At 41.2% G+C, this 64696-nt stretch overlaps 2 protein-coding genes across 11 annotated transcripts; both read left to right on the plus strand.

Annotated features, from left to right (window-relative positions):
- The first annotated feature begins 346 nt into the window (after positions 1-346).
- LOC124388467 (NACHT, LRR and PYD domains-containing protein 3-like) lies at positions 347-26514 on the plus strand. Of its 7 annotated transcripts, none has more exons than XM_046853138.1 (13): positions 2963-3347; positions 3436-3643; positions 4632-4677; positions 4834-4898; positions 6132-6248; positions 9255-9371; positions 9760-9876; positions 13010-13052; positions 13564-13750; positions 16473-18240; positions 18439-18612; positions 25527-25703; positions 25957-26514. In XM_046853138.1, the coding sequence occupies exons 4-13, from the start codon at positions 4837-4839 to the stop codon at positions 26108-26110; spliced, it is 2916 nt and encodes a 971-aa protein (XP_046709094.1). In that variant the 5' UTR covers positions 2963-3347; positions 3436-3643; positions 4632-4677; positions 4834-4836; the 3' UTR covers positions 26111-26514. The 7 variants fall into 7 exon arrangements, with proteins under 7 accessions (XP_046709113.1, XP_046709094.1, XP_046709086.1 ...); XM_046853130.1 differs by having other exon boundaries at positions 3452-3643; XM_046853157.1 differs by lacking the exons at positions 2963-3347; positions 3436-3643 and adding an exon at positions 347-399.
- A 6985-nt stretch (positions 26515-33499) lies between these two features.
- On the plus strand, positions 33500-60252 carry LOC124388496 (NLR family CARD domain-containing protein 3-like). Of its 4 annotated transcripts, none has more exons than XM_046853189.1 (12): positions 33500-33559; positions 33670-33723; positions 36515-36631; positions 45007-45063; positions 47090-47354; positions 48632-48677; positions 49668-49864; positions 50244-50315; positions 50754-52521; positions 53569-53742; positions 59387-59563; positions 59998-60252. In XM_046853189.1, the coding sequence occupies exons 7-12, from the start codon at positions 49720-49722 to the stop codon at positions 60122-60124; spliced, it is 2463 nt and encodes an 820-aa protein (XP_046709145.1). In that variant the 5' UTR covers positions 33500-33559; positions 33670-33723; positions 36515-36631; positions 45007-45063; positions 47090-47354; positions 48632-48677; positions 49668-49719; the 3' UTR covers positions 60125-60252. The 4 variants fall into 4 exon arrangements, with proteins under 4 accessions (XP_046709145.1, XP_046709154.1, XP_046709170.1 ...); XM_046853198.1 differs by having other exon boundaries at positions 47090-47137; XM_046853214.1 differs by lacking the exon at positions 50244-50315.
- The last annotated feature ends 4444 nt before the right edge of the window (positions 60253-64696 follow it).

Raw genomic sequence — 64696 nt, forward strand, 5'->3', positions numbered from 1 at the left:
GCCGTTAAAACAATTAATAATAAAAATACATGAGACATTAAACATTGTTTTTTTTTACAAACAATTTTATTTTGGTTACAAACAAAGCAAAAGAAACAGTGACAAATGAGTGTAGGAAAATAATAAAAACTATATAACTGATTGTGTGATTTTTGAGTTGAGGTGATTTGCGTGTACCATGAGATATAAAAACATCTTTAACAAAATCTGTATGCACAATTGATACATTTGTGATCACACACACACACACACACACACACACACACACACACACACACACACACACACAGACTTTTGCTTTAAAAGAAATTGTTACACAGTTGAAGAAACGCCCTCATACACATCCAGCAGCACCATTTTGTTAAAAGAGGAGCATAAAGGAGTTCAGAAGAGAATACAGTGAGTCTCTCTGAGTAGTTTACAGATGAATTATACTTTAACTTTATGATGTTACAATTTATGTAGTTTAAACTATATGTTCAGGCTTCATGTTTTTAGGGTGAGGTAAGAAAGTTTTAAACTGAATGTTGAAGGTAAATCCAGTTGCTTTTGGATTCAATTCCAATCAGTGAGAAAAAAAACACGTTTATTACAGAAATTACCAGTAGATGAAATTAGAAAATGTAACCATGGATAATATTTCCTTAGTTATAAATTATTGCTACTAGTAAAGTTGGTTGTAGTTTTATGCTAATCAGTTTTCTCACGTGATCAATCAAGAGTAGCTTGTGTGAATATTTTAAAGTTGTCCTTATTTCTATAATTATAAAGTTTGTGTGGATGATCATATATGAAAATCTGGGGGTTTTTTTGGACCACGCACAAGACTAGCATTTAATGATAAGAGTTTTTTTACATTGCATGAAACAGGTCTCAGCACGATGACCACATTCCTTCAGGAGAGTAAAGACACTCGAGTTTTAATCCTGTAACTTGGCTGATCAGAGACGGATCAGTCCGCAAAATATCTGTATCTGTTTTCATAATTGCATTTGTGTTTTTTTTCTTTTTTTTTTGCCTATTTGTTTATTTGTTTGTTATTTTAAAAGTTTATCTGCTAACAGATCATGAAATGATTTTAACAGGCATGTAGGTGAAGGGAACAGAGGTGATGAGGAGGTGATGGGTAGGTATGGTTTTAAGGAGAGGAATGTGGAAGGGCAGATGGTGGTAGATTTTGCTAAAAGGATGGAAATGGCAGTGGTGAACACTTATTTTAAGAAGAAGAAGGATCATAGGGTAACGTATAAGAGTGGAGGAAGGTGCACACAGGTGGATTATGTTCTATGTAGGAGATGCAACCTGAAGGAGATTGGAGACTGTAAGGTGTTGGCGGGGGACAGTGTAGCTAGACAGCATCGGATGATGGTCTGTAGGATAGTTTTGGAGGTGAAGAAGAAGAGGAGGAGAGTGAGGACTGAAAGAAGAATAAGATGGTGGAAACTGAAGGAGGAAGAGTGTAGTGTGAGATTCAGGGAAGAGGTCAGACAGGAGCTCGGTGGTGGTGAAGAGGTGCTGGATGATTGTGGAACTACTGCATAAGTGATTAAGGAGACAGTTAGAAAGGTTCTTGGTGTAACATCTGGAAATAGAAAGGAAGACAAAGAGACGTGATGGTGGAATGAGGAAGTGCAGGAGAGCAGAAGGAGAAAGAAGTTGGAGAAACAGAATTGGGATCAACAGAGTGATGAGAAAAGTAGGCAGAAGAACAAGGAGATGCAGCAGCAGGTAAAGAGGGATGTGGCGAAAGCCAAGGAAAAGGCATATGAGGAGCTGTATGAGAGGTTGGACACTGAGGAAGGAGAAAAGGATTTGTAGCGATTGGCCAGGCAGAGGAACCGAGCTGGGAAGGATGTGCTGCAGGTTAGAGCAGTGAAGGATGGAGATGGAAATGTGTTGACTAGTGAGGAGAGTGTGTTGAGAAGATGGAGGGAGTATTTTGAGCAGCTGATGAACGAGGAAAATTACGGAGAGAGAGAAGGTTGGATGGTGTGGAGATGTGAAGCAGGAAGTGGATAGGATTAGTAAGGAGGAAGTGAGAGCAGAGATTAAGAGGATGAAGAGTGGAAAGTCGGTTGGACCAGATGACATACCGGTAGAAGCATGGAGATGTTTAGGAGAGATGCAGTGGAGTTTTTAACCAGATTGTTTAACAGGATGTTGGAAGGTGAGAAGATGCCTGAGGAATGGAGAAGGAGTGTGCTGGTACCGATCTTTAAGAATAAGGGAGATGTGCAGACCTGCAGTAACTACAGGGGAATTAAGTTGATCAGTCAACTTTAGGTTACAGTTACCTCTAAAATAAAATTTCTCATTATCTACTGGCCTTGTGGAGCCTTTTTGTCTTTTTGTTATGAAATGTATATACTCCTGCATCTCTCCCCTACTGACAGCACCCCCACTTCTGACTTCAACTTCCTCTCTGAAGCTCTGCCTGCTCTTGTCCTCTTGCTTTCTCTTTCTTCTACATTTCTTGTTCCTGATCTTCAACAGCTGCCCTCTCAGAAACAAGGAAATGTCCTGGGCCTGGTATTCAGCTGCCCCCTTCCAAATACAGATATCCCTCCCACCCCACTCCATATCTCTGATCATCACCTAGCTTTATTGTCTTAGCTTCAACCAAGCATCAACATCTCTCCAAACTTTATTCAGTTTTTTCCTGTAGCATCCAGCAACTTGATATTATTCTATTTCTTTCCACAGATTTTTTTTTAATTAAAAATAAAATTTTATAACATACACTTTCATACAGTGTGAAATACTTCTTACGACTGTCCAACATGTAAATAGAAACAGAAGTAGAATATTAAGAAATAAAATAAATAAACATATTAAAGTACAATTAAACTATATTGTGCACTATAAAGTATAAAATATAAGGATATAACTTTATATATAATTTATACTGTATATATCAATAAAAGTATATATAAGTGTATAAAAAATATATATACATGAATTAGACAGAAAGTGATGGTATGGATGTCCAGATTTATTGACAGAAGTCCAGATTTAAAGTGTTGCAGTGTGATTGCCACAAAAGAGTCTGAATGGCCTGCGGGAAGAAGCTCCTCCTCATTCTCTCTGTGTTTGGTTTTAAGGAGCAGAAGCGTTTCCCTGAATGTAACAGAGAAAAGAGTCCATTGTTCGGATGGCTGAGGTCCTTCACAATCTTCCTGGCTCTGGTCCTGCACTGTGTGCTGTAGATGTCCTGCAGGTTAGGGAGCTCGATGTGGATGGTATGTTCAGCTGACCACACCACCCTCTGGAGAGCTCGCCTGTCCTGCATGGTGCTATTCTAGAACCAGGAAGTGATGCTACCCATTAGGATGCTCTCAATGGTGCAGGTGTGTAAAGTCTTTAGCACATGAGAGGGAAGTTTAAAGTCACTTAGGGAACTCAGATGGTACAGACTCTGCTGGGCTTCTTCACCAGGGTGTTGATGTTACAGGACTAAGACAGGTCCTGTGTGAACATCAAGGTACCAGAAACTGTCAACTCTCTCCACTGGGGTCCTGTTGATGTTTAGTGGTTGGTATGACTGCTCCTGCTTCGTGCTGAAGTCCACTATCAACTCCTTGGTCTTGCTGACGTTCAGGAGAAGATTGTTCTCCTGGCACCATCTCTCCAGGTTTTTTAAAAGGTAGGCCGTTGGAGATCAGACCCACCACAACAGTGTCGTCAGCAAATGATCTAACTGAGACGCTTTTGTCCAAAGTGTTAGAAACAGCGGATATATTAGGGTATTAGGGTCCATGGTTGTTCCAGAGTTTCCCTGTTTTTTTATGTTTTAATATTATGTTCTCTGTTAACTGTCATGTTGCTGTTATGCTTTAGCATTTAATGAGGTTGTGTTTTTGTTGCTGTTTTTGTTACCCGTCATGTTATTTATCGCCATGTCATCTCTTGTCATGTTGTTGTGGATGTGATTCTGTGCCCTGCGTCTCCTGCCCTCCTCTCGAGTCCTTTCCCTTGATAAGCCTCAGTGTTTGAGTTTGTTTTCTTATTATGTTTAGAGACTGTTAGATAGTTTTATCTTTACGCCTTTGATGGTTATTTGATGCGAGATTCAGATGTGTTTTCTTTGAGGTTTTGTGGACTGTATTCTCACTCTGTCTGTGTTGGACTTTGAAACCTGTTTTCCTGGAATTATATTATTTTGAAGAGTGTGTGGGGTGGCGGTTGTAAGCTGTGTGTGAGGGTGGTGTGTGTAAGGGGTGTGTGTGGGCGTTGTGTGTGGGGTGTGTGTAAAAGGTGTGTGTAAGCTGTGTGTAAGGGGTGTGTGTGGGCGTTGTGTGTGTGGGGTGTGTGTAAAAGGTGTGTGTAAGCTGTGTCCATGATAGAGGGGAGAGAGACTTCGATGATCTTCTCAGCGGTCCTCACTATCCTTTGGAGGGTCTTGGAATCCGAGATGGTGCAGTTCCCAAACCAGGCAGTGATGCAGCTGCTCAGGATGCCCTCGATGGTCCCTCTGTAGAACGTGGTCAGGAGGGGGGAGGGAAATGGGCTTTACTCAGCCTACTCAGGAAGTAGATGTGCTGCTGGGTTTTCTTGGTGATGGAGCTGGTGTTGAGTGGCCAGGTGAGGTTCTCAGATGAACACTAAGGAATTTAATATTTAATATTCACTAGATCCTTATTGTGAAAACAGGAACAAAAAGCAGCTCCGAAGAAAACAGTGAGTATCCACAGTTTAAACCGATAAATCTGCTGTTTACTTTATGATGATGTTGATGGTAATAATAATAATATTAATAATAATAGGAAAAGTTTGCATTATGTGATTATTTGTAATAATTCATTCAAACTCTTCATTTCCTCTGCATGTTTACAGGTAATGGGCGGAACATTCACCAAATTGAGTTCTCCTGAGAAGCACTGCATTCAAACAGACAAATGGTGAGATGAGCATTTTAATATAAAAGCTAGTGATTGTTGCTAAATAATTAATGTTAACAAAATCTATTCGAGAATAGCCAAGAAAACATGTAGTAAAGCTCGTACACGGCAGTGTTTTCTTTACTAATCACTGGGAAAACATTCTGTATTGTTGTGAAATTCTGGAAATAAATGAATATTATATCCTCTTATTCCTTCCTAACAATAACTTAAGCTGCAGCTGTTTTAGTTATCATGCTGTATAAGGAGACGTTTAAAAAAGATATATATTTTAGAGAAGTTCACTTACATGCTCTGTACAAGGTTTTAATGGGTTTAAATGAGGTTAAAAAACATGAGCTGACATGATAGTGATGACTTTGTGTTATGACTGGGGCTCGATCTAGAGATATGCCACGGGCGGGACCAAGGATTCTCATGCACAGAAGGAACAAAAGCGAAATTTGCGATAGAATATGTTGACAAAAACGGAGAGAACACCAATACACGCATATTTCACTAGCCGACCGCGATCCCAGAAATGGAAAGCGACTAGGATCCGATACCCCAAGAGGTGAAAACCACACAAAAAAACCCTCAGGGAAAGTAACAACACACAAAGAGGACAAAATAACACAAAGCAAAAGCAGGATAGAAGAGAGGAAGAGGAACTAACAACAAAACAACAGGACAGATTATGGAGCAAAGCCTAGCAAAAACCATGGAAGATGGCAGCAGGGAAAAACAAAAAGCGAGCGAAAGGTAATGGGAAAATTAACGCATAGTCTGTAAGGCGGGAAACTAAAGGAAGCACTTGCTGACATCCAGCGGATACCCCCTGCCAACTTTGTCTTAGTTAGGCTGAGATCAGACAAACCCACCTTTGTTTTTTTTGTAAACGGTGAAGGATTTTGGTGAAGGATTTTCCTTTTTTTTTCATAAAATATACAAGTTGTAAACTACTGTCAAATCATATAAAAGAATCCATTGAGCTAGAATATGAAGAAAACAAAAACACAAATACAAATACAAGGCTGTGCTATGATGGAGTTGCTGGTGTCCAGAGGTGTCCAAGCACGTCTCCAATTACAGCTAACATCTATCTGATTGTTTATCACCAAATATAACACTAGTAGTAGAAGCTTCTGCTGGATATTGGTCCATGAATACTTTTTAACAATGAATAATAATGATTAAGTGATTCGCTGTTGGATTTTCTGGTGTAATGATTTTAAACACAAGCTTTGATTGTAGTTTGATTCAGGCTAAGAGATCAGACTTACCCGAATGCAGTCAAACTGCTGGTGAAAGCAACCAGCCAATCGGCCATCCACATGACTTTCTAGGGGAATTCTGTAAACATGAGATCAGGTAAGAAGGACATTGGATTGTAACTTTAATAAATTAGACAGAGGAAAGTGTTATTATATGATATGTGTCAGAATACGTGTTACATTTGATTTCCACACACTGAAAATAATTCCTAATTTGCTATTCTAAACATAATATAAAGAACACACATTCAAAACCCGATTGTTGTAATCTTTACATAAGTATTGCATCATTCCATTGTTGCAAAACATTCAGGAGCTTTTATTTTTATATCTGAAAATATACATCGATTTTTCTTTTCTTTAACTGTTTTTGTCATAAAAAAACAAGTATATATATATATATATATATTATAATAATATTTATTTTATTTTTTTCTGTGTATTATGTGATACTCTGAGCAACCCAGCCATTAGTGTTGCACGAATCAGGTCACTCTTAGTGTCGGTCTCAAACCCAGATAAATGTGGAGGGCTTTGTTATGAAGGTCATCCAGCATAAAACATGTGCCAAATCAACTATGCCAGGGGTGGCCAACCCATGGCTCTCATGCAGCTCTTTGCCTGGTTGCTTGAGTTCAATACGGTATTTTTAAAACTTAAATGATCTTGCCCCTACTGGGAAACTTTGCGGTATTTTCATCTCACGCACATGCGCATTTGACGAAAATACTGTAATCGAGTCAAGTCAAGAGGCTTTTATTGTCATTTCTATTATACACAGTGGTACACAGTACACAGTAAAAACGAGACAACGTTTCTCCAGAACCCTGGTGCTACACTAAACAAAAACAAACAAAACAACATAGAGCTACAACACAAGCTACATAAAGTGCATCAAGTGCAACCTAGTGCAAACAGTGCAGACAGACAGTGCAGACAGACGACACAAGACAAGACAGAAAACCCAATATAGCGCCGACCAGTAAACCTACTGTATACTAGATTATACAGTACTGTACAAGAAGACTGTAGAAACTATACAAACGAAAAACTATATCCCAGAAGTGAGTATAAACAGAACAATGTAGTGCAAGAATGCAGCAGCAGTCGAAGGTGCAAAAACAGCATGTAAACAGTATAATACAGTGATAAATGATAAATGTGCAACAAAACAGCAGTTAAGAGAGTGGTACAGTTGAGAATAATAAATAAATGGATGAATTGTGGTGGAATGGATTGAGATGAGTGATGAGTGTGTTTAGTCCAGGTTGTACAGTTCAGTAACACACATTTGAGTGAGTGAGTGTGTGTGTATGAGTAAATGAGTGTGTGCGAGTTCTGTTTCAGTTCTGTGTGTTGAGTAGCCTGATGCCTTGTGAAAAGAAACTGTTGCACAGTCTTGTTGTGACGGCCCGAATGCTTCGGAACCGTTTTCCTGATGGTAGGAGGGTGAAGTGTGTGTGTGACGGGTGTGTGTGGTCGTCCACAATGCTGTTTGCTTTGCGGATGCAGCGTGTGGTGTAAATGTCCATGATAAAGGGGAGAGAGACTCCAATGATCTTCTCAGCTGTCCTCACTATCCTCTGAAGGGTCTTGCGATCCGAGACGGTGCAGTTCCCAAACCAGGCAGTGATGCAGCTGCTCAGGATGCTCTCAATGGTCCCTCTGTAGAACGTAGTCAGGATGAAGGGAGGGAGGTGGGTTTTTCTTAGCCTTCTCAGGAAGTAGAGATGCTGCTGGGCTTTCTTTGGGATGGAGCTGGTGTTGAGTGACCAGGTGAGTTTGTCTGCCAGATTAACACCAAGGAATGTGGTGCTCTTGACGACCAGGAAGGAGGAAAAGAGGAAGACCAAGGAGGAAGTTTATAGATGTGGTGAAAGAAGACATGCAGGTAGTTGGTGTGAAAGAGGCAGATGTAGAGGACAGGGGGGTATGGAGACGGATGATCCTCTGTGAAGACCCCTAATGGGAGCAGCCAAAAGAAGAAGAAAAAGAGGAAGATGAAGAAGATGTGATACTTTGAGAAATAGGATAATCATATGTTCAAAATGGTTTGTGTTTTGTATGTATCTCTGCCAGGTTAAACTAAAACTAGTCAGTAAGACTAGTTTACCAGGTTGCACACGATGCACTTTATGTGGCGAGGACACCTACTAGTCCTTAACTCTGTGTTTTCGGTTTTGTAGCTTTATGTTGTTAAATGTAGCAGCACCAGGGCTCTGGAGGAACTTTGTCTTATTTTGCTGTGTACTGTGTCAGATATAAATGGTTGAAATGACAATACAAGCTTCTTGAATATTAGCCAGGTGGTCATAATTTTATGCATGATTGGTGTCTAAAGAGAAAAGCAGTGGGCCTAAAACAAATCCTTGTGGAACACCAAACTTTACCTCAGAGCGTGGAGAACTCACCATTTACATCAACAAACTCGGTAATGTGGCGAGGTACTTACGCTCTGACTGAGGCAGATTTTTAAAGAAATTATGTAATGGTTTTTAACAGCTTCAGATTATGGAATTATGATTATATTTTCTATATTTAATACAAGTGTTAGCTAAGTTCATGTGCATTCGAATAGTCTCCAGAACTCTTTCACGTTTCACTGGGGAAAGCAAACCTGTGGGTGAGTATGCTGAAGATTTGTCACCCACTCGCCCTGCTGAGAGTCAGGGGATTGTAACACTACCTAAGACTGCTCTTATTCTCACTGACCCTCACTAACTATTGTATCTTAGTGGGATTTCTTTAGATTGTATATTTACTTTTTTTGTTGTTTTTTTGTAGTTCTGCCAAGCATCTCCTCCACTTGCTGCTTTTAACAGGAAAAAATGAAAAAGAAATGCAGCTGACAGAAAGTGGAGGAAGAATGAAATTAAAATCTATTTAAGAAAATGTAAGACTTGATAGATCATAACAAAAGGACCTTGACCTGATGTATAAGCAAAGCAAAAGTACTCATGTATGACATATAAAAGTCCCAGTTTTGGGCTAGCCAAGACAAAACCAAACCTCATGCACAGAACCTATGAGACTTGTGCATTCATTAAAAAAAGCATGATATAAAAATGCATAAGACTCATTCAAGCTGTTATATGTGCTAAAGTCTGATTCAGGCCAAGGGACCAGACTCACCTGGACCCAGCTGTGTATCTATGAGAAGTGTCAAGTCAATGCATCAGCCAATTCAATTAAGAGAAGGGGCCTCTTCTGTTGAAAATGGGTAAGAATCCATGAGTGCATGTTTATCAGTAAGGGTGAGGAAAATGCTCATGTTTGTTGAAATGAAATGTCTGTTTTAATTATGTGACTTGATCCTAGACCCTAACTCCAGATCACAATAAAAGGACAATGGCCCTATATATAAGCAAAGCAAAAATACATCTAATTAGGCAAGACAGAAGCAGACTTCAACCCCAGAACCTTTGAGATTTCTGTAAAGTTTATGAGTATTAAGTATGTTTTATTTGTGATTGGAAATAAAATTTTTCCACAGAAAGAAATATGTGTACTTTAAATGATTGTGGATAAATGTGCTTCTGTGCTTCTATTGGGTAACTGTTTGTTATTCTTGCCCACAGCATTTAACACTTATACAAGCTTTGTTATAGTTCATTTCAGGCTAAGAAATCAGACTTATCTGGACCCAGCTGCATCTCTGTGAAAAGTGACTGGTCCATGCATCAGCCAATTCACTTCAGAAAAAAAGACTGTTCTGGTGAAATCAGGTAATATAATATTCTAAAGATGAAAAGTCTGATAGAGAAAATTCAAAATAGAAGCAAAATCTACCAGTATTTTAGATACATACAGTGGATATTGTTTGTCCAGGCATTTCATTACTGCTGTTCATTTCATTTGCAAAGTATAATTGAGAGTAACTTATATATATATATATATATATATATATATATATATATATATATATATATATATATATATATATATATATATGGAGCATCAGCTCAGTCAACTAAAATATAGTTTTTTGTTTAGACAGAAATATTGTTTTACTCTGAAGCTCAGCAAGAAAGTGTATGGATAGGTCTGTCACCAGGTAATATTCACATGTATAGGAAAAGGACATGTAGACAGATGTGAATGTGACATCATGTGAACACATGGGCCATTGACAAGACAGAGTGTCGACTTAAGGGCCCTCTAAGCTTGTCTTAAGTAATAGAATGAATCCGAAAAAAGAGGTAAACAGTCCGAGTCTAACACATGAAGTCAATGGAACAAAGAAAACATGAAGCATAGCATGGAGAAACATGGAACTACGGCTGGCAATAACAAAACTAACTAACCAACGGGTTGTTTGTTTTGTTATTGCCAGCCGGTAGTTCCATGTTTTTCCACATAGGTTATGTGATGGCCCAGTCCCAACCCACATTCAGTAAACCCTAACACAAGCAAGACAAAATTAGCCAATCAAGCAAGAAGTAATCAGAGCCTTTTACAGGAAGAAGCAAAAAAATAAAGGTCTAGGCACAAGTATAGAAAAACAAACTCAGAAGCTAGACATACACAGAGAACAAAACTTAACAGGGGACTCAAGCAAACAACTCCAGATTTAACAAACATCTAAAAAGAAATCAGGTAAAAAGCAACAAACTGTTAAGATACAGTCACAAAATCGTGACAATTTATACATAGTAACGAGGTACAGTTGAATTAGGCGATTAGAAACAGCGATTAGGACTAATTAGGGACTTGTGCACCAACATGTGGCGGAACACAGGAACCACACAGGTTGGGAAAAAAAAGAACAGAAATCCCACCTGTTCCTAACAATGGGCCAACATGCTCCGTGAGGTGATGATGTGTTTATGTCACTCCTCCAATGCCTGCTTCACAGCAAGAAGTTTGCTCTTACTTACATTATAATTTCACTCTGCAAGAAAGGTAACTTTGTATTTTTTTGGCCTTTTAATTAATCACTGGGACAACAGAGAAACTCCACCTCTCTCTGAGGTTTTAAGATTTAAAAACAAAAGGTTTCATCCACCATGTATGTTGCCTAGCCTGCCTACTCTGCTGAGGGTGTAGCTCCTCCTGCCTGCTCAGCTGAGACCTTTAGACCCTCAAAATCTGCCTTAAACTTCACTCCCACTCTCAGGGTCTTCAAGTTCTTGTTCAGGTTACAATTTTCATGCTTGAAAAATATAGTGCTTGGCCTCCAAACATGCTACTTGCAGCCTTTTTAAATCAAATATAATTTTTAATACAATAATTAATTAAATTAAACACAGGAAGTTCCCTGACTTGTGATAGAGATGTGTTCCTGATGATCTCTTCTTCTTCTTCTTCTTCTTCTTTTTCTTCTTCTTTCGGCTGCTTCCATTAGGGGTCGCCACAGCGGATCATCCGTCTCCATACCCCCCTGTCCTCTACATCTGCCTCTTTCACACCAACTACCTGCATGTTTTCTTTCACCACATCCATAAACCTCCTCCTTGGCCTTCCTCTTTTAAAGTACCAACCTGAACCTCCACTCTCCTCCACTTCTCCTTTCCCTGCCGTCTCTGTAGACGTCTTCCTCCTCTCCTTCTCCTCCTTCGGCCAACAGTAGCCCAATTTCCACCAGTACCCTGTCGGCTAACGATACCTGTGGTGGTCGTTGTGTAACCCGGGCCTCGACCGATCCGGTATGAAATTCTTTTTTGTGATCCGCATGTTCGATTTGGCACATGTTTTTACACTGGATGCCCTTCCTAACGCAACCCTCCCATTTATCTGTGCTTGGGACCGGCACTAAGAGTGCACTGGCTTGTGCCTCCCTAATGGCTGGGTTCTTCCCGATGATCTCATCCTAACCTGAAAATATAGTAATTTGAGACATGGCCTAGCCTACCCAGGAGTCTTAAAGAATGGCAGTCAGCATGGGGTAGTAAACTGTAATGTGTTAAACATTTAACAAATGACTACATAATTTAGTAAAACAGAGCAATTTACACTACCATAATGTATAAACTTAACAGTATATACAGTATGTGGTGTGTGGAGGGCGGAGCCAGACACGCTTTGTTACGGTATCTGGAGACGGTGATAAATAGGAAAGATAGAAAAGCTAAAAATTGGGTTTTGAAACACTAAAAACCGAGCTTTTAACACAGAGACAACTAAACACTGTCGACCTGTGGCAAGAGTAAGGCATCTCACAAGGTGGGATACGTGTACATCCTGGCAATGTTTCAACGTATCCTACCAACTATTGTAATTCTGGGACTACCTGTATTTCTTTTAAATACATTTTGAACACTCAGAGTTCAACTACAGAGACAATTGATCTTAGTTGAAATAAGTGGAATTCATTCTGATTTAGAAAGAAATTCTTATACATGTATATTATGGTGCACTGAGATTCTTTATTGCACTTTTCTCTTGAGCTTGAGACAGTTAAAATAATACAAATATCAACATGGTCAGGTGTATATTTTAATCAAATTAACATTTTATACATATTTAAGTTTAAGTAAACTCATCGTTATCTGTGACACTGTCTATCACTTTCATTATCTTATTTTTATTCTTGTTTTTCTTTCTATTTTAAATTTCTTTCTTTTGTTCTTTTTCTATTTTCCATTCTCTTGTTTACCCATTTTCTCTCTCTTTGTTACTTTTTCCTTTCTTTTGTCCTCCCACCTTACATTTCTTTTCTTCTTTTAACTTTTCTGTCTATGCCTTATTGCCTTCTCTTTCTCCTATCTTCATTCTTCTTCTTCTTCATTTTGTCTTTTATCACTATAAGTTATATAATATATATGTAAGATAAATTGGTAATTATTTAGTGCAAGGAGGCACAGATATAAATAAATTATACAGTTCAAATTACACTTGCTGTTTGTTTTCCCCCAACAGGTCTGAGAAGTTCTGCAAAAATCAAATTGAAGGAATTTATAAGGTTTGTTTAGTTACTGTTTAAATGTAATGATTGGACCTATTAAGAACCTGTACCTTAGATTTTGTTCTTTAGCTACGGGATTAATATAGTACACATTTCTCTCAGTCTGCCTGTATCTCTGTGTCTGTTTTTCCTTAACTATTATTAACATTTAAATAAACTTGACTAATTCTATAATGTCATCTAGTTTAGGAACTTCATAGCAAAAGTCCGCAAAAATCAAACATTTTTAAGACGATTGATTTATACACACATATTTGTTAAATATCTATTTTGAAACCTGAAATGAATAATATTGACAATTTTAGTCAACACTTGAGGACACTATTTGGAAAATTCCTTTCTAAGGTCATCAGTTGGGAGTGCAAATGAAGAATGATGGGAGTTTTATCTGTGGGAAATTTGTATTAAACCTTAATGTCTAAATTTGAAGTGAATGTTTTTTGTCCCATATGTACCATAACCATAGCATTGCGTTTTCTATTTCCTGATTACTGCACATTCTGAGCAGAAGGTGGAGCACAAAGTTATTCTTTTAGTAAAAAATGAGCTAAAAAGACTACTGAGTTCTTGTTACTCAACATCCTCTGAGAGTGAAGTGGTGACTGATCCAGTTGTCAGAGAATCATTACTGAAGATTACAATTCACGTCCTTATGGATATGAAGCAGACAGATCTTGCTGAAACACTAAAAACTGGTAAGAACTAAACTGATTATACAAACCCGATTCCAAAAAAGTTGGGACACTGTAAAAATTGTGAATAAAAAAGGAATGCAATAATTTACAATCTCATAAACTTATATTTAATTCACAATAGAATATAGATAAGATATCAAATGTTGAAAGTGAGACAGTTTCATGCCGAATATTGGCTCATTTTGGATTTCATGAGAGCTAAAAGTTGGGACAGGTAGGAATAAGAGGCCGGAAGAGTTAAATGTACATATAAGGAACGGCTGGAGGACCAATTTGCAATTCATCAGGTCAATTGGCAACATGATTGGGTATAAAAAGAGCCTCTCAGTGTGGCAGTGACTCTCACTCAATCAGTTCCCCCAATGCTGCGGTGAAAAATAGTGGAGCAACATCAGAAAGGAGTTTCTCAGAGAAAAAATGCAAAAGGTTTGAAGTTCTTATCATCTACAGTGCATCATATCATCCAAAGATTCTAAGAATCTTTAACAATCTCTGTGCTTAAGGGTCAAGGCCGGAAAACTAGACCGGATGCTCAAGATGGCGCCGGTGAGGTCGGCTGCAGTCACAACTGCTCCGACTACGTTTTCTCTTTTTTTGTTTATTTTCCACTTTTATTTAAGTAGTTAAAGCATTTCACTGCATGTCGTACCCTGTATGTATGTGTATGTGATGAATAAAATTTGAATTTGAAAACCATACTGGATGCTCGTGATCTTCAGGCCCTTAGACGCCACTGCATCACATACATAAATGCTGCTGTAATGAAAATCACAACATGGGCTCAGGAACACTTCCAGAAAACATTGTCGGTGAACACAATCCACCGCGCCATTCACCGCCAGCTAAAACTCTATAGGTCAAAAAAGAAGCCGTATCTAAACATGATCCAGAAGCTCGGGTGGTTTTTTTTGGGCCAAGGCTCATTTAAAATGCACTGTGGCAAAGTGGAAAACTGTTCTGTGGTCAGACGAATCAAAATCTGAAGTTCTTTTTGGAAAACTGGGATGCCATGCCATCTGGACTAAAGAGGACAAGGACAACCCAAGTTGTTCTCAGCGCTCAGTTCAGAAGCCTGCATCTCTGATGGTATGGGGTTGCATGAGTGTGTGTGGCATGGGCAGCTTACACATCTGAAAAGGCATCATCAATGCTGAAAGGTATATCCAAGGTTTAGAACAACATATGCTCCCATCCAGACGTCGTCTCTTTCAGGGAAGACCTTGCATTTTTTTTGACAACGCCAGACCACATACAGCATCAATTACAACATCATGGCTGTGTAGAAGAAGGATCCGGGTACTGAAATGTCCAGCCTGCAGTCCAGATCTTTCACCCAGAGAAAACATTTGACGCATCATAAAGAGGAAGATGCGACAAAGAAGACCTGAGACAGTTGAGCAACTAGAAGCCTGTATTAGACAAGAATGGGAGAACATTCCTATTCCTTAACTTGTCTTCTCAGTCCCCAGACGTTTGCAGTGGTAAACACGGCCTTGTCCCAACTTTTTTGAGATGTGTTGATGCCATGAAATTTTAAATCAACCTATTTTCCCTAAAATTATACATTTTCCCAGTTTTGAAATTTGGAACTTCCACATCATTGCATTCTGTTTTTATTCACAATTTGTACAGTGTCCCAAATTTTTTGGAATCGTGTTTTTACATTAAGCATGTTTTTATCTTAACCTACACTTTTTTTTATTTAAAGAATCATGTACTTCTTGAATTATTTTTACAGTTACTGTTTAGAAAACTATTTATTTATTGTTCTTACTTATATTTTTATCTGCTGTACTTTATCACACCTGAGGTCAGGGTTACTAATGTGATAATCACTGGCAGGTGGGGGTTTCTTTTAAACATGAACGATAATGGACTGTTTAAAGCCTGTGGGATTAGTGACTGTTCCAAAAAGAGGTTTATGGTGAGCAACCATGTAACTGGTCATTTGTAAGTCTCTGGTATGAGGAGATGCTGCAGTTATATACTTTGTAAATTGTGTTCTTATTTAATCTGTATAGTCTCAAATAGTCTGTATTGTTTTGTATAGTATAAGCTAAATGTATATTGTTATTAACTGTATATCTATACTTGTAAGGGTCACTAACAGCTGGAACAAAATATCTTGGCAACACACTTGGCCAATAAACCTGATTCTGATCTGATCTGATCTGTGTGGTGTGGTAGGCTTTACATTTTGGCAGGTTTAACTTTAACTGGAGCAGGTTATGTTTGTGGGAGCGTGGCACCACATGAAAAACACAAGACTATAAAGTGAAAGCAACAACTACAAGACAAAGAGTGCAATTAAAGAGTAGCTTAAGAGGCCTTCTTTGGTTTAGCTATCAATGAAGATGCTGCTGTTGGCTTGAGCATGGCTTGACAAGGCCACCAGACTGGCCTTTAGATTACATTTACAATTATAGCATTTAACATAATCCAAATTGGCATTCACAAATAGTTTAAGTACTTCTGGAGAAAGCAGTTTTCCAAACGTCATTTGAAAACTGCTAGTGACTGCTGTGCTGACATCACGTGGATGGTCTGTTATCGACCAGCTAAAACCCAGAAAGGCCTTGAATGTTTTTAACCTTTTTTTTTTTTTTGGTTTTGTTCACCTTGCTTATAAAATTGAATTAAGAATGTACTCTATAATATTAAATACTTTGTGAACTTTGTAAATATTTTAAAGAATTAACAATCTTATTTTTCTTTTAATTAGAATTTCTCTCTATACATAAAGAAAAGCATAAATCCAAAATGAAAGACAAGTATAGAAGACTTTGTGAAACCTCAAAGCAAGAAACCCCATCACTTTTAAATGAGATTTACACAGAACTCTACATCACAGACGGTTGGAATGAAGACATCAATAATGAACATGAGGTGAGACACATTCAGATGCCATCGAGGAGATCAACATCAAAAGAGACTCTCATCAAATGTAGTGACCTTTTCAGAGACAAGTCCATCAGAACTGTAGTGACCAAAGGAATCGCTGGAATTGGTAAAACAGTCTCTGTGCAGAAGTTCATTGTGGACTGGGCAGAAGGAAAAGCAAATCAGGACATAAACTTCATGTTTCCACTTCCCTTTAGAGAGTTAAATCTGATGAAGCAAAATAAACTCAGTCTGATGAAACTTCTTCATCAATTTTTCCCAGAAACAAATGAACTACAGTTATTACACAGTGAGGCCTATAAAGTTCTGTTCATCTTTGATGGTCTGGATGAGTGTCGACTTTCACTAAATTTCAAGCACAATGAGAGATTGTGTGATGCGACAGAATCAGCCTCAGTGGATGTGCTGCTGACGAACCTCATCAAGGGAAATCTGCTTCCATCTGCTCACATCTGGATCACCACTCGACCAGGAGCAGCCAATCAGATCCCACCTGAGTGTGTAAACCAGGTAACTGAGTTACAAGGTTTTACTGATGCTCAGAAGGAGGAGTACTTCATGAAGAGTATCAGCGATCAGAGCCTGGCCAATAAAATCATCACACACATTAAGTCTTCAAGAAGCCTCTACATCATGTGCCACCTCCCAGTCTTCTGCTGGATCACAGCCACTGTTCTAGAGAGAATGTTGAGTGAAGCAGAGAGTGAAGAGATCCCCAAGACTCTGACTCAAATGTTCACACACTTCCTGATCTTTCAAATCAAACACAAGGACCAAAAGTACCATCAGAGATGTGAACCTGATCCTCAGCAGACCAGAGAGAGTATCATGGCACTGGGAAAACTGGCTTTTCAACAGCTGGAGAAAGGAAGCCTGATCTTCTATGAGGAAGATCTGAGAGAGTGTGGAATTGAAGTCAAGGAAGCAACAGTGTATTCTGGAGTGTGTACTCAGATCTTTAGAGAGGAGTTTGAGCTCCAATTAGGGAAGGTGTTCAGCTTTATTCATCTCAGTGTTCAGGAGTTCCTGGCTGCTTTATATGCATTTCTCACCTTCATCAACAGAAATCTAACAGAACATCAAACCACTGATCTGTCTGACCTTTTCAACAACTCAAGCATGTCTGATTTCCTCAGGAGTGCAGTAGACAAGGCCTTAGAGAGTGAGAATGGACAGCTGGACCTTTTCCTTCGCTTCCTTCTGGGTCTCTCATTGGAGTCTAACCAGACTCTCTTACGAAGCCTACTGCCTCAGACAGGAAGCAGCGCTCACCGCATAGAGGAAACTGTTGAGTACATCAAAGGAAAGATCCATGTGGATCTATCTCCAGAAAAATCCATAAATCTGTTCCACTGTCTGAATGAACTGAATTATCAGTGTATACAAAAGGAAGTCCAAAAATACCTAAAACCTGGACGCTATAGTTGTCTCAGAGGAACCACATTTTCTCCTATTCAGTGGTCAGCATTGGTGTTTGTGTTGCTGAATTCAACACAGGAACATGAGGATTTTGATTTGAGGACTTATGATCGAAGCGAAAAATGTCTTTTATGGCTCATGCCAGTGGTCAAAGAATCCAGAAAAGTTGTGTGAGTATTGAGTATGGGTAGATATTCAAATGTTTAAGAACTTAATATACAGTGAATATTGCTTTGATAATACACTTCTGCTATTCATCATCAACCTCGTGGACAAACAGTTGTGAACAGTAGGTAATGCTGCCTTAACTGTCTGGACCCCAATAAAAATATAAAGTAAGATATGTGTTTTCATTCTTTTTCTTACAGGCTATGTGGTTGTTATCTCTCAACAGAAAGCTGTAGAGCTTTGTCTTCAGTTCTTAGCTCAAACTTTTCCAGACTCAGAGAACTGGACCTGAGTGAGAATAATTTGCTGGATGAAGGAGTGAAGCTGATTGCTGCTGGCCTGGAAAATCAACATTGTAAACTGGAGATTTTGTGGTGAGTTGATTATCATGGAACATTTATCAAACTATGAGTTTCACTTTCCAGTGACACACAACTTAACTTGCATCAAATCTCTCTTAATATTCTTTACTCTTCCCTTTTCATCCTCTTCCTTACTCACTAAAACAGAGAACATTGATTAGTTAAATTACACATAGGTGTGTGATCCTTACTGCCTACTTCCTCTTGCTGTACCCCACCCCATTTATTAACCAGCACTCTGCCCACTGCCACATATTCCCACCACATTCAAGTCAAGTCAAGAAGCTTTTATTGTCATTTCAACCATATATAGCTGATGCAGTACACAGTGAAATGAAACAACGTTTCTCCTGAACCCAGGTGCTACATAAAACAACATAAAACAACAGTCACAGAACAGAAGAACACAGGGCCAAGAACTAAGATCCTCACCTGCACCAGCACTTGTGTTGTCTTTTGCACTGTTTGCACCAGTTGCACACATGCAACTGGTGCAAACAGTGCAAAAGACAACACAAGACAGTGCAAGACAACACAGGACAGTGCAGGACAATACACAAAATATAAAAATAAAAATAGCAATAGATCCGCCAGTAAAACCTGTCGTGACAAAATAAGGTGCACAGTAGCAGAAAAATGTAAACAGAAAAATTTAAACAGAATTGTGCAATTCAACAATAGCAGCAATCAAAATAAACTGAACAGTGACCAAAGGATTTGGACAGAATATTGTGCAAAAAGAACAAGTCCCGGAAGATCAGCAACAAACGGCATGTAAACATTTTGCAATAATGAAAGGTGTGAATGTTGCTGAAACCTGGGTGTGCGAAGTGTATGATGTATGTTGAGTCTGGTTTGTACAGATCAGTCACACAGTTGTGTGTAAGTGTGTGTGTGAGTGTGTGTGTGTGTGTGTGTATGTGAGAGAGTTCAGTTCAGATGTTTGTTGAGGAGCCTGGTGGCTTGCGGGAAAAAACTGTTGCACAGTCTTGATGTGACGGCACAAATGCTTTGGAACCGTTTTCCTGATAGTAGGAGGGTGAAGAGTGTGTGTGACGGGTGTGTGTGGTCATCTACAATGCTGTGTGCTTTGCAGATGCAGCGTGTGGTGTAAGTGTCCATGATAGAGGGGAGAGAGACTCCGATGATCTTCTCAGCTGTCCTCACTATCTTCTGTAGGGTCTTGCAATCCGAGACGGTGCAGTTCCCAAACCAGGCAGTGATGCAGCTGCTCAAGATGCTCTCAATGGTCCCTCTGTAGAACATGGTCAGGATGGGGGGAGGGAGATGAGCTTTCCTCAGCCTTCTCAGGAAGTAGAGGCGCTGCTGGGCTTTCTTGGTGATGGAGCTGGTGTTAAGTGACCAGGTGAGGTTGTCCGCCAGATGAACACCAAGGAATTTGGTGATCTTGACGATCTCCACTGAGGATCCTTCGATGATCAGTGGAGAATGGTCACTCTGTGTTCTCCTGAAGTCAACAACCATCTCTTTAGTTTTGTCGACGTTCAGAGACAGGTTGTTGGCTCCACACCATGCTGACTCGTCGTTCTTGCTGATGAGACCCACCACGGTCGTGTCATCAGCAAACTTGATGATATGATTCGAGCTGTGCGTTGGTGCACAGTCGTGAGTCAGCGGAGTGAACAGCAGTGGACTGAGCACACAGCCCTGAGGGGCGCCAGTGCTCAGTGTGGTGGTGCTGGAGATGATGTTTCCGATCCGGACTGACTGAGGTCTTTCAGTCAGGAAGTCCAGGATCCAGTTGCAGAGGGAGGTGTTCAGGCCCAGTAGGCTCAGCTTCTCGATCAGGTGCTGAGGAATGATTGTGTTGAATGCTGAACTGAAGACTATGCACAGCATCCTTACATAAGAGTCCTTGTTATCCAGATGGGTGAGGGCCAGATGGAGCGGTGGAGCGGTTTGGATGATACGCGAACTGCATGGGGTCCAGTGCGGGCTCGAAGCACTTTATCGTGATGGGTGTGAGTGCAACGGGACGATAGTCATTGAGGCATTCCCACATCCTGTCCACACAATGTGAGAGGAAATTGTGTGATGTGGGCACACATGGCTGCGATTTGATTGGCAGACAGTTATTTTTTTGATAGTGCTCTACCAACTTTCCTGCACTGAGAAATTACAGCTAATGTAAAGCATAGGGCGCTACTTCCTCTCCACCACCTGTGACATGTCCTTCAGCCCTCTTTTTAATGCATCAATCTGTTAAACAGAAAGGAGAGAAAAGTCAGAGAAATGTACATTTACATTTAAGTCATTTAGCAGACGCTCTTATCCAGAGCAATGTACAAAAGTGGGTCTTCACCCATCATTGAATATAGTCAGTGACTCAGCTGTTCAGACATCTAGGGGATGTTCATTCCACCACCTCGGTGCAAACACAAAGAGGAGTTTAGATGTAAACTTACCTCTCAACCTGAGAGCAGGTGGGACCAATCGAGCAGTGCTAGATGATCTAAGGCAGCATGGTGCAGTGCGAGGAGTAATAAGACATTTGACGTATAATGGTGCGGGTCCATTTTTGGCTTGGTAAGCAAGCATCTGTGTTTTGAATCTGATGCATGCAGCTACCAAAAGGGAGCAGCAGTGGGGTGGGGTGGGAGAATGTAGGTATGTTGACCACAAGTAACACAGCTGCATTTTGGATCATTTGCAGAGGACAAATAGGGTTCAGAGATCCACCTGCCAGCAGAAAGTTGCAGTAGTCCAATCTCGAAATGACAAGAGACTGAACAAGCACCTGGACAGCCTGTGTGGATTAAAATGGTCAAATCCTTCTGATGTTATTGAGAAGAAACTGACATAAACAAGTCATATTAGCAATATGTGAGGAAAACTACAGTTGATTGTCCATTGTTACCCCAAGGTTGCGAAGGGGAGAGCAGAGACTTGTGAAAAGTTACTCTGAGATCCTGGCCTGAACATGAATCACCTGGGATGACCAGCAGTTCAGTTTTGACCAGAAGTTCAGTTTTGCTGGAATTGGTCAGTTTTGCTGAGATTGGAGCAGAAGCTGAATGTCATCAGCATAGCAGTGGTAAGAAAACCGATGTGAGGATAAGACTCCACTAAGAGAGTAAGTATAAAGGAAGAAAGGAAGAGGACCAAGTACTGAGCCCTGTGGGACACCACTGGAGTGTCTGCATGGGACTAATGTAGATGCCAATTCAAGTCAAGTCAAGTCAAGTTTATTTCTATAGCGCTTTTCACAACAGACATTGTCTCAAAGCAGCTTTACAGAAATTAACAGTCAGGGTGAATGGTGTGTATTTATCCCTGATGAGCAAGCTGTGGCAACTGTGGCAAGGAAAAACTGTAATGAGGAAGAAACCTTGAGAGGAACCAGATTCAAAAGGGGAACCCATCCTCATTTGGGTGACATCAAGAGTTTGATCATAAATCTTTCAACAATACAGAACACTGGAGAGTGAGAATTAACATGAGCACTGGAGTATAAGATTATAAGTAATGTTCTTTCTACAGTCTTCTACAGTCTATATGGTTAGTAGCTCCTAGTTTTATGAGCTCAACATTTGTGATCATCACAGATCCAGCATCAGCTTCTCCATGCCAGAGCCTTTAAACACTCCAGGAGGTCCAATGTCAAAACTCTACATATGTAGTCGGATCCAATTGGCACTGGTACGTCTTTAGATGGTTCGAGTTTGGCATCTACTTCTCCAAAGGTCCATAATCTTCATGAAGTGGGACGTGACTTGAGCTGGCCAAACCTCAGGAAGCCTCGGGATGGGGAGAGAAAGAGAAGCAGTGGAGAGGAATTAGCGTAGCTGCTGTTCATGATATTAACAGCACAAGTTGATAATGTGCATGTGATCAGATGTTCTGGAGCACAAGGTTATGATGTGATGTGTGTTATGTGTAGGCTTTGCTAAAAAGATATGTTTTTAATCTACACTTAAACTGGGAGAGTGTGTCTGAGCCCCGAACACTGTCAGGAAGATTATTCCAGAGTTTAGGAGCTAAATGTGAGAATGATCTACCACCTTTAGTGGACTTTGCTATTCTAGGAACTACTAGAAGCCCAGAGTTTTGAGATCTCAGGGAGCTTGACGGATTGTAGCGTGTTAAAAGACTGGATAGATACATGGGAGCCAATCCATTTAGTGCTTTATAAGTAAGAAGCAGTAGTTTGTAGTCTGTTCGAAACTTAACAGGAAGCCAGTGTAGGGACGATAAGATTGGGGTTATATGATCATATTTTCTTGACTTTGTAAGAACTCTGGCTGCTGCATTCTGAACTAACTGAAGCTTGTTTATTAATGATGCAGGACATTCACCTAGTAATGCATTACAGTAGTCTATTCTGGAGGTCATGAACGCATGGACGAGCTTCTCTGCATCAGATATAGATAACATGTTTCTTAGCTTAGAAATATTTCTAAGGTGAAAGAAGGCTGTTTTTGTAACTTGGTTGATATCATTATTAAAAGATAAGTTGCTGTCTAAAATAACTCCCAGGTCTTTTACCGTTGAACTAGTGGTTACAGAACATCCGTCTAAATGCAGGTTGAGATGCTGGAGCTTCTGTGTACTGGTTTTTGGATGCCCTCCATATTAGCTGATTTGAACAACCTTCCAGGTAGGGAGCAAACTATTCTGAAAGTTCAAGGAGTATGAGGACAGCATGGCTGATCGAGCAGCATGTAGTTTCTCAGTAACCCTCAAAAGGTCTCTGTGGAATGTGATGCTTTGAAGCCAGACAGAGATAAACAGACAATTGTTTTTTAAACAATGCATTCCAGAGTTTTAGAAAGAAAGAAGTGATACTGGTCTGTAGTTCCTGATGTCTTAGGGATCCAAAGCAGGTTTCTGTAGGATTTAAAAACCCAAGCCTTATTGAGGGTAGTTGGTACATAGTTAAATGCTATGAATCCATTGATTATTGTGGTCTGTTTAAACTGTCTGGAGAATAATCAAAGAGATTGGATATAGTGGGCAGGTGGTTGAGTTGCAAGATTGAATGTAGTATCGCTTCTGATGCTACAGTTGACAATAACTGTGATAATAAAGGAGTGAGGAATCTTGTTTGTGTAATGTAGGCTTAGTCAGGGTGAGAGGGTCTGGCAGATTTTCCCATTTTTCCTATCATAAAAGGAGATAAATCCTTCTGCAGTAGGAAAGGATGAAACAGGTGGAGCAGGGGGGGTTGAGTAATAAAATGATGTTGTGCAGCTTGTCGTTGGAGGTTCTTGTGCAGAGCCTCAAAAATTTCCTTGTAGAAAACAGTCTTGGCAGAAGTCACATCTGAAGAGAATTTAGACAGGAGTGCACAGTAAGAGGTGAGGTTTGTGTCAAGTTGGGATTTCTTCCACTTCCTCTCTGCTGATCTTACTTCTTACTGATTGCTGCACAACACATTTGACAACCAAGGGGCAGGACAATGAAGTCTTCTTGAGATTCATAACAATGGTCCACCAGAAAGTGCAGCTTTTACATGTTTACTTCTGGCATGACTCAGCCCACTGGAATGGATTTGGAGCTACCTTTTTATTAAGAACACTCAGGCTGGTGACATCTGGAAAATTAGGAACAAATCTATGATAAATGCCAGCCAGCCCCATAAAATCTCTTAATTCCTTTATGGTCTTGGGTTTTAGGCAGGTCACAATTGCTGTTGTGCTAACAATTTTGGGACGTATGACCCAAGTGGAAACCCAGATATCGTACTTCCACCCACCCATTTGCATACTTTTTTGAGCTTGCTGTGAGTTCCCCCAACCTCAAGGTTCTCAGAACCGCTCATTAGTGTTATAAATACCACTTTCAAGCAATACTATAAATTTTTGTCATCTGAGTAACGGCAGAGGATTCAGTCTCTGAGTCTGTGGATGATAAATGCCTGTGTGGATTGATTTAATCCCCAAAGCCTATATGGTCATTCAGGATCTCTTTCATGTTCCCGACTTGGGACGTAACAAGAAAGGGTCGTTCATTGGTCTTGGAAATGCCTGGTTTCCCACAGCACAAGCAAACAGGCTCAGGTTTCCATTCTGCACCTGTCATGTCAGGATCACCTGTAGGAAAGAAAACACAGACACAGGAGAATTGGGAGAAAAAGGAGGGAGACGAGTGCAGGTGGCTGCTGCTTGTAAAGCTTGAAAGTTTTGGTGTCGTCAGATGGTCCCAATGCGTTCTATGAACATGTACACACATACACCCACTCAGCTTGACATCTCTCTCGCTCTCCAGGTTCTTTTCTCTCCCCTTTTTATTCTCTTCCTTACGTACTGCAACAGAGATTAGCATTAACATTGATTAGTTCATTCACATACAGGTGAGTGATCCTTACTGCTCTGATTCTGACCCCATTCACAAACTCAGCCACATGACTGCTGCCACATACACACTCTGTTTTCTACACTAGTCTATGTTTTTATGTATCAAGACATAAAATCACCAAGTCCTTGCTAAGCATGGTCAAGGGAGTGTCACCTTTATTTTAGATCTTGAAAATAGCATTTTAAACCTCGGATGATTTCAAAATTCAAATTCAATGATTTCAATATACAACTTTATAACCTCTTTATCTGAGTAAAGCTGCTTTGATACAATGCCCATTGTTAGAAGTGCTCTATAAATTAAAATGAATTCTGTAAAATTGAATTTTGTCTGGCAAAGCTTCTGTGAGAGATCAGATGAGTATGCCAAACCAGGGGTTATAGGACATTTTTTGAGAGTTCACAATTGTGTGCATTTCACATTTGTTATCAGATACTGCAGAGTTTCAGACAACCTGAGTTGCTAGATGCAGTTTCTGTAAGACCATAATAAGAATTGTGCTCACATTCTCACCTTTATTGTTGCTGAACATCAGACTATTTTCAGTGGTGTGTCTTTTGTTCCTACTGATGTCCTTGCTTGAGTTTTTTTCCTTTTTATCTTTGCAGGCTGATGCAGTGTGGCATATCAGATGATGGCTTTGTTGCTCTGGCTTCAGCTCTGAAGTCCAACGCCATGTCAAACCTGCAAGAGTTAAATCTGAACTGCAATGAACCTGGAGAAAGAGGAGTGATGATGCTGTTTAATCTACAGAAAGATGCAAATTTCAAACTGAAGACTCTAACGTGAATTATACACACCTACAAATATACAGTTGTCCCACACATCACGTCAAATAATTCATACTTCACTGTTACAACTAGCAGATGAAATATAGGTTTAAGCCCCCTTGTGTTTTTATTATCATAATATCTCTGGGATTTAGAAGACTAGTGGCCATGAACCTTTTTAAATTCGAGATAAATTTATTCTTTTAGCAGGAAAGCTTGATATTTTGTGGATGATGTGGATAATTTTGATCTCTGATTATGATTACAGAATTAACCCCGACCCCAAAGAGATGGACAAGAGTTACCACTCGTATGATTTCGGCAGGAGGTCTTTAAGCGCTGAAATGGATGCAGCTGAATTTTTTGTATCACATAAAAAGAGTACAAGTACACCACATTACAGCATCAGTACAGTCAACTAGGATGCATCAAACTACAAACCACAGAAAACACTCACATTCCTGTACTCTAACTTAAATAGATAGTGATCAGGAACACCTGTGCTCACTTACACACTGACAAACACACACAAACATCACTGGAATACATCTCACCACCATCTTGTGCACAGTTTGCTGTTTTCTTATTGGTTCTCGTTGATTAGTTCAGACTATGTAAGTTTTAGGTTAGAGATTCATTAGAAAGTAACAGAGTTGTTTTAGTTTTTTGTTCTACTAGAACTAGCTGGCTAGAAAAAGCTTCCATTCTTCCTTCACCTTTGTGCCATTGAGAGCCTTCGCTTGCAAGTTATTGCATTTCTTTTTATTTATTGTAAATATGCAAATAAAAATAATTTTGAATTCATAATTTTGATTTGAAAAACAAACCCTTGTGTGTTTCATGGTGTTTGCATTTGATAATATAAGCTAAGCTAAGCTAAACCTAGCCTATTGTCATGTTATCAGAAGATTTTATAATCTTTTAATAGAAATGCATTTCAGTTTAACATACATAAAGAAAAGAACAAGACAGCAGTTATAAGCCTCAACTTTACTTCTTGTATGGGTTATATAAATAAGAAATATAATCTATAGCTTCCATGTTAACTAATATATTAAGAAGCTGCTAATGCTTGCGCCAAGCTGAGGAACGTAGAAGCCGGGACTGAATTTCTCAAAAGGGATTTTAAAATCATGATTGGAAAAACTCTGTCAGAATCCCACCCTTGTCTGCCCCCGACGTCGTTCTTTCCCCACTTTTGTTAGTTTCTTTTTGTCTTCACCCCCTCCGCTCTCCTGGCCTCCTGCATCCTCTCCTGCTTCTCCATCTTGTAGGCAAGCATCTGTGTTTTGAATCTGATACGTGCAGCTACTGGAAGCTTGTGGAGAGAGCAGCAGTGGGGTGGTGTGGGAGAACTTGGGCAGATTGAACACAAATCATGCAGCTATGTTTTGGATCTTATTGAGAAGAGGCTCACCAGCTGTATGGAACACTTCCTTCAATAGATGAGTTGGAATGGGATCTAACTGACATGATGTTGATTTAACTTTGGTAATAACATTATACAGCCCCTCCATGTCCTGTACATGTAAAACAGTGTAGTTGTGGAGCTGTAGGTGAGACTGGATCAGGAGATGGTCTCAGAGGTTGGACCGCCACAATTGTTTTTCTAATGTTATCTATTTTTCAGTGAAGAAATTCATAAAGTCCTCACTACTAAACTGTGATGGAACACAATTTTCAGATCCCTGATTTGTAGTTAGTTTAGCTACTGTACTGAAAAGGAACCTGGGATTGTTTTTGTTGTTTTCTATAAGTTTGCTCAGGTGTTCAGCTCTAGCAGCTTTTAGCGCCTGTCTGTAGCTGAGCATACTGTCTTTATACGCAATTCTAAATACCTCCAATTTAGTTTTCCTCCATTTTCTCTCCAGATTTTGTGCTGTTCTCTTGAGGGAATGCGTATGACTATTATACCAAGGTGCAGGTGTTTGTTCTCTAACCTTTTTTAAACTTAGTGGTCGGGACAATAGTCCTACCAGGTCAATACCTGGTGAAACACAGCTAATCTGCTCTACCGGTAGTGTGTACAGTATGATGTAATGGTCTGTGATGTCATCACTATGAGGTAAAATATCTATATCAGTGATGTCTGCTCCGTGGGATATTATTAAGTCTAGTGTGTGGTTAAAGCGATGAGTTGGTCTGGTGACGTTTTGTTTAAACCCAAAAGAGTTTAATAAGTCGACAAATGATAATCCTAGAGCATCATTTACATCATCTACATGAATATTAAAATCTCCTACAAGTCAAGAAGCTTCTATTGTCATTTCTACCATATATATATATATATATATATATATATATATATATATATATATATATATATATATATATATATATATGACACAGTACACCGTGAAATTAAGCCTGTACACATTCCTACAGAATCCTGGTGCTACATAAAACAACACAGAGCTACAACCCACAACATAAATTTACACAACAGAACACAGAGCTCAGGACTAAAGTAAGTGTGGGATATGTCAGGGGTGTGTGTGAGAGGTGTGTAAGGGGTGTGTGCGATATGTGGGGTGTGTGTGAGTGGTGTGTGTAAGGGGTGTGTGTAAGGGGTGTGTGAGGGATGTGTGTGAGGGGTGTTTGTGAGGGGTGTGTGTGGGATATATGAGGGGTGTGTGTAAGGGGTGTGTGTAGGATCTGTGTGAGGGGTTGTGAGGGTGTGTGTGAGGGTGTGTGAGGGGTATGTAGGATCTGTGTGAGGTGTTGTGAGGGTGTGTGTGAGGGTGTGTGGGATGTGTGAGAGGTGTGTGTGGGATGTGTGTGAGGGGTTGTGAGGGTGTGTGTAAGGTGTGTGTAGGATCTGTGTGAGGTGTGTGTGGGATATATGAGGTGTGTGTAAGGGTGTGTGTGTGAGGGTGTGTGTAGGATCTGTGTGAGGGTGTGTGTGAGTGGTTGTGAGGGTGTGTGAGTGGTGTGTGTGGGATCTGTGTGAGGTGTGTGAGGGGTTGTGTGTGGGATGTGTGAGGGGTGTGAGGGGTTGTGAGGGTGTGTGTGTGGTGTGTGTGAGGGGTTGTGAGGGTGTGTGTAAGGGGTTGTGAGGTGTTTGTGTGAAGGTGTGTGTGGGTGTGTGTGTGAAGGGTTGTGAGGGTGTGTGTGTGGTGTGTGTGTGTGAGGGGTTGTGAGGGTGTGTGTGTGTGTGTGGGATGTGTGGGATGTGTGTGAGTGGTTGTGAGGTGTGTGTGAGGGTGTGTGTGAGGGGTTGTGAAGGGTGTGTGGGATGTGTGTGAGGGTGTGTGCGATGTGGGTGAGGGTTGTGAGGGTGTGTGTGGGATGTGTGTGGGGGTTGTGAGGGTGTGTGTGAGGGGTGTATGTGAGGGGTTGTGAGGGTGTGTGTGAGGGGTGTATGTGAGGGGTTGTGAGGGTGTGTGTGAGGGGTTGTGAGGGTGTGTGTGGGATGTGTGTGAGGGTGTGTGTAAGGGCTGTGTAGGATCCTTGTGAGGGGTTGTGAGGGGTTGTGAGGGGTGGATGTGTGTGAGGTTGTGAGGGTGTGTGTGAGGGGTGTATGTGAGGGGTTGTGAGGGTGTGTGTGAGGTGTATGTGAGGGGTTGTGAGGGTGTGTGAGGGGTTGTGAGGGTGTGTGGGATGTGTGTGAGGGTGTGTGTAAGGGTGTGTGTAAGGGGTATGTGTAGGATCTGTGTGAGGGTGTGTGTGAGTGGTTGTGAGGGTGTGTGTGAGGGTGTGTGTGAGTGGTGTGTGTGGGATCTGTGTGAGGGTGTGTGTGAGTGGTGTGTGGGATGTGTAAGGGGTTGTGAGGGTGTGTGTGAGGGGTTGTGTGGGATGTGTGAGGAGTATGTGTAGGATCTGTGTGAGGGTGTGTGTGAGGGGTTGTGAGGGTGTGTGTGAGCGGTGTGTGTGAGGGGTATGTAGGATCTGTGTGAGGGTGTGTGTGATGTGTGTGAGGGGTTGTGAGGGTGTGTGTAAGGGTGTGTGTGATGTGTGTGAGGGTGTGTGAGGGTGTGTGGGATGTGTGTGAGGGGTTGTGAGGGTGTGTGAGGGGTTGTGAGGGTGTGTGTGGGTTTGTGTGGGGGTTGTGAGGGTGTGTGTGAGGGTGTGTGAGGGGTTGTGAGGGTGTGTGTGAGGGGTTGTGTGGGATGTGTGTGAGGCGTTGTGAGGGTGTGTGTGAGGGGCTGTGAGGGGTTGTGAGGTGTGTGTGTGAAAGGTTGTGAGGTGTGTGTGAGGGGTTGTGAGGGTGTGTGTGAAGGGTTGTGAGGGTGTGTGTGAAGGTTGTGAGGGTGTGTGTGTGAGGGGTTGTGAGGGTGTGTGTGTGTGTGTGTGGGATGTGTGTGAGGGGTGTCTGTGGGATGTGTGTGAGGGGTTGTGAGTGGTGTGTGTGAGAAATTGGTAATGCAAAGCCACTCTAAAATGTACATCTCTGGAGTAATGTTTTGGCGATCTGTGGAAACTTTCCATTCCATTAAAAATTACAAACAGTAATTGGTCCATTGAACTTAAACAACTTTTGGATAAAAACATGGGTGTACATCGACACAAAACCAAAAATCGAGATAAAATATTCATCTTAACTGCATTGATTCGTCCAATCATAGATAATGATCAATGTATCCATTCATTGAAATCTGGAGAACAAAGAGGACAATGGAACGAGTCACACTAATCGCCAACTATATAAAGCCTGATCTACTTAATATGAAGTTGGTAGATCGTTGTTAATGTTGTAGTGCCAGGGCATCTTTTGGATAACACACACTTTTAAGAATATTAACTTTGTACCCAGAAAACCTTCCAAAATGATCTAACACTGAGATAATAACAGGGATACTAGATGCTGGATTGTGCTGACGTGACACACCTTGCCAAAGAGAGCAAATTACAAAGAAGAGAGAGGAACCTTGAGTTCCACGGTTACCAGACTGTCCAGAATAGATTATATTTAAAAGTGTACGAATATTAAAAAACATCTGTCTCCCCCCAATAAACCCTGTTTGTTCGGTAGATATTATTTTTGGAAATATCCTTTCACTACGAAGAGCCAAAACTTTAGCCAGTATCTGTGCATCTACAGTTTGTAATGACAGAGGTCTACAGGAACTACAAAGCATTGGATCTTTGTCCTTCTTTAAAAGAAGTACAACAGAGGCCTGGGTTAGAGTTTCAGTGAGTGCTGCTCAAAACACCTGGAACTGAATATTGCTGAATATGAAACGTCTCCGTGGCAGATTTGCTCAGTTTCACACAGATTCTCATGTTTGCTCTTTGTTATACCTTGCTGTCCATTATGAAATCTCAGACATGGTAACGCATGTGGTCAGAACAGCACCAGTTGTACAGACCCCAATGTGCATGAGGTCTTTTGGCACACTGTGGCTGTGCATGCAAAAAAGATTTTCATAACTATTTTATATTTACATTGATCTATTCTCTACCACTCCACCACTGACCCCTCCATTCTCTACCACTCCACCACTGATCCTTCCATTCTCCACCACTCCACCACTGACCCCTCCATTTTCTACCACTCCACCACTGATCCCTACATCTTCTACCACTCCACCACTGACCCCTCCATTCTCTACCATTACACCACTGATCCTTCCATCTTCTACCAATGCACCACTGACCCCTCCATTCTCTACCAATGCACCACTGACCCCTCCATTCTCTACCACTCCACCACTGACCCTCTTTTCTCTACCATTGCACCACTGACCTCCATTCTCTACCGCTCCACCACTGACCTCCATTCTCTACCAATGCACCACTGACCCCTCCATTCTCTACCAATGCACCACTGACCCTCCTCCATTCTGTACCATGCTACCACTGACCCCTCCATTCTCTACCACTCCACCACTGATCCCTCCATTCTCTCCCACTCCACCACTGATCCCTCCATCCTCTACCACTCCACCACTGATCCCTCCATCCTCTAACAATGCACCACTGATCCTCCATCCTCTACCACTCCACCACTAATCCCTCCGTCCTCTACCAATCCACCACTGACCCCTCCATTCTCTACCACTCCACCACTGACCCCTCCATTTTCTACCACTCCACCACTGACCCCTCCATTCTACCACTCCACCACTGACCCCTCCATTCTCTACCACTCCACCACTGACCCCTCCATCTTCTACCAAAGCACCACTGACCCTCCATTCTCTACCAATGCACCACTGACCCTCCCTCCATTCTGTACCATGCTACCACTGACCCCTCCATTCTCTACCACTCCACCACTGATCCCTCCGTCCTCTACCAATCCACCACGGACCCCTCCATTCTCTACCACTCCACCACTGATCCCTCCATTCTCTACCATTCCACCACTGATCCGTCCATCCTCTACCACTCCACCACTAATCCCTCCGTCCTCTACCAATCCACCACTGACCCTCCATTCTCTACCAATCCACCACTGACCCCTCCATTCTACCACTCCACCACTGACCTCCATTCTCTACCACTCCACCACTGACCCCTCCATCTTCTACCAAAGCACCACTGACCCTCCATTCTCTACCACTCCACCACTGACCCTCCATTCTCTACCACTCCACCACTGACCCTCCATCTTCTACCAAAGCACCACTGACCCTCCATTCTCTACCAATGCACCACTGACCCTCCCTCCATTCTGTACCATGCTACCACTGACCCTCCATTCTCTACCACTCCACCACTGATCCCTCCGTCCTCTACCAATCCACCACGGACCCCTCCATTCTCTACCACTCCACCACTGATCCCTCCATTCTCTACCATTCCACCACTGACCCTCCATTCTCTACCACTCCACCACTGACCCATCTATTCTCCACCAATGCACCATTGACCCCTCCATTCTCTACAACTCCACCACTGATCCTCCATCCTCTACCAATGCACCACTGACCCCTTCATTATCTACCACTCCACCACTGACCCTCTTTTCTCTACCATTGCACCACTGACCCCTCCATTCTCTACCACTCCACCACTGATCCTTCCATTCTCTACCACTCCACCACTGACCCCTCCATTCTCTCCCACTCCACCACTGACCCTCTATTCTCTACCAATGCACCACTGATCCCTCCATTCTCTACCACTCCACTACTGATCCCTCCATCCTCTACCAATGCACCACTGATCCCTCCATTCTCTACCACTCCACCACTGACCCCTCCATCTTCTACCACTCCACCACTGACCCCTCAATCCTCTACCAATCCACCACTGACCCCTCCATCCTCTACCACTCTACCACTGACCCCTCCATCCTCTACCACTCCACCACTGACCCCTCCATTCTCTACCACTCCACCACTGACCCCTCCATTCTCTACCACTCCTCAACTGACCCTTCATCATTTACCACTGATCTAGCTGAGGTAGTGTGATGCTCTGCTGGGAATCCTTGGGTCCTGGTGTTCGTTTGACACATGGGACCTACCTAAATATTGTTGCTGATCAAATTACACTCCTACACTTTTCATCATTAGTAATTTTCTCCTTCACCGGGATAATGCTCCCTCATACGTGCTTTTAAATATAACATGCTTTTTTAATAATATGAGTTTTGGTAACAAGTCAGAGAAAAAAAAAGATTTCTGCCTAGAACCTTTATAAAAAAACTTTATCTGAAATCAAACAGACATAGATTTATAATAATAAAATATCTGTGTTATTAGAGTCAGTGTTAAATGCAAAAAAAAAAAAAAAAAAAAAAAAAACAGGATGCATGATCTTATTACAGTTTCACTTTACACAAATGTAGGTCATGTAGGTGTGTGTGGGTGTGTGTGTGTGGGTGGGTGGGTGGGTGGTATTCTACAAATGAAACCAACTTGCAGACATACAGCAGCTTTTAGAGGAAAACGCAGTTGAGAAGTCAGACACAAACACAGTGGGTATGTAAATTTATAGAACTATTTAATTTATGATAATATTAATGTTCTCCAATTTTTTATTTTGATTAAACACTAATTTGAACTGCATTTATACCTCTGCATGTTTACAGTTGAAGGCGAGGGATGTCATCCACAATGAGCTGTGCTGAGAAAATAGCCATGAGGTGATTCTGGAATAAATAAATAAATAAATAAATAAATAAATAAATAAATAAATAAATAATTTAAAAAAGTTGAACAAGTCATATTACAAACAGCTGTAACCAAAGTAATATTCAAGTTTTTTAACACTAACCAAATATTTATATTTCTCTAGAATTTTTTTTTATGTTTACATTTTCATTTCTTTTAGAAAACTAGCAACAAAAGTAATTTTTATATTTCTCTCTCAAGAGGTTTGCTAGAAATCTTTGCTCAATAATTATTTAAGTAACATTAAAAAAAGAGCACATGTACAGAGCTGCTTCCTGGTTTACATGATCCTGCAGATATAGATGTTACTGTCTGGGAAAAAAATTGTTTCACTAAATTCTGGAAAATTATTACAAAGAAATAGAAATAAAAAGTAACGGTAGCAAGTTTGTTGGCTCAGGGAAGGAGGAAATGTGGCCATGTTTTTGCCAAAACAAACAGTTTTATTCTGCCATAGTCATCACTTCTAAATAACACAAACACTCAGAACACACACTTTATTTTGGATTATTTTGGATTTTTTATTGTTTTTTTTATTTATTTTTTCAGTTCTGCTAATATTAAACCTATTTGTTAGTTAGTGTGTAAAATGGCATTATTTATATATACAGTGAGGAAAATAAGTATTTAAACACCCTGCTATTTTGCAAGTTCTCCCACTTAGAAATCATGGAGGGGTCTGAAATTGTCATCGTAGGTGCATGTCTACTGTGAGAGACATAATCTAAAAAAAAAATCCAGAATTCACAATGTATGATTTTTAAACTATTTATTTGTATGATACAGCTGCAAATAAGTATTTAAACACCTGTCTATCAGCTAGAATTCTGACCCTCAAAGACCTGTTAGTCTGCCTTTAAAATGTCCACCTCCACTACATTTATTATCCTAAATTAGATGCACCTGTTTGAGGTCGTTAGCTGCATAAAGACACCTGTCCACCCCATACAATCAGTAAGAATCCAACTACTAACATGGCCAAGACCAAAGAGCTGTCCAAAGACACTAGAGACAAAATTGTACACCTCCACAAGGCTGGAAAGGGCTACGGGGAAATTGCCAAACAGCTTGGTGAAAAAAGGTCCACTGTTGGAGCAATCATTAGAAAATGGAAGAAGCTAAACATTACTGTCAGTCTCCCTCAGACTGGGGCTCCATGCAAGATCTCACCTCGTGGGGTCTCAATGATCCTAAGGAAGGTGAGAAATCAGCCCAGAACTACACGGGACGAGCTGTTCAATGACCTGAAAAGAGCTGGGACCACCGTTTCCAAGGTTACTGTTGGTAATACACTGACATCATGGTTTGAAATCATGCATGGCACGGAAGGTTCCCCTGCTTAAACCAGCACATGTCCAGGCACATCTTAAGTTTGCCAATGACCATTTGGATGATCCAGAGGAGTCATGGGAGAAAGTCATGTGGTCAGATGAGACCAAAATAGAACTTTTGGGTCATAATTCCACTACACGTGTTTGGAGGAAGAAGAATGATGAGTACCATCCCAAGAACACCATCCCTACTGTGAAGCATGGGGGTGGTAGCATCATGCTTTGGGGGTGTTTTTCTGCACATAGGACAGGGCGACTGCACTGTATTAAGGAAAGGATGACCGGGGCCATGTATTGCGAGATTTTGGGGAACAACCTCCTTCCCTCAGTTAGAGCATTGAAGATGGGTCGAGGCTGGGTCTTCCAACATGACAATGACCCGAAGCACACAGCCAGGATAACCAAGGAGTGGCTCTGTAAGAAGCATATCAAGGTTCTGGCGTGGCCTAGCCAGTCTCCAGACCTAAACCCAATAGAGAATCTTTGGAGGGAGCTCAAACTCTGTGTTTCTCAGCGACAGGCCAGAAACATGACTGATCTAGAGAAGATCTGTGTGGAGGAGTGGGTCAAAATCCCTCCTGCAGTGTGTGCAAACCTGGTGAAAAACTACAGGAAATGTTTGACCTCTGTAAATGCAAACAAAGGCTTCTGTACCAAATATTAACATTGACTTTCTCAGGTGTTTAAATACTTATTTGCAGCTGTATCATACAAATAAATAGTTAAAAAATCATACATTGTGATTTCTAAATTTTTTTTTAGATTATGTCTCTCACAGTGGACATGCACCAACAATGACAATTTCAGACCCCTCCATGATTTCTAAGTGGGAGAACTTGCAAAATAGCAGCGTGTTCAAATACTTATTTTCCTCATTGTATATACAGTACAGACCAAAAGTTTGGATACACCTGCTCATTCAAAGAGTTTTCTTTATTTTCATGACTATGAAAATTGTAGATTCACACTGAAGGCATCAAAACTATGAATTAACACATGTGGAATTATATATGGAATTATATACATAACAAAAAAGTGAACTGAAAATATGTCATATTGTAGGTTCTTCAAAGTAGGCATCAAGAGAATGCCAAGAGTGTGCAAAGCAGTAATCTAAGCAAAAGGTGGCTACTTTGAAGAACCTACAATATGACATATTTTCAGTTGTTTCACACTTTTTTGTTATGTATATAATTCCACATGTGTTAATTCATAGTTTTGATGACTCTACAATTTTCATAGTCATGAAAATAAAGAAAACTCTTTGAATGAGAAGGTGTGTCCAAACGTTTGGTCTGTACTGTATGTATATATATATATATAAATAATAAATAATAAATATACATTATATATTTAGCTCCAAAGTCTCTGCATGATCTCTGCTATGAAAGATGATGACACAATGCATAACTAACACAATGTATGTTTTTAGATTGATTCAGGCAAGGAGGCCGGACTCGCCCAATCCCAGCTGTACCTCCATGGAAATCGACCAGTCAATGAAGCAATCATGTCATTTCGGAGGTGAAGCGTGTGATAGTGAAACCAGGTTAGAAGAATGAAGTGATTGTGTCTCTAATGAATTTTATTATACGGATTGTGTTATAGAAAATGCCTTGAATTTGATTTGTAAACACAATAAACATAATTCAGACTTCTAATAGCAAACTTTCAGCTAAGAAAAACCCCACTCCATAACCAGATGGTTATGGTGTTATATTTGAGGTGGTATGAAAAAGTTTTAAGATTAATGGTGTAACTGGTTTGATTCTGACCACGTGTGTTCCCACATCTGCGATTTAGAACAAAGAGCAAACATGCATGAAACTGGGCAAATCTGCCACAGAGATGTTTGATGTGATATACGTTTGATATACGGCAACGCTGCAATGAGTCGTTCAAGGTGTGTTCGAGGGGCATGTGCGCTTCAAGAGCAAAAGAACCTGAAGACGACGAGCGATCAGGAAGACCTTTACTAAACTGGACCCCTGAAAACCAATCAGCAACTTGTGCTTGATAATCGTCAGGGAACAATCCACTCACTCTCACTTCCGCACATACCCTACTCACCAGACTTGGCTCCTGCGGACTTTATCACTCTTCCCGAAGATGAAGTTCAAAGGTTGCTGTTTTGACACCACTGGCGGAGATCCAGCACATATTGCAGAAGGTGCTTGACATGCTTCAAAAAGAATACTTCCAGACAGAGCTAGTCTCCAAACATTTTGATACCACCTTGCATACACTGCATTATTGCCGTTGGTGCTTTCTTTTTCAGGTTTCATTTGATTCACTTTTGGCAGAAGTAGGAGTAAAACCACAGATTCTGCTAAATCAAAAACTGTACAAAACAAACCTGAGAACGTTGCTGAGATTCCTTCAGTTAAATGAATCACCTCTGTTTTAGTGACCTGATGGATAAATAGGACTTTGAGTTAAAGCATACTGTACAAGACCTCAAAGCCTATGAGACTTGCTGTACAAAAAATGGATCTTGACAGATGATTTGGTAAAAAGTCCTCCAGGTCAATATCGTTCGGCTTCTCCCATTAGGGGGCGCCACAGCGGACCATCCCATGTTTGATTTGGCACATGTTTTTATGCTGGATTCCCTTCCTAACACAACCCTCCCCATTTATCCGGGCTTGGGACCGGCACTAAGGCTTATGCAACCCTAATGGCTGGGGTTTGTTCCCCTTACCGGGGATCGAACCCAGGCCGCAGCATTGAGAGTGCCGCATCCTAACCACTAGACCACCAGGGAACCTTTAAGCTCTGTATATAGGATTACAATGACCACTAGAATGATTTGGAATGATGTTCAAGTTGAGCTGAGGTGGTTTGGTAGTGTGTTAAGGTTAAGGAACTCGGAAGCAGAAGTGGTTAGAAGTTGTTGACGAGACTGGGAAATGGAGTTGCACTGAGAGTAAGCAATGTATTTTAGCAAACTTAGTTGTGTTCTTTTTATACTGGATTTATACTGGATCATGATAAGAAAGACCACACACACACACACACACACACACATGCATATATATATATATATATATATATATATATATATATATATATATATATATATATATACACACACTCGCAATCAGAAATATTCAACACCCTCACCCCAATAGACAATACAGTGATGTTGATGAAAGATAATGAAAATAAATGGAAAAAAAAAAAAACTCGTGAAATAACAAACAATATTTATTGATACATATATGAGTTATTTTGACAACAGAAGTTGACTTCACTTTAAAGTTCAAATGAAAAGTGTAAGTCTTGTAACACATGAGCATGTGCAGTATTATTCAACCCCCAGCTTCAGTACCTTGTGGAGCGCCCTTTAGTTTTTATAACTTCTAACAAGTGTTTTCGATAAGTGCTGACAAGCTTCTTCCACCTCTCGATTAGAATCTTTGCCCATTCTTCACGTGCAAAAGCCTCTAACTCAGTGATGTTTGACGCCTTCCGTGCTGCAACTGCCTTCTTCAAATCCCACCAAAGATTTTCAATTGGATTTAAATCTGGTGACTGAGAAGGCCACTCCAGGACACTCCAGCATCTTTTCCCCAACCAAGCTTTGGTTGAACTGGAGGTGTGCATGGGATCATTGTCTTGCTGGAAGATCCAATGATCACCAAAGTTTAATTTGTAAACAGAAGGCATCACGTTCTTCTTCAAAATGACCTGGTATTTCTGGGAATCCATGATGCCAGGTACACAATCAGGATTGCCAGTTCCTGCAGCAGAAAAACAGCCCCACATCATTATTGACCCACCTCCGTGCTTGACCGTAGGGATGGTATTCTTCTGGTCATAAGCCTGACCTTTTGCGCACCAGACATCCCGCTGGTCCATATGTCCAAAAAGTTCTAGTTTGGTTTCATCAGTCCATAGAACTGTCTCCCAGAACTCTGTAGTTTTATCCAAATTCCTCCTGGCATATTCTAGTCGAGTCCTGACTTGGCCATAACTTTGTCACCAAGGATTTTCCAAAGGTTCTCTATTGGGTTGAGATCAGGACTCTGGGCAGGTCATGTCATTATTTCAATGTTTTCAGTTTCAAGGAACTGCTTTACCCGTTTTGCTGTGTGGCATGGAGCGTTGTCCTGCATGAACACTGCGGGCTGATTGGGTGATGAACCCAGGGAAGGAACCATATGTTGTTGAAGAAGGTTCTGATAAACATTCGCATTCACTCTGCCATGTAGCTGTATAAGAGGCCCAACTCCTGCTGCAGAAAACATGCCCCAAACCATGACACTTCCTCCTCCACTTTTCACTGACTTCTTTACACACTTTGGGTTCAGTCTTTCTCCAGTTTGTCGCCGAACATAATGTTTCCCATCGGACCCAAATAAACTAAACTTGCTTTCATAACTGAAGTGAACTTTGGACCAGTTCTCCTCTGTCCACACAACATGCTTAGTCTAGCCTTTTGATTCTTTCTGCTAATGAGCGGTTTGGTCACTGCAGAGTGGGCTTTCATTCCAAATGTTTTTAAACATCGAGACACTGTATGACGAGACAGATCCTTACCCTGTTCAGCGCTGAACTGGTGAGCAATTCCAGCTGCAGTGTGGAAACGAATGCCCATTGAGATCCTCCGCAGTATCCTGTCCTCTCTTGTATTTGTCTTCCGTGGATGACCAGCCTTCTTGGTGGACTTGAATGAGTTTGTGATGTTGTAAAGATTCAATATTCTTGAAATCACAGATTTGGAATGACCAACTTGTCTTGCTATGGCTGATAGGGTCATCCCTTTCGCCTTCATCTGGACAACCTGCTGCCGAAGGCTTTCATTCACTTTAGAACGGCCCACCATCTTGCATAGTCAGTGAAACTGGAAGTTAGGCTGCCAGTTAAATAGCGGTTGACAGATAATCAAGGAAATTAGCACCAGGTACCAGATTAACACCAATAACTGGGAGGTATCTGAAAGTGTTCTCTAATTTTGATCAGTGTGTTTTCTGCAAAATAATGTTTTTTTAAATGCCTTAGTTATTTTGTGGAAAAGGTGTTCTGGTAGCATGGTATAGACAGGACAAAAACTCCCTCAACTGTTGAGCAGTGAAGATGACATTATTACAGACGGACCATCTGGCTTGTTATCAGCACCCAGTTCAAAAAGCTACATCTCTGCTTGTATAGTGGTGCATTCGTGCCTGTTGATTAGGCAGTTTGTACATCTGGAAAGGCTCCATCAATGCAGAATTTAGGTTTTAGAGCAACAAACACTTCCATCGAGAAATCGTCTTTTTCAGGGAATGTCTTGTATATTTAAACAAGTCAAGTCAAGTCAAGTCAAGTGGCTTTTATTGTCATTTTTACTATACACAGTGGTACACAGTACACAGTAAAAACGAAACAACGTTCCTCCGGAACCCTGGTGCTACACAAAAACAACAAAACAACATAAAGTGCATCGAGTGCAGCCTGGTGCAAACAGTGCAAACAAAAGAACAGTACAGACAGACAGAGTGCAGACAGACAACACAAGACAAGACAAAAGACAAAAACCAAGTATAGCGCCGACTAGTAAACCTACTGTATACTTACATATACAGTACTGTGTGAGGTGAATGTAAAAACTATACCCAGGAGAAAATACAAACAGAAAGAGCAATGTAGTGCAAAAAAACAGCAGCAAGGAGGTGCAAAGACAGCATGTAAACATTATACTGTAGTATAAAAGGTGCAAAAACAGCATGTAAACATTGTACTGAATATAAACATTGTACTGAATATAGTATAAATAATAATAAATATATAAATGGTGATGGAGTGGATCGAGATGAGTGATGAATGTGTTTAGTCCAGGTTGTACAGTTCAGTTCAGTAACAGTAACACACAGTGAGCGTGTGTGTGCGTGTGTAAGTGAGTGTGTGTGAGTGTGTGTGAGTTCTGTTCAGTTCTGTGTGTTGAGAAGCCTGATGGCTTGTGGGAAGAAACTGTTACACAGTCTTGTTGTGACGGCCGAATGCTTGAACCGTTTTCCTGATGGTAGGAGGGTGAAGTATGCGTGTGACGGGTGTGTGTGATCGTCCACAATGCTGTGTGCTTTGCGGATGCAGTGTGTGGTGTATATGTCCATGATAGAGGGGAGAGAGACTCCGATGATCTTCTCAGCTGTCCTCACTATCCTCTGTAGGGTCTTGCGATCCGAGACGGTGCAATTCCCAAACCAGGCAGTGATGCAGCTGCTCAGAATGCTCTCAATGGTCCCTCTGTAGAACATGGACAGGATGGGGGAGGAGGTGGGCTTTCCTCAGCCTTCTCAGAAAGTATAGACGCTGCTGGGCTTTCTTGGTGATGGAGCTGGTGTTAAGTGACCAGGTGAGGTTGTCCGCCAGATGAACACCAAGGAATTTGGTGCTCTTGACGATCTCCACAGAGGATCCATCGATAATCAGTGGAGATTGGTCGCTCTGAGCTCTCCTGAAGTCCACAACCATCTCTTTCGTTTTGTCCACGTTCAGAGACAGGTTGTTTGCTCCACACCAGGCAGTTAACCGTTTCACCTCTTCTCTATATGCTGACTCATCGTTCCTGCTGATTAGACCCACCACGGTCGTGTCATCAGCGAACTTGATGATATGATTTGAGCTGTGCGTTGGTGCACAGTCGTGAGTCAGCAGAGTGAACAGCAGTGGACTGAGCACACAGCCTTGAGGGGCTCCAGTGCTCAGTGTGGTGGTGCTGGAGATGCTGTTCCCGATCCGGACTGCCTGAGGTCTCCCAGTCAGGAAATCCAGGATCCAGTTGCAGAGAGGTGTTCAGGCCCAGAAGGTTCAGCTTCTCGATCAGGTGCTGAGGAATGATTGTGTTGAATGCTGAGCTGAAATCAATGAACAGCATTCGTACATATGAGTCCTTGTTATCCAGGTGGGTGAGGGCCAGATGAAGGGTTGTGGAGATGGCATCGTCCGTGGAACGGTTTGGACGATACGCAAACTGCATTGGGTCCAGGGAGGGTGGAAGCTGTGTCTTGATGTGCCTCATGACAAGCCTCTCAAGCACTTCATCACGATGGGAGTGAGCGCGACGGGACGATAGTCATTGAGGCAGGAGACAGTCGATTTCTTTGGCACAGGAACGATAGTCGTTGTCTTGAGGCACGTGGGAACAACGTTACTGCTCAGGGAGATGTTGAAGATGTCAGTGAAGACATCTGCTAGTTGTTCTGCACATTCTCTGAGCACCCTGCCAGGAATGTTGTCAGGTCCAGCAGACTTCCGTGGGTTAACTCTGCATAGAGTTTTCCTCACTTCAGCTGTGGTTAGACAGAGCACCTGGTCAGTGGGAGGAGGGATGGTCTTCCTCGCCACCACGTTGTTCTGTACCTCAAACCGGGCGTAGAAGTCGTTCAGCGCATCTGGGAGGGAGGCGTCACGGTCACAAGCAGGTGATGTGGTCTTGTAATTCGTGATCACCTGGATGCCCTGCCACATGCGCCGAGTGTCTCCACTGTCCTGGAAGTGGTCGTGGATTTTCTTGGCGTGTGCGCTTTGCCTCTCTGATAGCACGAGACAGTTTGGCCCTTGCTGTTTTAAGGCCGCCTTGTCCCCTGTTCTGAAGGCAGAGTCTCTTTGTTTCAACAGCGCACGCACATTTGCAGTCATCCACGGCTTCTGATTGGAGCGTGTAGTGATGGACTTGGAGATGGTCACATCGTCAACGCACTTGCTGATGTAGCAGGTCACTGATGATGTGTACTCTTCCAAGTTGATGGAATCGCCGTAGGTTGCAGCCTCTCTAAACATGTCCCAGTCAGTGCACTCAAAACAGTCCTGAAGAGCAGAAGTAGCTCCTTCTGGCCAGGTTTTCACCTGTTTCAGAACCGGTTTAGAGCGTCTGATGAGCGGTCTGTATGCTGGAATCAACATAACAGAGCAGTGGTCTGAGTATCCGAGATGGGGCGGGCTCCGCACGATACGCGCCGGGATGTTTGTGTAAACAAGATCCAGCGTGTTCGCTCCTCTCGTTGCAAAGTCCACATGCTGATGGAGTTTAGGAAGCACAGTCTTGAGATTCGCATGGTTGAAATCTCCGGCGATAATAAACAATCCGTCGGGGTGAGCATTCTGCAGGTCGCTAATAGCGCCGTAGAGTTCACTCAGTGCCTCTTTAGCATTAGCACTGGGAGGAATGTACACTCCGACGATGTAAACTGTGGTGAATTCCCGTGGTAAATAAAAAGGTCTGCATCTAACAGTCACAAACTCCACTAGCGATGAGCAGTAACATGAAACAAGCACAGAGCTCTTACACCATTCCGTGTTGATATAAACACACACGCCACCACCGCGAGTCTTACCGCACAGAGGCAACAAGACAATACTAACTCCATACTGCATCTATTACAGGGATGGGCAAACTTTGACTCATGGGTTCTAAAATTTGACAGAGGGGCCGGGTCAGGAGATGTATATACATGCCAAAAGATCAACAACTTGATGTTTTTTTTTGCCAGTGCATCAATAAACACAGCAGAAAATCTCAAGTTCAGTTTCAGTAGGAACAATGTTGTTGAACTCCTTATTTGATCAGTTCATCAAAGTCTGGAGTAAGTTTTGTTGTGGCAGTTCTCAAGATAGATCCGAGGTATTTGTCAGAAACTGTCACAGTATTTAAAGAGTATCAGATTAAGCTCTCTTAAGAGAAGAAGAGAGCAAATGCAAGCGAACAAGGTCAATATAGCTGAAGTGCAACATCTTTAGGGGAAACGTAGGCATTACAGGGGAAAAGTAAATTGAACATTGCTCTTACAAAACTTTAGATACTGGTCTTCTCAGTTCCCAGATGTTTACAGACAGAAGATGTGATGCTACACAGTGAGAAACATGGCCCTGTAACAACTTTTTTGAGATGTGTTGCAGTAGTCAAATTAAAAATGACCCCTTAAAATAGTATAAAATTTCAGTTTATATTATACAACATTTTATATTATTTTTGTTTTATTGTGAATAGAATATGGATTTATGAGATCTGTTTTTCTTTTTACATTTTACACAATGTCCCAACTTTGTTTGACTTGAGGTTGTACAACTTTGGGTCACCACAAACAATAACAAATATTTTTTTTGCCACAGTAAACTTTATTTGTAAAGTATGAACACACACATGGGTTTCATACATGAACATTTTGATACATCAAAATCATGTTGTCCAAACTGTTTTTTGTTCAATATTTGAAAGCCTAAAGGATTGGGTCAGCAGCAACTTAATTGCAAATTTAGGGTTTTTGAGATATGCTGTGAGCACTTCTCCTTTACCAAGGTAATCATCCACCTCACAGGTGTGGCAGATCAAGATGCTGATTAGACATCATGTGTTGGTTTGTTCGGACAACACCTTGGTGGTCTCCTATATCAACCATCAGTGGGGTCTGCACTCGCAGCTCTTGTATAAGCTGGCACATCGGATCCTTCTGTGGGCCCAAGGGAAGCTGCTCTCCTTGAGGGCAGCTTATATCCCGGGTCATCTCAATGAGGGCGCAGACACTCTTTCGAGAGCAAGGGCTGAGGCCCAGGTAATGGCGACCGTGCTACTTCCGGAAAGTGAAGTAAAGAGAGTTTGCCATTAGTTCATCTAGACCTTTCGTTCATGTCTTCCACCACTGTGTGGTGTCATCAAAACATACTTATCATGAGTGAAACTATTCAATCCCTCTGTCTGATTTCCTGTGAAAACTTTGAGAAAACTTTGAGAACGGCTTTATGAACGGTCTATGAATGTGCACTTTATAGAGTCTCTGTGCTAAGCTTCTGAAAAATACTGATTGCATATTTTATTATGATTATTATTGTTTTATGATGATTATTATTAGTAGTAGTAGTAGTAGTATTTTCATTGTTGTGTTATTATTATTATTATTATTATTATTATTATTATTATTAATATTATTATCTATCTAACAGTTCAATGGAACACCCAGAGATCGACTTCAGAGACATAGACACTTCTACCGATCTGAGGTCAGTACAAGCCTAGATTTTTTTAGCACTCTGTAGAATGTAGGAATCTCAAAATTATGTGAACTCCATATTCTAGTTTTATTCACCCTCTGCTGTCATGATAAGATCCAGTTTTCCATTAGATTCCAGTGTTGGGATTTTATTGTACATTCAGTCACAACAGTCACTATATACAGTACAGACCAAAAGTTTGGACACACCTTCTCATTCAAAGAGTTTTCTTTATTTTCATGACTATAAAAATTGTAGAGTCACACTGAAGGCATCAAAACTATGAATTAACACATGTGGAATTATATACATTTTGGTCTGTACTGTATATATAATATATATAAACTTTTGGTCTGTACTGTATATATATACAGTGGAACCCGGTTATCTCGACCTTGGTTACCTCGATAACCCTATTAAGTCGACGTTTTTGAAGTGGAACCGCCAAATTCTCGCTTTTTCTAAGCATTTTTTGTCGGTTATGTCGACTTTTTTTATGTCGCCGAACCCTAATATCTCGAGCACAAGGGGGGAAAATTTGCCATTTAACGTCGGTTATTTCGGTGCAGCCGCAGAAGAACTCGCGGAAGTGGTTGAAAAATCAAGTCTTACAGCTGCTACAGGTGTTGTATTGTATACTGGTGAATCTCTGCTGTTAGTTAGTGCACATATGCCTTTGTTGTTAAATGTTATGCGATGAACAGGAGGCGAAAGCCGCACCGTGTGATGACCATCCAAAATCATAGCAGCATGGGGGATACGCATGCACGATAACAATGACCGCCGTGAACCAACATATACCAACAATAACGGACAGTGAGAGTGTGGAAGTTTAAATAGGAGCTGGTGATGATGCTAAACGAGCACCATATGTGCGCGATTGAAGCCCGGAGCTTCAGAGAAAGCGGCCGAGAAAGCACCTGACACGCTGAAGGTGGCCGAAGGGGGCGTGGCAGGGGGATTCATGACAGATAAACATGTACTGTATGTATTTTTATAGCATGCCTTCATCAAACTAATCGCGGCAACGCTGTTGTGTAAAAAACCCTTCAAAAACACGTGCATGCACATTCTCATTTATTAACGCACATCATGTACATAAAGAAATTTCAAGCACGTTAATATACTACCGCCATTTTGATTATATATATATATAATAGATTTAACTGAGGTAAAGGATTGCCAGCACCTAAAGCATATAAGGTCAAGGCCCCTGCTTGAGTGACAGCTTAGCAATGCACTTGCACTCTTCCACTCAAGTCTTAACACCATGTCTTCATGGAGCTTTGTTTGTACACAGGAGCATTTTCATTATCAAAGAGTGAAGGGAAGACACTGTGCGTCAGTGTTTAGAAACGTTGTATTGTATTGTGTTCTATTCTATTCTATTCTATTCTATTCTATTCTATTCTATTCTAACTCTGTGCTTCAGATATTGTGGTAATATCAGTGTAATGGTCAGGCGTCAAAATCCAAGTACCTGTCCACAAATCAAAACACCGGCATACAGAAACAGAGTGGACAGGGGAAAAAACAGTCCAAATAAAAACAGTCCAGGCCAGACCAGGGCCAGAGTGGATGCTTCTGCTTCCTGGGTGGAGAACTAGGGAGTAGATAGCCATAGGTGGCCTTGAAGGGTGTGAGCCCTGTGGCAGTGGTTGGCAAGGAATTTTGGCCATATTCCACCCAGATTATTTTAGAGGACCAGGTGAAGGGGTCCTCAAAGCAGAGGAGTGGAAGTCCATCTCCTGGTTGATTATCTCAGTCTGGCCATTTGTCTGGATGTGGAAGCCAGAGGATAGGCTGACTAAGATCCTCAGGAGCTGACAAAATTCCCTCCATAAGTGAACTGGGGACTTTGGTCAGACACAATGTTCATCTGGCATCTGGCTTGCCGTTTTTCGATCACAGGCTGTAGGCTAGGCAAAGGAAGGTGGCCCCCTGGAGGAGCTTGAATGCTGAATAAAGAAGCGGCAGGGGGGTTGCGTTTTTTTTTTTACCGGGATGGTGTTGACCCTCTCTCATCTGTACACAGGTGAAGTCTCCATGAAGAAGAACCAAGCCCTGGCCAGAGAGGAGGAGGGTCAGAAGTTGGCCGCAGCAATGGACATCTGAATATACTGATTTATGGCTTCCCACTCAGGCCCTGACAGATAGCATGAGGTGGAAAGGTCCTCAGCAGCAGGTTGATTGCACAATCGTAGGGCCAGTTTTGTGGCAGAGTGGATGCTTAGACCTTGCTGAACATCTAAAGGTGGCTGATGGAGCGGTAAAACTTGGGCAGGAGCTGTTGCAGAGAGGTAGTGGGTCTGGCCAAACACTTTACACTTTAGGACTCACCCACTGGTCCAGTCCAGGTGGGGGTTGTGTTTCCGAAGCCAGGAAAACCAAGCATGAGGCAATGGATGACCAGGAATGAGAGCCATTATTGATGCTGTTCGCTGATAACATGCAGTGGTTTGGTCTAACATAGTCAAGTCAAGTCAAGTCAAGTTTATTTGTATAGCGCTTTTCACAACAGACATTGTCTCAAAGCAGCTTTACAGAAATCAACAGTCAAGGTGAATGGTGTGCATTTATCTCTGATGAGCAAGCCATGGCGACTGTGGCAAAGAAAAAACTCCCTTAGATGTAATGAGGAAGAAACCTTGAGAGGAACCAGACTCAAAAGGGGAACCCATCCTCATTTGGGTGACATCAAGAGTTTGATCATAAGCCTGTCTAAGACCCAGACCTGGAGGTTTCCCTGCAGTGGCTTGCTCTTAATGCAGACTAGGTCTTCATCTTGGAAATCTGAGTCTATCCTGGAGTCCACAAAGGCTGCCAAATTCCCATTTGGATCCATACTTTAAGAAGCAGTTTGGAGGAGCTGGGCAGTAGTTGGCTCAGGCCCACTCTTCAATGGAGAGCCCTGCCTCCTCGCAATAGAGACAGGTGCCTTTGGCATAATGCTGTCTGTCTATCTCCATGGGTTGAGGTGGAGAGAGTAAACCAGAACCACTCATGGAGGAGCTCTTCAGGAAAAGGGCAGCTGAGGACACAATCAATCTAGGCATCTTGGTGGCCTCTCTGCTCTGTGTTCCTAAATCTTCCTGTCTTTCCTGGGGGCCAGGGTAATCAGACAGTCTAGGTCAGGTGATAACTCCCTGGCAGAGAGCTCATCCTTCAACTATGTTTAAGTCTCCAAAGGAAGGCATTGTTCAAAATGGTAGGATCCCACCAGCTGTCTGAGGTGGCTGGGTGGAATTCTACTGCATACTTCATACCAGTCGGTTTCCCTGGGTTGTGGAGTGTAGTGAATGGGTCGCTTTTTGTCGGGGAGTGGAGGTGTTGAATAAATAGCTTTTCTGCTAAATTTTCATTTTATTATTCACTTTTATTATTATATTTAGCAATTATTATTTAGATATTCATTAATTAATGTTTAGAAATTTCCCCACTGTGGGACGAATAAAGGTTTATCTTATCTTATACATCATTCTCATTTTCACATTATAAATTACAAAATTTGTTTGATCAAGAGGGCCCAATTATAAATATTTGCTGTAGTCCAACACTTTTGTTTTTCTTTTCACAGATCAGCAAAGGAGCCCTACCTAAGTCACATAGAAAACACATATATGGTTTGTTTTACTACTTCTTAAGTATTATAACTACAACTTTTTGTTCTTGAGGTCATGAAATCTAATTTCAAATCTGGCTTGAGTTGTACGTGTAATGTGATTGTGAAAAGTGTGAAAACACTTGAGAGTTTTTTGAGAGACATGTGCATGTTCCTTTTGTTTCTATTCATCAAACTCTATCATGTAGTGGTCTGAAGATTTACTTTGACCAAACAAATCTATAAATGTTCAGATGTTAACATGAAGAACGGCTTTACACACTCTCAGCATCCGGACACTTAGTTTCTCCAAACATTCAGCTGAAATACTTTGCCGTCCCTCTTGTAAAACTTGTCAAATGTGTTCTTAGCTAGTTGGAGATTTCTTTCATACCATGCAATGAATAATGATCACAGTGATGGGACTTACGCTTCGGCTCATTGTCTTGTTGTATGGTAAAGTCGGTTCCAATGAGCCACATTCCAGACTGGATTTGGGTTTGAAGTATTAAAGCCATGATAGTTTTGTATTCCTTTTACCATTTAACCTACATGTACATAATGAGTGAGCATGTTGTCCAAATATAACAAGAAACTTGTAAAGTAGAACATGACATAGCTACATTTTCTTCATCAAAAACATACTTTTACTCATTAAATTGACAGTTTATTAATAATATAATACAATGAAATGAAATGAACAAGTTTGTTGCATTGAAACAATCGTATCATGCATGTGTCTTTTACAAACCATGAAAAGATTATGCGTCCTCAAACTCTTGAAAAGCACCTTTCTGTACACCCAATATACATTTTAGAAAACAAATTGACCCCAGAAGAGTGGAGACTTGAAGGAAAATGGGGATTAGTATTGTATTCTCTTCTTCTAAATTTACAGTGACTTTAGATTTTGTCCCACATGTCCCATAAACTATAGATGTAGTATTGTGTTGTTTTTTAGGATTTTGTTTTGTTTTTTGCAATTTCCTGATTACTCTCTATTCCTGAACAGACAGTGGAACACAAAATGATAACTATGGTAAAAAAAAGAATTAAAGAGACAGATGAACCTATTGAGTTCACATTGCCCAGCATGCTCTGAGGAGGAAGTAGAGGATGATCCCATTGCCAAAGAAGCATTACTGAAGGTCACAATACATGTCCTTGAGAAAATGAAGGAGACAGATTTAATGAAAACACTAGAGAAGGGTAAGAACTGAGCTGATTATTCTTCAAAGTGTGTTTTAGTAATCTGGTAAACCCCACAGCAGTTTGTCAACAAATTAAAAGGGTTTTTTTTTTAAATGAGGAATGATGTACTTGTTATCCATGTATAGTTCTATCAAAATAAAACTTGGATATATTTAGAGTATCAATGTGCAGATTGTATATCAGTACTGATTTACTGTCCTCTAAAAATAACAACTTACATCCATTATTGTTTTAATTAACTGTTAACAAAAGTGAGTCCACCCTCAGTGATAACAGCTGTACGTGGTGTAAAAATGCAAAGCCACATGTTCTATTTATTATGTTAATGTTTTTGTCTGCTTTACAAAACCATATACATTTGTGTATCTTGTATTAGAACAGTTACAATGTGGTGCTTTGAGTCCAATTCTCTCATACTGGCCACTAGATGTTCTTCATGAACCTGATGGTAAAGACTCTCTGAGGATTAAAGAATTAAAATTGTTGCTTTCCTGTTGTTTTATTTTTGAGCCTGTGGAAATCAGTGTTTTTGTTTTTTCAGGCTTTGGACTGATTTACCAAACTTTAGTTTTTATGGCTTTTCCTGATTTGGATTTTTTTGTTACTTTAAATTCAAAATCTCGAACCTTAAACCTGTCTAAATCTGTCTCTGCATTTGGGGTCTGCTCTGGCTCAATTGTGAGAGAGTCTGAGTATCCCAGGCTTTGAGGCTTTGCTCTGACAAGCCCAGACTTGAGCTGGTCTAGAAGGGCACTTGGTTCAGTCAGCCTTACTTGTCAGGGTGCCTAATGTAAAGAGGATAAAATGTAAATTGTGAGTATTCACTGCACTACTAAATGCAACTTTGTGAACTTTATATTTACTATAACATTCTTCTTTTTATTAGATCTTCTCTCCATATATCAAAAAAAGTATAAATCCAGAATGAAAGACAAATATAAAAGAATCTGTGAAACTTCACAGCATGGAACCCCATCACTTTTGAATGAGATCTACACAGAGCTCAACATCACAAAAGCTTGGACAGAAGGCATCAATACTGAACATGAAGTGCGCCATCTTGAGGCAGCTTCCAGGAGATCAACAAAAAAAGATAAGTGCATACAATCCGATGACCTTTTCAGAGACAAGTCCATCAGAACGGTGCTGACTAAAGGAGTTGCTGGAATTGGAAAAACATTCTCTGTGCAGAAGTTCATTCTGGACTGGGCTGAAGGAAAAGCAAATCAGGACGTCACCTTCATGTTTCCACTTCCCTTTAGAGAGCTCAATTTAATGAAGAAAAAGAATCTCAGTCTGATTAATCTTCTTCATCAATTTTTCCCAGGAGCAAATGAACTCCAGTCAATCAACTGTGATGGATGTAAAGTGGTGCTGATCTTTGATGGTCTGGATGAGTGTAGACTTCCTTTAAATTTTGAAAATAATGAGAGTTTATGTGATGCGACAGAATCAGCCTCAGTGGATGTGCTGCTGACGAACCTCATCAAGGGGAATCTGCTTCCTTCTGCTCACCTCTGGATCACGACTCGACCAGGAGCAGCCAATCAGATCCCTCTTAGGTTTGTTGGCCAAGTAACAGAGGTACAAGGGTTTACTGATGCTCAGAAGGAGGAGTACTTCATGAAGAGTATCAGCGATCAGAGCCTGGCCAAAAAAATCATCAAACACATTAAGTCTTCAAAAAGCCTCTACATCATGTGCCACCTCCCAGTCTTCTGCTGGATCACAGCCACTGTTCTAGAGAGAATGTTGAGTGAAGCAGAGAGTGAAGAGATCCCCAAGACTCTGACTCAAATGTTCACACACTTCCTGATCTTTCAAATCAAACACAAGGACCAAAAGTACCATCAGAGATGTGAACCTGATCCTCAGCAGACCAGAGAGAGTATCATGGCACTGGGAAAACTGGCTTTCCAACAGCTGGAGAAAGGAAACCTGATCTTCTCTAAGAAAGACCTAATGGAATGTGGCATTAATGTCAGAGAAGCAACAGTGTATTCTGGTGTGTGTACTCAGATCTTTAGAGAGGAGTTTGAGCTCCAATTAGGGAAGGTGTTCAGCTTTATTCATCTCAGCGTTCAGGAGTTCCTGGCTGCTTTATATGCATTTCTAGCCTTCATCAACAGAAATCAACCTGAACACCAAACCACTGATCTGTCTGACCTTTTCAACAACTCAAGCATGTCTGATTTCCTCAGGAGTGCAGTAGACAAGGCCTTAGAGAGTGAGAATGGACAGCTGGACCTTTTCCTTCGCTTCCTTCTGGGTCTCTCATTGGAGTCCAACCAGACTCTCTTACGAAGCCTACTGCCTCAGACAGGAAGCAGCGCTCACCGCATAGAGGAAACTGTTGAATACATCAAAGGGAAGATCAGGGAGAATCCCTCTCCCGAAATGTTCATCAATCTGTTCCACTGTCTGAATGAACTAAATTATCATTCTCTAGTGAAAGAAATCCAAAGTTACCTGAACCCAGGAGGTTATACTTGTCTCCGTCAAATCAAACTCTCTTCTATTCAGTGGTCAGCATTGGTGTTTGTGTTGCTGAATTCAACACAGGAGCATGAGGAGTTTGACTTGAGGTCTTATAGTCGATCAGAGGAATGTCTTTTAAGGCTTCTTCCAGTGGTCAAAGAATCCAGAAAAGCTGTGTAAGTATTGATGAGGAGGTTAGTCACATGTTTAACTTAATATACAGTTATCATTGGTCAGGCATTACACTGCACTGCCATTAAATAATCTATGCTTTAACACCCTTAACTGCTCAGTTGTATAAAAATAAGATCACTCGAGAAAAGGGCATCTTCCAAATGCCATAAATGCATATTTTATTTGTTGTAGCAAAAATGTGGTCTTCAGAGAGGGAGTACTGCTACAGTTTCCCTGTATTCAGGAGACTTTTGTGCTAGCCAGATTGTATTTGGCTTTACAGTAAAATTGTTGACAACAAAAACTGAGATGTTACTTTATGACTTACCTCTGGTAGAGGGGTCTTAAATGAGAGAAGACTTTACATTCATGCCATTACAAGATGCAGTCAAAGCTGGTACTGAACTTGACACTTGGTATAGGTCATGTGTGGTCATGTGTGGTCTCTAGGATTTACGATGTTGTAAACCACCCTGTAGTACAAGGTGGTAATAAAAAGTTTTGAAACTTGTTTTGTAACATGCCAATATGTGGAAGAACAAGGCTCCATGCACAGTCACAGGGACCACTGACCTTTATAAGTCAGTATGACAAAAAAGATATCATCCTGTGTACATCGGGAGCTGGTGCCACGTGTGTTGCCGTGTTTGCTATTCTGTCACCAAACTCTCCTCATACGAGTTTCTCAGAAACAACATGATCTTACTTCTGCACCCACCCTACTCACTAGACATGGCTCCTGTGGACTTTGCACTCTTCCCAAAGATCCAGCTCAAAGGTTGCCATTTTGACACTGTTGTGGAGACCCAGCACGTAAGGTTCTTGACACACTTTAAAAACAAGACTTTCAGGTCACATTCAATCAGAATGCTGGGAGGCACTGTATCGCTATAGTGAAAGTGTGTAAACGTAAATAAATGAAGTACTTTCTTGTAAACAGAGCCAATCTCGAAACTTCTTGACACCACCTTGTAAAAGCAAAGTAATTTGCATCATATAACACGTGTGTTTGTGAGTAAAATATGTACTGATTAAAATCTCTCCTGCAGGTTATGTGGTTGTAATCTCTCAGAGGAAAGCTGTAAAGGTCTGTCTACAGTTATTAGCTCAAAATGCTCCAAACTCAGAGAACTGAATCTGAGTGAGAATAACCTGTGGGATAAAGGGGTGAAGCTGCTTGCTGAGGGACTGAAAAATGAAGAGTGTAAACTGGAGAAACTGTGGTGAGATTATCATTATATATGTTGTTACATGTTACAGTGCTTCTTGCTCTGCTTTTTCTTTGTCTTTTTCTGCTGTCTCTGGCTCCTTCTTCTTCTTCTTCTTCTTTCGGCTGCTCCCATTAGGGGTCGCCACAGCGGATCATCCGTCTCCATACCACCCTGTCCCTTCCCTCACCACATCCATGAACCTCCTTCTTGGCCTTCCTCTTTTCCTCCTACCTGGTGGCTCCATCCTCAGCATTCTTCTACCAATATAATTCATGTCCCTCCTCTGCACATGTCCAAACCATCTCAATCTCGCCTCCCTCACCTTGTCACCAAAACATCCTACATGCGCTGTCCCTCTAATAAACTCATTTCTAATCTTATCCATCCTCGTCACTCCCAACGAAAACCTCAACATCTTCAGCTCTGCTACCTCCAGCTCCACCTCCTGTCTTTTACTCAATGCCACTGTCTCTAATCCATACAACATCGCAGGTCTCACCACAGTCCTATAAACTTTCCTTTCATTTTGCAGATACCCTACTATCACAAATCACTCCTGTCACTCTTCTCCACCCACTCCACCCTGCCTGCACTCTTTTCTTCACTTCTCTAACACACTCTCCATTACTTTGCACTGTTGACCCCAGGTACCTGAATTCCTCCACCTTCTGAAGCTCTTCTCCCTGCAACCGCACCACTCCACTGCCCTCCCTCTCATTCACACACATGTACTCTGTCTTACTCCTACTGAGTTTCATTCCCCTTCTCTCCAGCACATATCTCCACCTCTCCAGGCTCTTCTCAACCTGCTCCCTACTCTCACAACAAATCACAATATCATCCACAAACATCATAGTCCAGGAGACTCCTGTCTGACCTCGTCCGTCAACCTGTCCATCACCACTGCAAACAGAAAAGGGCTCAGGGCCGATCCTTGATGCAGTCCAACCTTCACCCTAAACCAGTCTGTCGTACCTACTGCACACTTCACTGCTGTCACACTGTCCTCATACATGTCCTGCACCACCCTTACATACTTCTCTGACACACCTGACTTCCTCATACAATACCACAACTCCTCTCTTGGCACCCTGTCGTAGGCTTTCTAAATCCACAAATACACAATGCAATTCCTTCTGTCCTTCTCTATACTTCTCCATCAACATTCTCAAAGCAAATAAGGCATCTGTGGTGCTCTTCCTCGGCATGAAACCATACTGTTGCTCACAGATGGTCACCTCTTCTCTCAACCTGGCTTCCACTACTCTTTCCCATAACTTCATGGTGTGACTGATCAACTTAATTCCCCTGTAGTTACTGCAGGTCTGCACATCTCCTTTATGCTTAAAGATCGGTACCAGCACACTCCTTCTCCATTCCTCAGGCATCTTCTCACCTTCCAAAATCCTGTTAAACAATCTGGTCAAAACTCCACTGCCATCTCTCCTAAACATCTCACGCTTCTACCGGTATGTCATCTGGTCCAACCGACTTTCCACTCTTCATCCTCTTAATCGCTGCTCTCACTTCCTCCTTACTAATCCTATCTACATCCTGCTTCACCAACTCCACATCATCCAACCTTCTCTCTCTGATTTTCCTCATTCATCAGCTGCTCAAAATACTCCCTCCACCTTCTCAACACACTCTCCTCACTAGTCAACACATTTCCCTCTCCATCCTTTACTGCTCTAACTTGCAGTACATCCTTTCCAGCTCGGTCCCTCTGCCTGGCCAATCTGTATAAATCCTTTTCTCCTTCCTTAGTGTCCAACCTCTCATACAGCTCCTCATATGCCTTTTCCTTGGCTTTCGCCACATCCCTCTTAACCTGCTGCCGCATCTCCTTGTACTCCTGCCTACTTTTCTCATCACTCTGTCTATCCCACTTCTGTTTTGCCAACCTCTTTCTCCTTATGCTCTCCTGCACTTCCTCATTCCACCACCACGTCTCCTTGTCTTCCTTTCTATTTCCAGATGTCACACCAAGTACTTTTCTAGCTGCCTCCCTCATCACTCCTGCAGTAGTTGCCCAATCATCCAACACCTCCTTAACACCACTGAGCCTCTCTGACCTCTTCCCTGAACCTCACACTACACTCTTCCTCCTTCAGTTTCCACCATCTTATTCTTCTTTCAGTCCTCACTCTCCTCCTCTTCTTCTTCGCCTCCAAAACCATCCTACAGACCACCATCCGATGCTGTCTAGCTACACTGTCCCCTGCCAACACCTTACAGTCTCCAATCTCCTTCAGGTTGCATCTCCTGCATAGCACATAGTCCACCTGTGTGCACCTTCCTCCACTCTTATCGTCACCCTATGATCCTCCTTCTTCTTAAAATAAGTGTTCACCACTGCCATTTCCATCCTTTTAGCAAAATCTACCACCATCTGCCCTTCCACATTCCTCTCCTTAAAACCATACCTACCCATCACCTCCTCATCACCTCTGTTCCCTTCACCTACATGCCCATTAAAATCTGCCCCAATCACCAACCGTTCTTTCCTAGGTACACCATCTACCACTTCATCTAATTCACTCCAGAATCTTTCCTTCTCCTCCATCTCACAGCCAACTTGTGGAGCATAGGCACTGATGACATTTATCATCATCCTTCAACTTCCACCTTCACGATCATCACCCTATCAGAAACTCTCTTCACCTCCACTACACTCTTACTGTACTCTTCCTTCAGAATCACCCCTACACCATTTCTCTTTCCATCCACACCATGATAAAACAGTTTAAATCCACCTCCAATGTTCCTGGCCTTACTCCCTTTCCACTTGGTCTCCTGAACACACAGCATATCTACCTTTCTCCTCTCCATCATATCAGCTATCTCTCCCTTTCCCGTCATAGTACCAACATTTAAAGTACCAACCCTAACCTCCACTCTCCTACACTGCTCCTTTTCCTGCCGTCTCTGTAGACGTCTTCCTCCTCTCCTTCTCCTCCTTCGGCCAACAGTAGCCCAATTTCCACCGGTACCCTGTCGGCTAACGATACCTGTGGCGGTCGTTGTTAACCCGGGCCTCGACCGATCCGGTATGAAATTCTCATTTGTGATCCGCATATTTGATTTGGCACGTTTTACGCTGGATGCCCTTCCTAACGCAACCCTCCCCATTTACCCGGGCTTGGGACCGGCACTAAGAATGCACTGGCTTGTGCCTCCCTAATGGCTGGGTTTCTCTGGCTCCTTGTGTTGTCCAACTATATAGATGGACCCCTGCCAATCGTTGCTGAATAACCTTGTTAGAGTTATTAGCTTTTAGTTGTTTTTAATTTAATTCATTTTTAAAATATAAAAGGTAAATACACTGTAAAGTGTGATCAGGGTGTAAGTAGGAACAGATTCACTCTGGCACCAGAACTAAAAGGGAGAAGCAGAAGGAAACACAGACATGAGGGATCTCTGGGATAAGAGACGACCCACCACACCACCATCAACAAACCTGAGTGAACGTGTGAGAGTGACGACGACAGCATCCAAATATCCCAGTTCACCAAACAGTCCCGAGTCCCAAACACTGATTGGAAGGTTGTTCCATAACTGTGGGGTTTATAAGAGAAACATCTGCCCCCTGTTGGAGTCTTCATTATTTAAGAAACCAACAAATAGCCTGCACATTTTGATCTAAGTAGGTGTGGAGGATCATCCTGGTACAGAAGTTCATTCAGATACTGCAGCATGAGAGCGTTAAGTGCTTTATACGTCAGTAGTTGTATTTTATAATCAGTGTGAGATGTAATTGGGAGCAGTGTAGATGATTAAAACAGGGCTGATGTGATCATATTTTCTGCTTCTGGTAGGGACTCTTACTGAAGCTTATTTATGCACTTACTATAACATCTAGATTGAGTCAAAGCATGAACTAGTTTTTCTTTATACTGTAATAACATTATTTTTCTAATTTTTGTAATATTTATAAGCAATGTTTTTCCTATTATCTTGTTTTGAGAACAGGTAAGACCTTGTGTGCACCTACATTCTACTATGTAGAAGTTGTGATGATCTAAACACCCTAGGTTAGATGGCAGTTGCCACATCTTGTAATATTGCTAGCTTAGCCTAGTGTAGTCTTTGTTTAGCTGTTTCTTTAGTTTAGCTACTTTAAAATACAACTAAACTGTAGCTATTCTTTAGGGCAAATCCTCTCGAGCTGGGGCAGGTTGGATGGGGAGCATCATGGACAGCCACTTTCCGGTCTTTCCAGAGATGTTCAATAAGGGTCAGTTTAGGGCTCTGGCTGGGCCACTCTAGGACTTTCACAGAGAGAGTCGTCCCTAATCCACTCCAGTGTTGTCTTGGTTGTGTGTTCAGGGTTGTTGTCATGTAGGAAGGTGAACCTTCAGCCCAGACTGAGGTCTTGATCACTGTGGAAGAGGTTTTTATTGAGGAGATCTCTGTACTTTGCTTCATTCAGCGTTCCCTCAACCCTGACCAGTCGTCCAGTCCCTGCTGCAGAAAAACACCCCGCACAACATGATGTTGCCACCACAATGCTTTACTGTTAGGATTGTTTTGGGCAGGTGATAAGCAGTCCCTGTTTTTTCTCCAAACATAACATTTAGAATTGAGACCAAACAGTTAAATCTTGGTTTCATCAAATCAGAGAATCTTGTTCCTCAGAGTCTGAGAGTCTTTTCAGGTGGCAAGTGGGCTTCTATGGGTTTTGCACTGAGGAGAAGCTTCCGTCTAGCCAGTCTGCTTTAAAGCCCTGATCGGTGGAGGGCTGCAGTGATGGTTGTCCTTCCGGAACTTTGTCCATCTCCACACAGGATCTCTGGAGTGCAGTCAGAGTGAACATCAGGTTCTTAGTCTTCACTCTTACTAAGGCCCTTCTCCCCTGATTGCTCAGTTTGGCTGAGTGACCAGCTCTTGGAAAAGTCCAGGTTATGCCACACTTATGTCCAAGGGGGTTATTTAAAAGAATTTACAGACATTTCTAGAATGCTGTTTTCACTTTGCCATTATTTAGGACTGAGTGTAGATTAATGAGAAACAAACAATTTGAATAATTGTAATATCAGGCTGCAACATAAAATGTAAAAAGTGAAGGGGGTCAACTGTGACTTTATCTTATTTATAGAACTTGAATAGTTGATGGTTAAGGGTTGGCGCTGGGATTTGAACTCATGACCTGTTCATAAATCCAACATTTCAACCACTAAGTCTTTCACCTCACCAGGGGTGGATGAGATCATGTTGAGCATTTGTTAAACACTCCTGGGGATCATGCTGTATTACTTGAAGATCTCTGGTGATTGGAGATTTTATTAAAGTTAGTGTGATAGTTAGAAGCATGATTGAAAGGAGGTAAAATAAGACAAGGCACTTCTCAAACCTGTTGAATAGTCAACATAGCTCGCAAAGCTTTGTATCTGATTATAGCATTATGTCAATTCAGTCTTCATATTTTTTAGGAACTTTAAGGAATTTTCCAATCACCTAAATTTTTCATTTGTTGTTTGAAATCCTGCAGCAGTATTATATGGTATCGTATTATATCCAGTTTCTATATGACCTCATAAAGACGTTCGCTCACAGTTGTGCCTTTAATTCATTATGGGTGGATATCAAACTTCCTCAGAATTGCAGTCTTGTCTGTACTGCTGACTTTAAATGGAGTTTTTTTCTTTTACTGCAGGCTAGTGCAGTGTGGGATTTCAGATGTTGGCTTTGTTGCTCTGGCTTTAGCTCTGGAGTCAAACCCAATGTCAAAACTTCAAGAGTTGAATCTGAATTGCAATGAACATGGCAACAAAGGAATAAAGATGCTGTCCGATCTACAGAAAGATCCAAATTGCACATTGGAGACACTACAGTGAGTACATAGTTGTACTGTTTTTAAAACTCACACAAACATATTTTCACTCACAGCCTGCATTTTTTTACTATTGGTTGTTTATTACAAAAAAGAATGTGTCTCAACTTGCTACTGAAATGTAAGCTGTATTAAGTCTTTAATCTGCTATCACTCTGTGGATGTTACACTGTTTATCCTAGAGTTTGGAGAAATAAAGGTAAGTCTGTAATTTCAAGGAAATGGAATTTCTTTGACCCTCAAAATCATGATCCTCATATACATTGTGTGAGTGTAAAAAGAAGGGTAGTGGCTTTCACTTATTGAACCAATGTGTGTATAATACACATGTGTATGTAATGTGTAAAGTGTGTATAATACACTTGATTAGTAAAAGCATGCTTAATGAATGTTTAATCACTTTTTCCAATTTATTTTTTTATTTTTTTTTGCAGCATTGAGCCTGACCCCTATGAGCTGAATAAGACGTCCCACTCATATAATTTCAACAGAAACTCCACAAACCCTGTCATGGATGTAGCTGAATTTGTTATACTACAAAAACGTAATTCATATAAATAGTACTACATCCAACAGTATACAGTGGAACCTCAGCGCTCGCGACCTCGCATGCTCGCGACTTTCATTCCGACCGGAGACTCTCATTCAGATCGGCTCGTGAGCAACCGCGAGCTGCTCAAAACTCTAGTTTTAACATTTCTGATCAAGGTCTCATTAAAATTGTCTAAAAAATGCTTTAAAACTATTTTTATTATGTAAATAGTGAAATATTGTTATTTACTCGTTTAAATCGATTTCGTATAGTGTTCTTTGGGTTTTTACTGGGTTGGAAGGGGCGAATCAAAAGGTCGCGAAAATTCGGAACTCGCGACCGGTCTTGGTCCCTAACCCTCGCAAGCTCCGAGGTTCCACTGTATTATATTATTAATAATTATATTATGTTATTATCTTTTTTTTTAATAACCAGCTGAAAGTTAGTATTTGACAAATACTAATGATTTGTACTATTCATCATGTTCATGTTTTTTTCTGCTTGTCAGAACCATACAAATGTGTGTATCTTGTATTAAAGCAGTTAAAATGTGGTGCTTTGAGTCCAATTCTCTCATACTGACCACTGGATATTCTACATGGTACCTCATGGTAAAGAGTCTCTGAAGATTAGAGAATTAGAATTGTCGCTCTGCACAAAGATGCTGAGGCTGTAAAAAGATCAGAAACACCCTGAAACTGAGTTACAGTACAGTGGTCAGGGTCATACTCGGGTTCCACTCGGAACAGACCTCACAAGGGTCCATCATAGTCGAGTCCTCATGCTGTGCGTCAGGTGCAGAAGCTGCTTCAAAAAAACAGACGCATGAGTGCTGCAGCACTGCTTTAGAGGTTACAGAAGCTGAAGGTCCACTTGTCAGTGCTCAGACCATACGCCACACATTGCAACAAGTTGATTTGCAGGCCGTCATCCCAGAAGAAACCTCTTCTGAAGCTGCTCACAAGAAAACCCTTAAACAGTTTGCTGAAGAACAACCTGTCTAAGAGCATGAATTACTGGAACCATGTCCTGTGGTCTGACTGGAGACTTGGAAACTTGTTTGGTTCAGATGATATCCTGCATGTGTGGTGATGCCCTGGTGAAGAGCACCAAGAAAACTGTCCTACAGTCAAGCATGGTGGTGGCAGGATCATGGTCTGGGGCTGCATGAATGGTGCTGGGACTGAGGAGCTGCGGTTCACTGAGGGAAACATGGATTCCAACATGTACTTTGACATTCTGAATCAGAACATGATGCCCTCCCTTCAGAGGGCTGAACGGCAGTTTTCCAACATAATAATGCTCCCAAATACACCACCAGGATAACCACTGCCTTGCTGAAGGTGAAAGAGTGGTCAAGTGTGTCTCCAGTCCTGAACCCTATTGAGCGCCTGTGGGAATCCTAAACTCGAAGGTGAAGAAGCTCCATGTGTGTAACATCCAGCAGCTCTGTGGTGTCATTATGGAGGAGTGAAAGAGGATCCCAGTAACAACCTGTGCAGCTCTGGTGAATTCCAATGCAATAAAAGATACAAGTTAAATAAGTAGCTTGCCGCTCATTATTATTCGAGATTCAGAGCCGCCATTATTTTTTGCTGAATAATATATATATATATATATATATATATATATATATATATATATATATATATATATAAAACTGAGAAACTGAGTAGAAAACTGTGTAGTTAATAACAGAGGAAAATAAATATTTGCACCATTGACTCAATCGAATGACACAATCGATTAAAAAATGACGAAGGAATACAAAAATATTCATTTAAATGAATATTTATAAAGGGAAATATGATATAAATACAAATTAATCAGTAAAACATTTGCCTCCATCACGTCACTTGCATTATATATGTCATAAGTTAAATTAAAGCAAACAAATGGGTTCAACACAAGTATATACAAGTGACTCAACCTCTGGGCTCACAACAGACACGTCTGTGTTCAGTTTAGTTATTGTTCAAAATAAATTTCACTCAGGAGAAAATTAGTTTTTACTTCCAGAACCGACTGTTGTGTTAAAACCATTGGCTCACTCACGTGTCACTCATGTGTCACTCACGTGTCACTCATGTGTCACTCACGTGTCACTCATGTGTCACTCACGTGTCACTCACGTGTCACTCATGTGTCACTCACGTGTGCACCACAATTCACAGAGCTGAGTTTCCTGATTGACAACTTTCATCAAAAGCTGATTAAATGTGTGGGAATGTCTTTTCAGATGTCCATCTGAAAAAAACTAATCTATAGAAATGAAAAAAGACAGATAGGTTGGATGTTTTACCTTTTACCGAATTTATATGAACAAGATAATAGATAATAATAAACAAATAATCTCTATAATAGTCTCAGTGCCATGTGTCAGAGAAAATGTATGAATAATGACATTGAATGAAAATAAATAAAAGTTTACAGATGAACTATAATTTTCTAAGATTGTGTTTATTATAGAACTTGTAAAAAGTCACACAGACCTTTGGGTTCGGGTTAATGAACTAACAAATCAAATATTACCCCTGCAGTATATCGTTTCTGTAATGTATTGTCAATGCACACACATAAACACAGTTTAACATCATCCATTGACCAAATTTACTCAACCCAAGGAATTTATGATGGTTTCTAGGTTCTTTGAACAGGACACCACATGTCACCTTCATCTTTTAGTTTGGTATCGTAGTGGTCCAGCTCATTGACTTAATAAAGTGCAGTAACCAGACCACTGCTATACTGCACTATACAGCACAATGTGCAGTAAACATGCATGTCAGTGTCACTCCACTGCAGTTATACTGTATATTTACTTCACTTTATTGTGTCCTAAAGTTTTACTCCTTTTTACTCCAATTGTACTTCCATGTACTGCAGATTTGACTGTTGTTAAACTTCATTATTATAGTTGAACTGTGCTGTAAAAGTCAAAATGAAATAAATTTAAATTAAGAGCATAAGAAACAAGTCTTAGAAATAATAAATAATAATAAATAAATAATAAAACTACTGAAGAAAAGGTTCCAAACTTTGCATTTACTGTAAATTTCCTTCTGGGATTAATAAAGTGAGGTATTCTATTTATATAATTATTTTATTACCAATATTATAAAAAAATAATACATATTATTAATTTAAAATAGTATCTTTTTATCAGTCGTTTTAATAATATTTTATTTAATTCTTTATTCTATTTAATAAGGATTTTTTCAATCACAAAACCTTTAATGTTCCAGTTCTAAACTGAGAAATTGGTGTGGAATTAATGCTGGTTTTAATAACGATAATGTCGTTTCGAAGTCTTTAATAACAAAATAAATTCGTTTCTAATCTAAAACCCGTCCCTCACTGCAACCCGGTGCGTGTTTGGATTCGGTTCTTATCCAGACTGTGTGCGCATGCGCCCCATTAATGCGCATGCGCATTGTCGCAATATAGTTGTAGCGGAGGACGGACGCGGATCGGGTATCAACAGAGGAAGCATTGAATCAGTTCACTGAAAATGAATCGACTCCTCCGGATCTTAACGGCTCTTGACTGATTTTTGTTCGAAGTGTTCGTGCATTTCACTCCGAGACCTTCAGTGATGTTCTACCTGAATCAATCCACCTCCTAATCTCATCATTATGACTCCACATCTACAGAAAGCATCAGTATAATAGAGAAGTGCAGTAGATCAGAGCTGCATCACACACAGGATCTCATACAGTCACAATGAACATCATCACTAAAGCAACAAACACAATGATCACAATTCAACACGTCTCCTTTCACTGGAGCCACAACTGCACCTCCACATACATCATCTCCAGCAGAAACACACACACACACACACACACACACACACACACACACACACACACACACACACACACACACACACACCTTCACATACATTATCTCCAGCAGAAGCACCGATATTCACCTCATCACACACACACACACACACACACACACACACACACACACACACACACACACACACCTCCATACATCATCTCCAGCAGGAGCATCGATATTCACCTCATCACACACACACACACACACACACACACACACACACACACACACACACACACACACACACACACCTCCATACATCATCTCCAGCAGAAGCACCGATATTCACCTCATCACACACACACACACACACACACACACACACACACACACACACACACACACACACACCTCCATACATCATCTCCAGCAGAAGCACCGATATTCACCTCATCACACACACACACACACACACACACACACACACACACACACACCTCCACATACATCATCTCCAGCAGGAGCATCGATATTCACCTCATCACACACACACACACACACACACACACACACACACACACACACACACACACCTCCACATACATCATCTCCAGCAGGAGCATCGATATTCACCTCATCACACACACACACACACACACACACACACACACACACTCCACATACATCATCTCCAGCAGAAGCACCGATATTCACCTCATCTCACACACACACACACACACACACACACACACACACACACACACACACACACCTCCACATACATCATCTCCAGCAGAAGCACCGATATTCAC

This window comes from Silurus meridionalis, chromosome 1, assembly GCF_014805685.1.
Source record: "Silurus meridionalis isolate SWU-2019-XX chromosome 1, ASM1480568v1, whole genome shotgun sequence".
NCBI lineage: Eukaryota > Metazoa > Chordata > Actinopteri > Siluriformes > Siluridae > Silurus > Silurus meridionalis.

Excerpts from the sequence above, each read along its gene's own strand:
- LOC124388496 (XM_046853189.1), top strand. The coding sequence starts at position 49,720 with ATGAACCTATTGAGTTCACATTGCCCAGCATGCTCTGAGGAGGAAGTA. Across the intron at positions 50,316-50,753 it reads TGTTCTTCATGAACCTGATG|ATCTTCTCTCCATATATCAA; the intron begins GTAAAGACTCTC and ends TCTTTTTATTAG. Across the intron at positions 53,743-59,386 it reads TGTAAACTGGAGAAACTGTG|GCTAGTGCAGTGTGGGATTT; the intron begins GTGAGATTATCA and ends CTTTTACTGCAG.
- LOC124388467 (XM_046853121.1), top strand. The coding sequence starts at position 4,534 with ATGTGCTGCTGGGTTTTCTTGGTGATGGAGCTGGTGTTGAGTGGCCAG. Across the intron at positions 6,249-9,254 it reads TTCTGTAAACATGAGATCAG|TCTGATTCAGGCCAAGGGAC; the intron begins GTAAGAAGGACA and ends TATGTGCTAAAG. Across the intron at positions 25,704-25,956 it reads TTCAAACTGAAGACTCTAAC|AATTAACCCCGACCCCAAAG; the intron begins GTGAATTATACA and ends TTATGATTACAG.